Source organism: Oncorhynchus tshawytscha, linkage group LG31, assembly GCF_018296145.1.
Source record: "Oncorhynchus tshawytscha isolate Ot180627B linkage group LG31, Otsh_v2.0, whole genome shotgun sequence".
In the NCBI taxonomy this organism is placed as follows: domain Eukaryota; kingdom Metazoa; phylum Chordata; class Actinopteri; order Salmoniformes; family Salmonidae; genus Oncorhynchus; species Oncorhynchus tshawytscha.
In genome coordinates, this window is record NC_056459.1 from 2294046 (window position 1) to 2366134 (window position 72089).

The window sequence follows — 72089 nt, forward strand, 5'->3', positions numbered from 1 at the left end:
ACTAACAGCCTTGCATGTCTACTTTGATGCGAATTCACATTATCAGATCTGAGAGTAAATAGAGCTGAATATGTTGATGAAGCCACCTTGTCCGATAGAGATTTACATGATTTCAAAACGTCACGCCAGAGAAAGCCTACACGAAACACAGCCCTTATTTTAAGGGTTACTAAAATTTATTATGGGAAAAATGAATGGTGGAAAACCATTGGAACCATTTCCCTGTTTGACCGCTAGGTTTTATGGGTATTATGACACCTCCACTGGGACTCTATTGCTCTTACTTATACTGTATCATTCATTGTACATGTCACCCTATCAACAACTAATATGTTTGTCCAGGTCAGAGTCATCAGTGTGTGTCCACTTTCCACCAAGATATTACAAGTACCCCTCTCGGGAAGACATCCCCAAAATAGTTCCATATCCCTAAATTACATTATTCTATTTAGAGCAGCATTGCATTCTGCCTAGATTGCACCCAAGCATGTCTAAGGTGAAGGCAACTGTTTGAGTTCCTAGGCAAAACCTTGAAGAGTTTTACAGGTTATGCTACTCCTGAAAGTTCTCTGGATGTAAAATGAACACGGAAAATCAATCAGGTCCATTTGAAAAAAAAAAAAAAAAAAAAAAAAAGTTTTTATTTTATATAGCCCTTCGTACATCAGCTGATATCTCAAAGTGCAGTACAGAAACCCAGCCTAAAACCCCAAACAGCAAGCAATGCAGGTGTAGAAGCACGGTGGCTAGGAAAAACTCCATAGAAAGGCCAAAACCTAGGAAGAAACCTAGAGAGGAACCAGGCTATGTGGGGTGGCCAGTCCTCTTCTGGCTGTGCCAGGTGGAGATTATAACAGAACATGGCCAAGATGTTCATAAATAACGAGCATGGTCCAATAATAATAAGGCAGAACAGTTGAAACTGGAGCAGCAGCACGGCCAGGTGGACTGGGGACAGCAAGGAGTCATCATGTCAGGTAGTCCTGAGGCATGGTCCTAGGGCTCAGGTCCTCCGAGAGAGAGAAAGAAAGAGAGAATTAGAGAGAGCACATTAAATTCACACAGGACACCGAATAGGACAGGAGAAGTACTCCAGATAAAAGAAACTGACCCTAGCCCCCCGACACATAAACCACTGCAGCATAAATACTGGAGGCTGAGACAGGAGGGGAGGAGACACTGTGGCCCCATCCGAGGATACCCCCGGACAGGGCCAAACAGGAAGGATTATAACCCCACCCACTTTGCCAAAGCACAGCCCCCACACCACTAGAGGGATATCTTCAACCACCAACTTACCATCCTGAGACAAGGCCGAGTATAGCCCACAAAGATCTCCGCCACGGCACAACCCAAGGTGGGGGCGCCAACCCAGACAGGAAGATCACATCAGTGACTCAACCCACTCAAGTGATGCACCCCTTCTAGGGACGGTATGAAAGAGCCCCAGTAAGCCAGTGACTCAGCCCCTGTAATAGAGGCAGAGAATCCCAGTGGAATAACTTTGGCAGGGCACGAATCACTCTCAGATGACAGAGCAAATAATTGGATAATGTAAACACAGTTTGTAGCGGTCCTTGACAGGGGAAAGGATAGCACCATATTTTATCACCTATGCAGTATGATAACAGAGGTCGTGGAAACAGTTCTACTATTCTATTACAATCTTGAGAAGCCCACTGATCTAATTGTCCTCTGAGGGGAACTACTGCACCACAACTATCTGTTGGCTCTATCTGCACAGATTTACATTGGTAGTGGTTTGTGTTTTCTTAATCTTCCTCTTTCCCATAACTTTATGACTCCTTAAACTATTTCTAAGACAGCACTAAAATGTATTACATTTCTCCTAAAGGACATTCATGCAAAAAAAAAAATCCCAGGACATTCATGCAAAAAACATTTTTGTTTTCTTCATACTGTGTGTTCCATTCAAGATGTATGACGACGTTAGTTTGTAGCGAAATTACATGCTGGATTATTATTGTACACCTCCTATTTGACTTTGATTGCTAATACTATTGCATGATCAAAGTCATGCTCCAAAAACGCAAATGATAGCTTGTTGTCGACAATATGGGATTACATAAGCCCACAGTATAGCCTACTAAACCGCATCGATGATGCAGCAAGATGTCCCCACCATATGAGTCATTTGGTAAAACAGTGGATGTTTTTATACTCATGTTAACAACCTTGACTGCACTGGTCCAACCGCGGTACCTTTCCACGACTTGTTATACATCCATAAATACCGCTACCTGGTTGACTTGCGAATGTCCGCCGGCCCGTTTCACAAAATCCCTGTTTAAATTTAAAGAGCCTTCGAAAGGCAGCGCCTTGGTCTGTATCAGGCGTTGGGATGTTTAAAAAGCTGGTGAGTCGAGAGGCTCGGTGAAGATGACCTGCTTTGCTGAATCTGCACTGCTAGCGGAAGCCACACACCACCCGCCAAGTGATGATTGAATCAAGCCATGTAAAGTATATAGGTTCAATTTTATTAGTAGTAGTATTAGTAGTATACAAGAGATATACATGGCATAGCATACACTGTCAAACGAAATATTCTTTTCAGGTTCTTTTTCCATCTCATGGATAGGTTCGCAGAGGCACATGGGCAAAATTATGAGATCAGACTGTATAGCTAATTCTAGAAGCACTATTATGGAATGTAATAACTCAGTTAGCGGGATGATGAATATGATTAGGAAAAAAATTGCAAACAATGCTAAATATTCCACTTTACTGCACAGGACACTATGCATTTTATTTCTTATTGGTCTACACAGATCATCAACTGGTCTGTTCTCAGTGGGAATAACAGTGTAAAATCATAAACTTCTTCCTGAATTCTCTTCATAGTGTTGGGCTCTGGTCAAAAGTAGTGCACTATATAGGGAATAGGCTGCCGCTTGGTATGTTAACCCTGTAGATAAGATGGTTCAGCTGCACTGCCAGACCCATTCTTGCTGACCTCAGCTAAATCAGCATCTGTACATGAGAAACACTATTTTCATGCCACTTCAATAAGGAAGCAACTTTTTTTCACTACCTCTTGAAGTGTCATGAAAAGAGTGTGGCCATACCAGAAGAGGGACTATTCAGGTTATCTTTGCCATACACCTGACCTGGGATACAATGCACATAACTTGGAATTATCATAGTGCATTACTGATATGGCTATATATTGTAAAAAATGGAAAATAATTATGTTACCGTCTCCAATTACTTTTCAAACAATTGAATCCCTAGACGGTAGAGGTTTGTTTATTAACATTCTGGTCAGACGTTAACCTCCCTAGCCAGCTGAATCTGGTTTACACTTAACTCAAAGTCCTCCTGAATTCAGAGTCTGGAAAAGCTATTTTGATGTTGTTGGCATGATGCGTTGATAATGAGAGGGATGTGATTTTTTATTGATTGGTTCTCCTCTGTGTCTTTCTCACTAAAACCCAGGTGGACAACCACACACAGCCCGAGGGCCAATCCAAACAAGGTGAGTTCTCAACCCCCCCAGGAAAGAAAAAGATAACCAATCAAAGTGCACAACTCTGCGTGCATACTTAATTTATAATGGCCTCCTGTCCAGACCAGTCTCTCACAGCTCTCCCTTACTGTGAGTCACGTGAGTTGTTTCAGCCAGGCTAAGCAGAGCCATCATATGATATCCAAAATGTCCATTGCAAAATGGCATTTAACACACTTCTGTAGTGAATCCTGAGGTTTTGACATTCTAAGCCCTTACATTTCGTCTTCCAGTGAAATGTAATTTGTTTGAGCACCACATTAGTTTGTTTGTCTCCCACTTGCAGCTTGGATGGTTGTGGACAAGGAACGAGGGTGGTAGTACTGCTGGCTGTCCTCATTGTATTAGTGAACTATGCGTGCCATCTGTCCCTAGTGACAGTCTTGGTGCCAGATTTACCACTTTTGTGAAAAGAGCTCATCCTTATCAACCAACCACATCGCTCCATGCCTGCCTGAAGAGCACTAGCGAGAATGGCATGAGGACACCATACAATACATTTATAGACATCTGAATCACTGTTGGTAGGAAAGCTGCATGGTACCCTATTTCAGGGAGAAGACAAGTTCTTTCTCGCTGTGAAGACTTAAAAAAAATGTGAATGATGAAATGAAACACCACCTGTCCTAAAAGTGACAAAGTATACAGTTGGTTAAAAGTCATAAGGGGCCCTGGGACAAAAAATAATCGTTCTAATCCTATTGAATCCATTGACTGCAACAGCCAGTTTGCTTAATAAGCAAATTTTGGGCAAAAAGGCCAGTAAGAAAGGAATGATCTTCCTTGACGCAGTGGACTGTTATTTCTCACCTTTCCAAAGTTTCCACAGTTACTGTTTCTGTCACAGCCTTCCGTGCCCCCTCTTTTCCTTACTGCAGGAGTGGATGTTCTCTCTCCAGATAGCTGTCACGTTCTGACCTTAGTTTGTTTGTTATGTTTTTGTTTTAGGTTGGTTGGGGTGGGTAGTCTGTTCTTTTTTCTATGTTGTGGTTTTGTGTTTGGCCTGGTATGGTTCTCAATCAGACGCAGGTGCCGTTCGTTGTCTCTGATTGAGAATCATACTTAGGTCGCCTTTTCCCACCTGTGTTTTGTGGGTGATTATTTTATGTCTGCACCATACAGAACTGTTTAGTTTTCATTTCTGTCTTTCACTTTGTTATATTGTATTTTTCAGTGTTCAGTTGATTTATTAACTACTAACATGGACACATACCCTGCTGCGCATTGGTCCTCTGATCCTTCCTACTCCTCAGAAGAGGAGGACGAGAATCGTTACAACAGCACTGACACCTCTGCTACAGATGTGACATGCTTCTCTTTTCAAATCAAAGTTTATTTGTCACGTGCGCCAAATAAAACCTTATAGTGAAATGCTTCCTTACAGACCCTAACCAACGGTGCAATTTTTAAGTAAAATATAGGCATTAGGTGAACAATAGATAAGTAAAGAAATAAAAACAAAAGTAAAAAGACAGTGAAAAATAACAGTGGCGAGGCTATATACAGTAGCGGGGCTATATACAGGCACCGGTTAGTTGGGCTAATTGAGGTAGTATTTATATGTAGGTATGGTTAAAGTGTCTATGGGTGTATGATAAAGAGTAGCAGTAGCGTAAAAGAGGGGTTGGCGGGTGGTGGGACTCAATGCAGATAGTCCGGGTAGCCAATGTGTGGGGGTAGTATGTACATGAATGTATAGTTAAAGTGCCTATGCATATATGACAAACAGAGAGCAGCAGCAGCAGAGAAGAGGGGTTGGGGGGAGGAACAATGCAAATAGTCCAGGTAGCCATTTGATTACCTGTTCAGGAGTCTTATGGCTAGGGGGTAAAAGCTGTTCAGAAGCCTTTTGGTCTTAGACTTGGCGCTCCGGTACCGCTTGCCATGCGGTAGTAGAGAGAATAGTCTATGACTGGGGTGGCTGGGGTCGTTGACAATTTTTAGGGCCTTCCTCTGACATCGCCTGGTGTAGAGGTCCTGGATGGCAGGCAGCTTAGTGATGCACTGGGCAGTACGCACTTCCCTCTGTAGTGCCTTGCTGTCGGAGGCCGAGCAGTTGCCGTAACAGGCAATGATTCAACCAGTCAGGATGCTCTCGATGTTGCATCTATAGAACCTTTTGAGGATGTGAGGACCCATGACAAATCTTTTTAATTTCCTGAGGGGGAATAGGCTTTGTCGTGCCCTCTTCACGACTGTCTTGGTGTGTTTGGACCATTCTAGTTTGTTAGTGATGTGGACACCAAGGAACTTGAAGCTCTCAACCTGCTCCACTACAGCCCCGTCGATGAGAATGGGAGCGTGCTCGGTCCTCCTTTTCCTGTAGTCCACAATCATATCCTTAGTCTTGGTTACGTTGAGGTTGTTGTTGTTCTGGCACCACCCGGCCAGGTCTCTGACCTCCTCCCTATATAGGCTGTCCCGTTGTTGACGGTGATCAGGCATACCACTGTTGTGTCGTCTGCAAACTTAATGATGGTGTTGGAGTCGTGCCTGGCCACACAGTTGTGGGTGAACAGGGAGTACAGGAGGGTAATAAGCACGCACCCCTGAGGGGCTCCAGTGTTGAGGATCAGCATGGCGGATGTGTTGTTACCTACCCTTACCACCTGGGGGCAGCCCGTCAGGAAGTCCAGGATCCAGTTGCAGAGGGAGGTGTTTAGTGTCCTTAGCTTAGTGATGAGCTTAGAGGGTACCATGGTGTTGAATGCTGAGTATGTAGTCAATGAATAGCATTCTCACATAGGTGTTCCTTTTGTCCAGGTGGGAAAAGGCAGTGTTGAGTGCAATAGAGATTGCATCATCTGTGGATCTGTTGGGGCGGTATGCAAATTGGAGTGGGTCTAGGGTTTCTGAGATAATGGTGTTGATGTGAGCCAAGACCAGCCTTTTAAAGCACTTCATGGCTGCAGATGTGAGTGCTACGGGTCGGTAGTTATTTAGGCAACTTACCTTAGTGTTTTGTGCACAGGGTCTATGGTGGTCTGTTTTAAACATGTTGGGATTACATAGTCAGGGACAGGTTGAAAATGTCAGTGAAGACACTTGTCAGTTGGTCAACACATGCTCGGAGTACATGTCCTAGTAATCCATCTGGCCCTGCTGCCTTGTGAACGTTGAACGGTTTAATGGTCTTACTCACATCGGCTACGGAGAGCATGGTCACACAGTAGTCCGGAACAGCTGATGCTCTCATGCGTGCTTCAGTGTTACTTGCCTCGAAGTGAGCATAGAAGTAACTTAGCTCATCTGGTAGGCTTGTGTCACTGGGCAGCTAGCAGCTATGCTTCCCTTTGTAGTCTGTAATAGTTTGCAAGCCCTGCCACATCCGACGAGCATCGGAGCCGGTGTAGTATGATTCAATCTTAGTCCTGTATTGACGCTTTGCCTGTTCGATGGTTCGTCAGAGGGTGTAGCATCCGGATTAGAGTCCCGCTCCTTGAAAGCGGCAGCTCTACCCTTTAGCTCAGTGTTGATGTTGCCTGTAATCCATGGCTTCTGGTTTGGGTATGTACGTACGGTCATTGTGGAGACAACGTCATCGATGTACATATTTATGAAGTCAATGACTGATGTGGTGTACTCCTCGATGGAATTGGAAGAATCCCGGAACATATTCCAGTCTGTGCTAGCAAAACAGTCCTGTAGCTTAGCATCTGCTTCATCTGACCACTTTCTTATTGACCGAGTCACTGGTGCTTCCTGCTTTAGTTTTTGTTTGCAAGCACGAATCAGGAGGATAAAACTATGGTCAGATTTGCCAAATGGATGGCGAGGGACAGCTTTGTACACGTCTCTGTGCGTGGAGTAAAGGTGGTCTAGAGTTTTCCCCTCTGGTTGCACATTTAACATGCTGGTAGAAATTAGGTTAGAGTTTTCCTGCATTAAAGTCCCCGGCCACTAGGAGCGCTTTCTGGTTTACTTATGGCCATATTCAACTCATTGAGTGTGGTCTTAGTGCCAGCATCGGTTTGTGGTGGAATGTAGACAGCTCTGAAAAATACAGATGAAAACTCTTGGTAAATAGGGTGGTCTATAGGTTCCTCTTCCTTAGGTGAGCAAAACCTCGAGACTTCCTTAGATTTTCTACACCAGCTGTTGTTTACAAATATACATAGACCGCCACCCCGTCTTACCAGCGGCCGCCTGTTCTATCCTACCGAAAAAGATGAAAACCCGCCAGCTGTATGTTAATGTCGTCGATCAGCCAAGACTCTGTGAAACATAAGATATTATAATTTTTAATGTCCCGTTGTTAGGATATACGTGATCGTAGTTTGTCTATTTTATTATCGATTGATTGTATGTTGGCTAATAGGACCGATGGTAAAGGTAGATTACCCTCTCGGCGTCAGATCTTAATAAGGCACCCAGATCTTTGTCCATGATACCTCCGTCACTTTCTCCTGCAAATTTTGGTTTTGTTATGTGTCTGAAGTAAATCCTTCCTGTCTGACTCATTGAAGAAAAAATATTCCTCCAGTATGGGGTGAGTAATAGCTGTCCTGATATCTAGAAGCTATTTTCAGTGGTAGAAACATTATGTAAAAAATAACATACACAAAATGTTTCTACCACCAGCCCACCTGGTTGTGCTGCTGCTCCAGTTTCAACTGTTCTGCCTGCGGCTATGGTAACCTGACCTGTTCACTGGAAGTGCTACCTTGTCCCCGGACCTGTTGTTTGACTCTCTCTCTCTCTCTCTCTGCTGTCTCGACCTCTGAATGCTAGGATATGAAAAGCCAACTGACAGTTACTCCTGGAGGTACTGACCTGTTCCAAACATCCTCAATCCAGAGTTTTTCTAAAAAAAAAATGTAATTTCTTGTTTAAATTGACGCCATCTTTGCGGCTGTGGTGTTTTTACTTCTGAGCACTGTCTCAGATTATTGCATGGGTTTCTTTTTCCGTAATTTAAAAAAAAATCTGACACAGTGGTTGCATGAACTTTATCAAACAAAACATGCATTTATTGTGTAACATGAAGTCCTATGAGTGTCATCTGATGAAGATTATCAAAGGTTAGTGATTAATTTTATCTCTATTTGTGCTTTTTCTCTCTCTCTTTGGCTGTGTATTTTAGTGAGTTGTTGGTGACCTAACATAATCGTTTGTGGTGCTTTCCCCGTAAATCCTATTTGAAATCGGACACTGTGGTGGGATTAACAACAAGACTACCTTAAACTATATAAAATACATGTATGTTTGAGGAATTTTAATTATGAGATTTCTGTTCTTTTGAAAATGGCACCCTGTACTTTCACTGGATGTTGTTATATCGCTCCCGGTAATGGGATCTCAGCCATAAGAAGTTAACAAGTCACACCTGTTAAATGAAATGCATTACAGGTGACTACCTCATGATGCTGGTTGAGAGAAGGCCAAGAATGTGCAAAGCTTCATCAAGGCAAAGGTTGGCCACTTTGAAGAATCTAAAATATTTAGATTTGTTTTTTTGGACACTTTTTTGCTTACTAAATGATTCCATATGTGTTATTTCCTAGTTTTGATGGCTTCACTATTATTCGACAATGTAGAAAATAGTCAAAACAAAGAAAAACCCTGGAATGAGTAGGTGTGTCCAAAGTTGACTGGTACTGTAGATCATGAAGGAACGCATCGGGGTTAGAACTTTAAAAAAAAAATGTATCTTCACAATTATACAATGGTCAGAGTTTTTCCATTTGGTATCTGTAATGCAAGCAATTGGGCAGTGTTCACTGATATCATTTGCAAAAGCACCACTAGCCAAATAATTATGGGGACGGAGAAGTTTACTAGGTATTTTACAGTCATCCAAGTAGGTTTCATTATCAGAGTCAAGTTGAACTCAAGACAGATATTTTTAAACGGATCTGTGGCATGTGTAAACCAATCAAGATTGAGATCTAACACAGTCAGTTCAGTTACCAGAAGGGGTTTAAATAATCATAAATAATACCAACAGCTTCCGCCAAAGCGGCTGGGGGGGCGGTAGACTGCAGCAATTAATATATGCATATTTTGGCTTATGGACACTTTTATAACCAACAGCTCAAATATTTTGGGGCAAGAGAAAGCATGATGCCATACAGAAGGTCTTACATAAATAAACTTTCAAAAAAGAGGGAGGGGTGGCTATCACATTCAACACCATAAATGGCAACGTCCTTATCCATAATCAAATTATTCAGCCAGGTCTCTGAGATAACCAGAACGTCTGGCCTAGTGTCATTTCACCCAAACATCCAGAAAGTCCAGTTTAGAGATTAGGCTTTGCACATTTAATGGAACAGTCCAAGCCCTCTGCGAGATTTGAAAACATCAGGAGTATCCATGGTGACACAGGAGTCAATTGAACTGGATGAGCTTGCCAGGGCACAGGGCCAGCGAGGGCACAGGGCCAGAAATGATAGGACGTTTTTAGTTATCCAGGAGAGACCCAATCAGTTATTCAAAGTCCTGTTTCAGCCATTCAGAGCTACCATTCCTAATGTCATTAAATCCCACATGGACTACAACAGGATCAATTTCCGTGTGCTGACGTAGAACAGTGGGGAGCGGTCTAGTAATGTCCTGTACTCAATCCCAGGGGTAGCACAGGGTTTTTGCTCCAGAAACCAAGGCGTTTCTTACCATAGAGCTGCTTAAGACAACGGCCGGCGAAATGAAAGAGGAAATCTGCCCATTCTCACGCCTGGCATGATGATTCGGGAGGACCTGCGAGAGGCGGAATCTCGCACGCCTGCAACTCTTGGCACACGGTTCGAGCCTCCCATAACCAACAAAACCTAATTTACCATAGAAGCAACGGGGAAGCATCCGAACCCAACGCGGAAGCCCCCAGGGGTGAAGGCACCGGAACCTCTGTATCCAGGGCGGCGAAGCTGTTTGAAGTTTGTATCCTGCCAAAGGCTGCTGCTTTTGACTTTTATGGTGAGTGATGTGCCTCCCTGGCTGGTTGGCAGGGTTATGAATCGGAACATCCACTAACTCATCAAAAAGGATTCAATTTTCCAGGGAAGGGGGAGACCCCTTCGGGAAGGGATCCCTGCAGAGCACCAGCTGGTTGGTTACGGAGAGACGACGTGGCAGCGACACTCCCATCATCAGGTCAGATCGGCGTTCAGCTACCTGAGTAGACGAGAAAGTAGGCGGAAGTGGATTCCCAAGTAGCTTGTGTAAGTTTGCTACTTGTTTGCTAAGAGTAGCCACTTCACCTTAGTCTCCTCTGCAAGCAAACATTTGCCACATTGAAAGTCCGGACGGTCCACATTGTCCCGTAATAAATATGTAAATATCACACCCACGTGTTGTATGATATTTCCATCCTAGTGTGAAGTCACTCCAGGGTGTGATATTCAAAACCTTGGCGGAAGTCCCGCCCCCCTTATAAATAACAAGATATGATTGACAGTTTGACAGAAGCCATCCTATATAAACTTACTGATGCTGTTCTGCACACCACTGTTGTATTGCGCAGTTATTTGCACAAATCTTGCCATTCTCCTTCGACCTCTTATCACAAGCCTTTTTCGCCCACAGGACAGCCTCTGACTGGATGTTTTATTTGCCGCATCATTCTCAGTGAACCTTACACACTGTCGTGCGTGAAAAGCCCAGGAGGACGGTCGTTTCTGACCTACTGGAACCAGCGCACTTGGCACCGACAATCATACCATCCTCAAAGTTGCTTAGGTCACCCGTTTTGCCCATTTTAATGTTCAATTGAGCAGTAACTGAATGCCTTCAAGCCTGCTTTATATAGCAAGCCACATGCCTCACTGTCTGTAGAGGCGAACCATTTGTGAACAGGGTGGTGTACCTAATAAACTGGCCACTTAGTGTATATGGGCACATCCTATATTGATATCACCATTACGCAAGCAATACTTTTTCAATGTATCCTTCTCTTACCCAGGCATGTCAAAATACAAAGGAGAAAACAGAAAAGCACAGGTGGATATGATGACACATTTTGGGCTTTAGTGAGTTCCTGTGCTCAGAGGCTCTGGATACGTGCCTAGGGGGCCTGGTCAAAAGTAGTGCCTTATTAAGGGAATAAATAGGGTGCCATTTGGGACTCAGCTTCTGACATCACAAGGCTTCCCACCAGCCCACTCCTTCCTTGTTCTTGATTGATCAATTAAGGTAATTGATTAATTATAAACTGGTTGACTAGGTCTTAAATTGGACACAAATTGAAAGGAAATAACAAAAATCTGCAGACACATGGTCCTCCAGGAATTGAGTTTGACAGCCCAGGTATAAAGGTACAAAACTCATAACGTTGTTTGGTTTTAATGGAATATTTTCATTACATTCTGCTTCTATTGGTCAAAGCTTCTGAGGGCATAATTTAATGTGAGAACATGAATCATACTACATTTGGGCTCCTATACAGTGTCAACACCAGTAGGATATTCACAGAATAACATACAAATATGAAGACAGACATTTGAAAGTGTAGACATATTGCTGACAGATCAGACCTCTACCACAAATGACATTACACTACCACACTTACTGTAGGTTCTAGATACACTCCTTTTACTTTGTGGAATGGTATAGCTCTGTCTCAGGGGTGGACAGTGTGTATGGTGGATGGAAACATTCTAAGGGGCAGATTCCCGGACACAGATTAAGCTTATAGTCCTGGACTAAAATGCTATCTCAATGGGGATTCTCCATCCCGGGTGTGTCCGTAAAACTGGCCATAAAAGTAGTCCCAGATCTAATTGTTGATCTTCAGAACAAATAGGTTGTTAGAGGTCAGGACAAACAGTCTCTCATTGGTGGCTCTGAAGCCAAGGACAATGTTGTTTGACTCCAGGCTGGCCACCTGTTGCTTAGCGACCTGGCCCACCTGACGACCCTGCATCCTGTTGAACAGGACTGTGTCCACCGGCGACGGCTGCCGGTAGATGAACACCCGGCGAAGACACTCCCCCAAAGCGGCATAGGAGAAGTTTGGGGGGCAGGTGGCAAATTTCTTGTCACGTTTCGACGCCTGGACGTAGCCTAGGAGATCCGAAAAATGAGAAAGAAAATTAGTAAGTTGGAAGAAAATCACGTTGGTAGAATACCTTCTACTCATCTCCAAAGACACTGAGAAACGCAGGGCTTGTTGTGACAAACATCAGCCACACAGGAATTAGCATTGAACTAGCTCAAGATGGCGCCGAAAGACATGGCAGCTGTGCTTCTAGCTCCTATGCAATTTTGCAGTATTTTCTTTTTTTTTGTTATTTCTTACATTATTAGCCCAGAACGTTTTTTTTGTGTCGTTACATACAGCCGGAAAGAAATTTTGGATATCAGAGCGGCAGTAAACCAGCATTATGACCAGCAATACGACTTTCCCGAATTGGATCCTTTGGATCCCCCAGGACAATTGAACTTATCCCAGAGGCTGCACCAAGACACCACCGGCAGAAAAAAAGGTATTCGGAGTGGACTTCTAGTCCAACTCAGGAGACGTGCACACCATCCACTGCTTCAGAGTATATTAGTCGCTAATGTTCAGTCTCTGGACAATAAAGTAGACAAACTCAGGGCAAGGATCTCCTTCCAGAGTGACATCAGGGACTGTAACATACTCTGTTTCACGGAATCAAGGCCCTCTCCAGATATACTGTCCCCGTCTGTACAGCCAGCGGTGTTCAGTACATTGCGCAGACAGGAATAAAGAACTCTCCAGGAAGAAGGCAGGTCATGCTGTATGTTTCATGATTAACTATTCATGGTGTGATTGTGATAACATACAGAAACTCAAGTCCTTTTGTTAACCTGATCTAGAAACCTCACAAACCTCACAATCAAATGTTGACCGCATTACCTCCCAAGAGAATTCCCTTCGGTTATAGTCACAGCCTTGTATATTCCCCCTCACCACGACAGCCCTCAAGGAACTACACTGGACTTGGTGCAAACTGGAAACCACATATCCTGAGGCCGCATTTATTATAGCTGGGAATTTTTACAAAGCAAATTTGAAGAACACGATACCTAAGCTCTATCAACACATTGACTATAGTGCTCGCGCTGAAAAAAAGCTTGGCCACTGTTACTCCCCCTTCTGGGATGCCTACAAGGCCTTCCCCCACCCTCCCTTCGACAAATCAGATCACTTCTCCATTTTGAGTTTCTGCCTATAGGAATGGAGGAGCAAACAGGAAGTGCCCATCGTAAGGTCTATTCAATGCAGGTCTGACCAATCGGAATCCATTTTTCAAGATTGTTTTGATCACGCGGACTGGAATATGTTCTAGGTAGCTTCTTAGAATAACATTGACGTATACACGGACACGGTGACTGAGTTCATCAGGAAGTGTATAGGGGATGTTTTTCCCACTGGGAGTATTAAAACCTACCCAAATCAGAAACCGTGGATAGTTGGCAGTATTCGCGCAAAACTAAAAGCACAAACCACTGCATTTAACCATGGAAAGGTGACTGGGAATATAGTCGAATACAAACAGTGGAGTTAGTCACTGTGTAAGGCAATCAAACAGGCAAAACGTCAGTACAGAGAAAGTGAAGTTGCAATTCAACGGCTCAGACACGAGACGTATGTGGCAGAGTCTACAGACAAGATTATGGATGCCCCCATCCACATCGAAGGGACCGCAGGGGAGAAGTTCCTCGGGGTACACATCACTGACAATCTGAAATGGTCCACCACATAGACACTGTGGTGAAGAAGGCGCAACAGTGCCACTTCAACCTCAGGTGGCTGAAGAAATTTGTCTTGGCCCCGATGACCCTCACAAACTTTTACAGATGCACAATTGAGAGCATCCTGTATCACCACCTGGTACGGCAACTGCACCACCTGCAATTGCAAGGCTCTCCAAGGGGTTGTGCGGTCTGCCCAACGCATAACCAGGGGTACACTGCCTGCTCTCCAGGACACCTACAGCACCCGATGTCACAGGAAGGCCAAATATATAATCAACAGCCACGGCCTGTTCACCCTGCTACCATCCAGAAGGCGAGGTCAGTACAGGTGCATCAAAGCTGGGACCGAGAGACTGAAAGAGAGCTTCTATCTCAAGGCCGTCACTGCTAAATAGTAATCACTAGCCGGCTACCACCCAGTTACTCAACCCTGCACCTTAGAGGCTGCTGCACTATATACATAGACACGGAATCACTGGTCACTATAATAATGTTTACATACTTCTTTACTCATTTCATATGTACAGTGCCTTGCGAAAGTATTCGGCCCCCTTGAACTTTGCGACCTTTTGCCACATTTCAGGCTTCAAACAAAGATATAAAACTGTATTTTTTTGTGAAGAATCAACAACAAGTGGGACACAATCATGAAGTGGAACGACATTTATTGGATATTTAAAACTTTTTTAACAAATCAAAAACTGAAAAATTGGGCATGCAAAATTATTCAGCCCCCTTAAGTTAATACTTTGTAGCGCCACCTTTTGCTGCGATTACAGCTGTAAGTCGCTTGGGGTATGTCTCTATCAGTTTTGCACATCGAGAGACTGAAATTTTTCCCATTCCTCCTTGCAAAACAGCTCGAGTTCAGTGAGGTTGGATGGAGAGCATTTGTGAACAGCAGTTTTCAGTTCTTTCCACAGATTCTCGATTGGATTCAGGTCTGGACTTTGACTTGGCCATTCTAACACCTGGATATGTTTATTTTTGAACCATTCCATTGTAGATTTTGCTTTATGTTTTGGATCATTGTCTTGTTGGAAGACAAATCTCCATCCCAGTCTCAGGTCTTTTGCAGACTCCATCAGGTTTTCTTCCAGAATGGTCCTGTATTTGGCTCCATCCATCTTCCCATCAATTTTAACCATCTTCCCTGTCCCTGCTGAAGAAAAGCATGCCCAAACCATGATGCTGCCACCACCATGTTTGACAGTGGGGATGATGTGTTCAGGGTGATGGGCTGTGTTGCTTTTACGCCAAACATAACGTTTTGCATTGTTGCCAAAAAGTTCAATTTTGGTTTCATCTGACCAGAGCACCTTCTTCCACATGTTTGGTGTGTCTCCCAGGTGGCTTGTGGCAAACTTTAAACAACACTTTTTATGGATATCTTTAAGAAATGGCTTTCTTCTTGCCACTCTTCCATAAAGGCCAGATTTGTGCAATATACGACTGATTGTTGTCCTATGGACAGAGTCTCCCACCTCAGCTGTAGATCTCTGCAGTTCATCCAGAGTGATCATGGGCCTCTTGGCTGCATCTCTGATCAGTCTTCTCCTTGTATGAGCTGAAAGTTTAGAGGGACGGCCAGGTCTTGGTAGATTTGCAGTGGTCTGATACTCCTTCCATTTCAATATTATCGCTTGCACAGTGCTCCTTGGGATGTTTAAAGCTTGGGAAATCTTTTTGTATCCAAATCCGGCTTTAAACTTCTTCACAACAGTATCTCGGACCTGCCTGGTGTGTTCCTTGTTCTTCATGATGCTCTCTGCGCTTTTAACGGACCTCTGAGACTATCACAGTGCAGGTGCATTTATACGGAGACTTGATTACACACAGGTGGATTGTATTTATCATCATTAGTCATTTAGGTCAACATTGGATCATTCAGAGATCCTCACTGAACTTCTGGAGAGAGTTTGCTGCACTGAAAGTAAAGGGGCTGAATAATTTTGCACGCCCAATTTTTCAGTTTTTGATTTGTTAAAAAAGTTTGAAATATCCAATAAATGTCGTTCCACTTCATGATTGTGTCCCACTTGTTGTTGATTCTTCACAAAAAAATACAGTTTTATATCTTTATGTTTGAAGCCTGAAATGTGGCAAAAGGTCGCAAAGTTCAAGGGGGCCGAATACTTTTGCAAGGCACTGTATATACTGTATTCTATTCTACTGTATTTTAGTCAATGCCACTCCGACATTGCTCCTCCTAATATTTATATATTTCTTAATTCCATTCTTTTACTTTTAGATGTATGTGTATTGTTGTGAATAGTTAGATACTCCTGCACTGCTGGAGCTAGGAACACAAGCATTTCACTACACCCGCAATAACATCTGCTAAATATGTGAATGTGACCAATAAAATTTGATTCGATTTTAATTACTATTGTGCCATTTCTATAGTAGTTTACATGTCTCCATCTACACTCACTCATCTTCACACAAAGAGAACATTGCAATAATGGCATCCAGCAATCATGTCATTGAAATGCCTAAACGTACACTCGTGACTGGCAGGATGTAATTAAAAAAAATATGCCACCAGCACACTTTTTGGGGTCGATTTTCATGAGTGTTTTGAACATGTTAAATAAACTCAGTCTGAGTCAATGTCCTAGCACAAAGATGCAAATTTGTTTCCCTGATTTAGAGTTGTAAGAGGTGTGTCTGAGGTGTTGACAGAACTGCCAGTACTAATAATTACTCATCTAAAAAGTTTCTACACGTACCGAGGGCGTTGAAGGTGGCAATGTGTTCCCACATGTTGCTGGGCTGGTCCGGGCGGGGCTGCCACAGCAGGGCATCCACGTCATGACGCAGGCAGAAACTAGGCATCTCAGATGGGTTCAAGTCCACCGTGAACAGGTACTGATGGCTCCCCAAGTTCACCTAGAGAAAGAGACATACTATAGTAAGACTTTATTAGTCCCAAATATATGGTTTGTAGATGTAGACATTTCAACTAACTTTCCACTAACCCTAACCCTTATCAGTAACCTAAAGATATGCAGTTCTTCTTCTGGCATCTCTCTTCATCCCTCCAATCATAGCTTTTAGAGCTCAGTGAATCTCAACTCGATTAAAAAAAAGAAAAAAGTAAAATAGTTCCCTCAAACAAAACCATTATGGTTCCTTTTAATCAATTATGCATTAACACCATCCATGAAACATACACAACATTCCAAATTAAGTGTCTATTAACTGGAGGACAGAAAAACAATCAATAGGGACAGAGAATCAATGTATTCTAATCAGGAGAGGACATGGAACCAGTGCATGCAACCAGTTTTTCTGAATGCATCAGTCTGCCTTCATTATTCCTCCCGCAGCGGAGGCCGGAAGAGAGAAGGCGAAAGTAAAAGAAAGAGAGCGTGACAGAGAGAGATAGAATCAGAGAAAAAGAGAAATTTAGAAAGACAAAGAGAAAGCCAGAGAATGATTGAGTCCCATTTTGAAGCACATGTTCAGACAATTTATACCATGACCTTGTTCTCTTTATACACAACCTTGTGCTATTATTGTATTGAAAGGTCTGATCATCCAGTGTTTCACATGTGAATCTCTTTGCCAACAAGTTTTATTGGTAGACAGTTCTCCCCTCCAGTTTCCATGCTCACTTGACATCTATTTAACATTTGAATCATAAACAGGCCTGTAAGTGATTGATAGTTGGCGGTTGGTGACAGTTCCATGGACGTGGAACAATCCTCAAAGCTACAGTTCCCTTTTTTGTGGCTGCGTCCCTCACATTATGTCAAATCAGCCAATTGGGATTTCAGAAGTCTTGTTTGTGTAAATAGAATGACAATGAATGTGGTCGACAATAGCTTTGGCCGTAATTTAAAGTCTGCAACGACGTTCAAACATAATAATTTATGTAAGAGTAGAGTAAAGCACTACCCTCTGCTCGGTTGGATGCCGAGCAGTTGCCATACCAGGCGGTGATGCAGCCGGCCAGGATGCTCGCGATGGTGCAGCAGTATAACTTTTTGAGGATCTGGGGAACCATGCCAAATATTTTCAGTCTCCTGAGGGGGAAAAGGCATTGTCGTGCCCTCTTCACCAATTTCTTGGTGTGTTTGGACCATGATAATTTGTTGCTGATTTGGACACCAAGGAACTTGAAACTCTCGACCCGCTCAACTACAGCCCCTTCGATGTGAATGGGGACATGTTCGGCCCTCCTTTTCCTGTAGTCCACAATCATCTCCTTTGCCTTGCTCACGTAGAGGGAGATGATATTGTCCTGGCACCACACTGCCAGGTCTCTGACCTCCTCCCTATAGGCTGTCTTATTGTTGTCGGTGATCAGGCCTACCACTGTTGTCGTCAGCAAACTTAATGATGGTGTTGGAGTCATGCTTGGCCACACAGTCGTGGGTAAACAGGGAGCACAGGAAGGGACTAAGCACGCACCCGAGGGGCCCCCGTGTATAGAATCAGCGTGGCAGATGTGCTGTTTTCCACCCTTACCACCTGGGGGTGTTCAAATAAACCTACCATTAAAATTATAGAAATCAAATCAAATCAAATCAAATCAAATCAGACTGATCATTTCTTTGTCAGTGGGCAAACGTACAAAATCAGCAGGGGATCAAATACGTTTTCCCCCTCACTGTAGCTATTACAGACTCGGTCAGGTTGAAAATGTCAGTGAAGAAACTTGCCAGTTGGTCCGCACATTCTCTGAGTACACTTCCTGGTAATCCGTTTGTACCTGCGGCCTTGTGAATGTTGACCTGTTTAAAGCTACGGAGAGCGTGACCACACAGTCGTCTGGAACAGCTGGTGCTCTCATGCATGCTTTTGTGTTGTTAGGCCCTAATCTATGGATTTCACATGACTGGGAATACAGATATTCATATGTTGGTCACAGATACCTTAAAACAAAGGCAGGGGGCATGGATCAGAAAACAAGTAAGTATCTTGTGTGACCACCATTTGCTTCATGCATCGCAACACATCTCCTTTACATAGAGTTGATCAGGCTGTTGATTGTGGTCTATGGAATGTTGTCTTACTCCTCTTCAATGGCTGTGCGAAGCTGCTGGATATTGGCGGGAACTGGAACACGCTGTCGTACATGCCAAACATTGTCAATGGGTGACATGTCTGGTGAGTATTCAGGCCATGAAAGACCAGACATTTTCAGCTTCTGGGAATTGTGTACAGATCCTTGCGACACAGGAGCGTTCATTAGCTTGCTGAAACATGAGGTGATGGTGGGTGATGAATGGCACGTCAATGAGCCTCTGGGGTCTCATCAGGGTATCGCTGTGCATTCAAATTTCCATCGATAAAAATGCAATTGTGTTCGCTGTCTGTAGCTTAGCTTACATCACAACCCCAAAGCCACCATGTGGCACTATGCTCACAACGTTGACATCAGCACACCACTTGCCCACATGACGCCATGCCAGTGGTGATCGGTCCCGTTTAAGATGAGGGAAGGACGTTTTTTTTACGAGTATGGCCTTATTTGTATTACAGCATATTGGATGAATGTCATTCTCATTCCAATCACCCAGTTCGACATCGATAGGTTTAGGCTACTACATGATACTCACATTTTCCCTATACCCATCATCATAAGGTTGCTACAACCTAGTCTATGAGTGAATGTTTACAATGTAGGTGCACACAGGTCGAGAGAAAAATATGAGGTGACAGACAGTGACACACTCATGACAGCATCTAGGGTGTAATCATCAGTCCAACAGTCCATCAGTCCAACAGTTTCAAACGAGAGTTTCTATTGGACAAATTCAGGGATGTTTATCCCCATTTCAGAAACGTTTTTCAAAAGAATCAGCAGAATGAATACACCCGTGATAACACGTAAACACAGTTCACTTTCATAGCAGCCATGTTGTATTCCTTCTTGCAACTTGGCCTATCCACAGGGAGTACTAGAAATACCCATGAGACCATAGGCTAACTGGTAAAATGAACATGGAGGGGGTACTTCAGGGGTACTCTGGGCAGAGCAACAGTTTGTGGTACAGTAGCCGAAAAAAGTTGGGAACCATTGGCCTAAATCATTGTCATCATATTTGCTAAAGTAACGTCATAATCAACATACAGTGCATTCAGAAAATATTCAGACCCATCAACTTTTTCCACATTTTGTTTTCCGTTTACAGCCTTATTCTAAAATAGATTAAATAAAACATTTTCTTCATCAACACACAATACCCCATAAAGCGAAAACAGATTAGGAATTTCTTTATTTACAAAAGGATTCAAGTGCAGCCTGTTTCCATTGATCATCCTTGAGAAGTTTTCACAACTTGATTGGTGTCCACCTAGGGTAAATTCCATTGATGGACATGATTTGGAAAGGCACACACCTGTCTATATAAGGTCCCACAGTTGACAGTGCAGGCCAGAGCAAAAACCAAGCCACGAGGTTGAAGGAATTGTCCATAGAGCTTCGAGATTCGGATTAAGTCGAGAGACAGATCTGGGAAAGGGTACCAAAACATTTCTGCAGCATTGAAGGTCCCCAAGAACACAGTGGCCCCTATCATTCTTAAATGGAAGAAGTTTGGAATCACCAAGACTCTTCCTAGAGCTGGCTGCCCAGCCAAACTGAGCAATCAGGGGAGAAGGGCCTCACAAAATTCAGAATGAGACTGATATGAGGAAATTATTAATTGGTGACTGATATGATATCTATATATTCTTGATTTAATTCGGGAGACAGTAACTCATTAAACAAACTTTTCCCATGGTGCCCCACATTTCTAATGAGTTAATTGTTACATGATTCATTTAAGTTGAGTAAACATTTTACGTAGTAGGTAATTATTCGATAAATTACCTAGTCATCACGCGACAGTAGCTAAGATGGGGAGAAATCTGTCCAACTACAACTGGCTCAGAACAGGGTAGCACGGCTGGCCCTTAAATGTACACGTAGAGCTAACAATAATATGCAAGTAAATCTCTCTTGGCTAAAAGTGGAGAAGAGATTGACTTCATCACTACTTGTTTTTGTAAGTGAATGCACAGAGGTGTCTGCCTAAACTACTAGCACACAGCTCGTACACCCATGCATACCCCACAAGACATGCCACCAAAGGTATCTTCACAATCCCCAAGTCAAGAAAAGACTATGGGAGGCACACAGTACTAAATAGAGCCATGGCTACATGGAACTCTATAAAACATCAGGTAACTGATGCAAGAAGTAGAATCAGATTTTTAAAAAACAGATAAATATACACCTTATGGAACAGCGGGTACTGTGAAATGACACACACAAAGGCACAGACACACATACACATGATAAAGACATGCACTCTACACACACATATTTTGTAGATATGTGAGTAGAGGCCTGAGAAGCCACACTTAATGTGTTATGAAATGTAATATTTTAAATTGGCTGTTGCCAATGTGATTTTCTGGATTTTTTTTCTCATTTTGTCTGTCATAGTTGAAGTGTACCTATGATGAAAATTACAGGGCTCTCTCATCTTTTTAAGTGGGAGAACTTGCACAACTGGTGGCTGACTAAATACTTTTTTGCCCCACTGTATATGTTTATTATACCTGTTGATACAGGGCTCATATGTGAAACTATTCTAACTGAACATTTTCTTTCACAGTGGCACTGACTCCACCTGGAAAGCCCTTCCTCTCACAGAAAGCCTTCAGAGAGCAGCTCATCAAGGAGCTTGCTGGCTACAGCACCACTGCACCAAGCCCTGTCCCTTCTGCTCTTGCCACGAGTGTTCATCTGCCCAAATATATTTGTGCAGGCATGGATGTGCCTAAGGGCCAAAAGGGAACAGCATGGAGGCGTTGCTGTGTTGTTTGCAAGATGAAGTCTCCCATCACATGCACCACATGCTCAGTGACCCTCTGCTTTACATCAGAAAGAGACTGCTATAACATCTGGCATCAGCAGCAGAATATTGTCGAGAGTTTTGGCAAAGTTGGTGGGGTTATATGGCAAAGTGGGTGGGGGCTAAGGTCAGTATGTTATATCTGGAGTACTTTTCCTGTCTTATCCGGTGTCTTGTGTGAATTTAAGTCTGCTCTTTCTTTCTCTCCTTCTTTCTCTCGGAGGACCTGAGCCCTTGGATCATGCTTCAGGACTACCTGCCATGATGACTCCTTGCTGTCCCCAGTCCACCCGGCCTTGCTGCTGTTCCAGTTTCAACTGTTCTGCCTGCGGTTATGGAACCCTAAACTGTTCATTTTTACTCTTGAGATGCTGTCCTGTTGCACCCTCTACAACCACTGTGATCTCCACCTGGCACAGCCAGAAGAGGACTGGCCACCCCTCATAGCCTGGTTCCTCTCTAGGATTCTTCCTAGGTTTTTGCCTTTCTAGGGAGTTTTTCCTAGCCACCGTGCTTCTACACCTGCATTGCTTGCTGTTTGGGGTTTTAGGCTGGGGCTATATAAATTGATTTGATTTAATAGAGGACTGAGGGTCTTCCAAATATTGAAAGTGTGTAAATAGTTACCCATGTTATTTTGTAAATGTATATATTTTTTTCCCCCCATTTTTTTCCCTCAATTTTATTTGGGGGGGGGGGGTGTGTTAGAATACCATTTTGGTATTTTGTATATAGTTATTTGTTTCAAAATGTATACCTTCACCAATTTGGCCACTTGGGTACATTTGGGCTACTTGTGTGGGACACCTGGGTGACTTCATGATAAATGTCATGTAGCGCACTCATTTTGGAAGTTATCATTCTGAAACTTTGCACAAGTACCGTTGCCCTCTTATATTTTTCACTGAAATTGTCCCCATCATCCTATCTGAATGTTTATTTTATCTTGTTCATTTTAAAGATGATACAAAAATAAAAAAATAACATATGGGTTTTTTTCATTGTTTTATCTAAACCAGATCTATTGTGTTATATTCTCCTACATTCAATTCACATTTACACAAACTTCAGAGTGCCGTCTTTCAAATGGTACCAAGAAAATGCATATCCTTGGTTCTGTGCCTGAGCTACAGGCTGTTAGATTTGGGTATGTCTTCAGGCGGAAATTGCACAAAGTAGGGGGGTAGCTCTAAGAGCTTTTAATGGAGGCCAACTTAAATCGGTTTTACCTCATTTCTACCAGCATGTCACATGTGCAACCAGAGGGAAAAAAAACTCTAGACCACCTTTTCTCTACACAGAGAAGCTCTCCATCGCCCTCCATTTGGCATATAATTCTGTCCTCCTGATTCCTGCTTAGAAGCAAAAACCAAAGCAGGAAGTACCAGTGCCTCGCTCAATACGGAAGAAGTCAGATGATGCGACTACACCTGTAAGACCCACATAGGTCTCAGCTGTGGCATAAATCCAGAAAAAAAACATTAACAGCAGGATTCTACCAGCAGCTTGCTACCACAGGTTAAAAATTCTTACGTGTCTTTTCTGTGGCCTGGAGTTTGTCCTTTTCTCATGACCTGGTCAGGTAAAACTCTGGGTCCTATTTATAGGATATGACAGTCCAACGTTTTTACAAATGACCCGACCGGGCAAGTTGGCCAAATATCTACTGGCCGAACAGAATTTGTGTTTAATATAATTTAGCAACGTAAGTCATTACTCCATTCTTAATAATTGCATTGTCTTAATTGCATTCATTTTTGTTTCTAAAGTATGTAATTTTGAGAATATCCCCCCCTCTCAAAATAGAATGCTGCCCCTTTAAGACAATTCCGTTTCTGAAAGAGATAGCATTGGCTAGCCTACTGCAGCCAGGTCTAAAGTGTAAAGAGTGACTATCAACAGTGGCCAGCATATTGCTGCTATGTTAACTATTGAAGGTTTAACTTATGTAAATCACTTTCCCTAAAATAAATAATATCAGTGAGTAGATTGATGGGTGCTGCTTTTTTGCTCAGGACAGCTCGCAGGTGCTGTGTGAAGTAGCTATCAACTTCTGTACTGATTGAGAAGTTGTGACTTGCAGTAGAATGCTGTATTTGAATGAACGGCCAATCATATTGCTCAAATACAAAGAGCACGACTATTCTTCGTGTAGTCTTCAATAGTTTTCCATGGTAGACTGCGACAGAGCAGGTACATGTTGAACTGGACCGCTGCCACTGCTTTGAAAGTGGTTTGGCGGCGCAGCACCAAATATAATATTACTGTGGCAAATGCTGTCTCGCCACATGTTTTCTGGTGGCTCTGAGGCAATGCCAACTGTACTCAATTGGTTCTACTCACACAGCAGCCTGAGAGACATTCTAGGCATCTGAATTGAGACATTCTAGCCATCCTAATTGAGCCTAATGGATAGCTCTCTTCATTTCAAATAAAGAACCCCAAGATATTTATGTGGTCATTTCCATGTTCATTAAATCAAGACAAGCGTCACTGACAACGCAAATGGAGAAGGTGTGCATGTCTACTGCGCCACTGTGGATATGACCAATAGGGGCTCGCTGATAACAATGAAGGAGGGAGTGGAGTAAAGGTGGGTGGTGAAAAGGGTCTCACCACATGAGTGGGCTTGAGCGACTCTCCATCGAAGCGTGTCAGGTTGGAGCTGTCTTCTGGGAAGCCATCGCAGTCCTCCAGCTCCTGGGCGTTGCACGGGGGCTTGCCCTTGTCTGGGTTGGCATTCTGAAGTCAAGAGAGATGGGAGCAGAGAGATTGGGTAGCGTTAACAGTGAGAGGATGCATTGAATTCAGTCATTAGAAGCTAATGGCGATGGAAACGCTAAATCCCTAAATGAGCAGTGAGTGGTTAAACAAGTTGGGACTGAAAATATCATAAAAAATAGGAAGCTGAGACTGAGGCAGCTCAAGAGAACTGGACATGATGGTGTGAGGGAGAAGTAGAGCTGCTTTCAGAAACTAAAGAGGGAGGGGTGAGAGTGAGGAGAAGACCTGAAGGTAGGGGAAAGGGGCAACAAGAGGCTAAAAGTGAGGGCTCAGAGAGGGGGTTGGAGGGGGTCAATTTAGGGGAGATTAGATGCATAGAGGCACAGAAAGTAACATCAAGATTGGAGGTAAAAAGGAGAATAGAGAGATGAACAGCAAATTAGGCGTTCATAAAGGATAAATAAAGACTGAGGGGGTTGAGGAGAGCACAGGATTGGATTCATCATCAGTAACCCAGGGTCATGTTCATTAGAGCAATGGAAAATGGAAAGATGCATTTCAGGTAAAGAAATCACTCCCTGTTTCACTCCTTTTTCTTCCATTTTATGACTAATGAACACTACCCAAAATTAAAAGACCAGGCTCAGCGTATGTCAGTGAGTCTCACCATGTCCTCAGTAGTGAGGTATGTCAGTCTCTCGTGGAGCAAGGCTGTCTGCTCCTCACTCATCAGGAACTCTCCTCTCCCGTCTCCTCCAGTCAGCAGCTCTGGCCACATGGGCCCCTCGCTCCTCTTCTGGAGAGTCACCTCCAGGCTAGGAACACACACACACAGAGACAGACAGGGCGGTAGGACTATACTGGGTGAGGGGTATGGTGGAAAATTGCAAGATTATGTTATAATACTTTTATTGCATCAAATGGTTGTTTTATGCAACAGAATAGAGGATTCTCATAAATATTCTGTGTGTGTTCTACTGAGGATTGACCTCTGGGAGATAACACTGACAGGAGATTTAAGATGTCTTTTGGGTGGTAAAACCTAAAGAGCATTCCAGAGCATGAGTTAATGTTTCTGTTCTATATGGTACCAGGGAGAGATGACCCCAGGGCCAGACTCTGGTCTATACACAAAGATGGCTGTTTTTACAGCAGATACTGTCTGCTATGAATTATAGGTATCTTTCATACAAATCTTAACCTTGTGACCCATTCTATACTAACCTTGTGACCCATCTGTTGTTCGTCATGTACAGTTGAAGACGGAAGTTTACATACACCTTACATACATTTAAACTCAGTTTTTCACAATTCCTGGCATTCAATCCTAGTAAAAATTCCTTGTCATAGGTCAGTTAGGATCACCACTTTATTTTAAGAATGTGAAATGTCAGAATAGTAGTAGAGAGAATTATTTATTTCAGCTTTTATTTCTTTCATCACATTCGCAATGGGTCAGAAGCTTACATACACTCAATTAGTATTTGGTAGCATTCCCTTTAAATTGGGTCAAACGTTTCAGGTAGCCTTCCACAAGCTTCCCACAATAAGTTGGGTGAATTTTGGCCCATTCCTCCTGACAGAGCTGGTGTAACTAAGTCAGGTTTGTAGGCCTCCTTGCACACACGCGCTTTTTCAGTTTACCCACAAATTTTCTATGGAATTGAGGTCAGGGATTTATGACAGCCACTCCAATACCTTGACTTTGTTGTCCTTAAGCAATTTGCCACAACTTTGGAAATATGCTTGGGTTCAGTGTCCATTTGGAAGGGCCATTTGCAACAAAGCTTTTACTTCCTGACTGATGTCTTGATATGTTGATTCAATATATCCACTTAATTTTCCTTCCTCATGGCGCCATCTATTTAGTGAAGTGCACCAGTCCCTCCTGCAGCAAAACACCCCCACATGATACTGCCACCCCCGTGCTTCACGGTTGGGATAGTGTTTTTCGGCTTGCAAGCCTCCCCCTTTTTCCTCCAAACATAACGATGGTCATTATGGGCAAACAGTTCTATTTTTGTTTCACCAGACCAGAAGACATTTCTCCAAAATCTTGTCCCCATGTGAGGTTGCAAACCGCAGTCTGGCTTTTTTATGGCGGTTTTGGAGCAGTGGCTTCTTCTGTGCTGAGCGGCCTTTCAGGTTATGTCGATATAGGACTCGTTTTACTGTAGATATAGATACTTTTGTACCCGTTTCCTCCAGCATCTTCAAAAGATCATTTGCTGTTGTTCTGGGATTGATTTGCACTTTTTGCACTTTTCACACCAAAGCACATTCATCTCTAGGAGACAGAACACATCTCCTTCCTGAGTGGTATGACAGCTGCGTGGTCCCATGGTGTTTATACTTGCGTACTACTGTTTGTACAGATGAACGTGGTACCTTCAGGCGTTTGGAAAATGCTCCCAAGGATGAACCAGACTTGGAGGTCTACAACTTTTCTTCTGAGGTCTTGGCTGATTTCTTTAGATTTTCCCATGATGTCAAGCAGAGGCACTGAGTTGGAAGGTAGGCCTTGAAATACATCCACAGATACAATTTGAGTCAATTGGAGGTGTGTCAATTAGCCTATCAGAAGCTTCTAAAGCCGTGACATCATTTTCTGGAATTTTCCGAGCTGTTTAAAGGCACAGTCAACTTAGTGTATGTAAAATTCTGACCCACTGGAATTGTGATACAGTGAATTATAAGTGAAATAATCTGTCTGTAAACAATTGTTGGACAAATTACTTGTGTCATGCACAAAGTAGATGTCCTATCTGACTTGCCAAAACTATAGTTTGAAAGGGGTGTATCTTGGCTATAAAATACCTTTGTACTTTTGTCTCGGGGCTCTTAACGAATCATCTGAGCGTGAATCGTCGACCAGCCATCATTATCGTAGAGCACTCAATTGATTCACTTTATATGTGTGCGTTGTATTGACCTGCTCCCTTATTAATAAGTGATTAAATATTTAGTGTAAGTATAACTGACTTGTGTGATAAGTTTGTCTCTCCTCATTTGATAATAAAGAAATTAGCCATCACAGGGGGAGGACTGTGAGCTCTTGTTCTCTGTGGCAGACATGAGTAAGACATTTAAGAGTGTTAACCAATAGGGGCTCACTGGCCCAGCGTCGTCCGGGTTTGGCCGGCGTAGGCCGTCATTGTAAATAAGAATTAGTTCTTAACTGACATGCCTAGTTAAATAAAGGTTAAATAACATAAATAAATAAAAAGCCTTGCAAGGCTGCCAGCCCAGACAGCATCCAAGCCACGTCCTCAAAGCATGTGCCAAACAGCTGGCTGGTGTGTTTACAGACATTCAATCTCTCCTTAACCCAGTCTGTTGTCCCCACTTGCTTCAAATGTCCACCATTGTTCCTGTACCCAAGAAAGCTAAGGTAAGTGAACTAAATGACTAGCACTCACTTCTGTCATCAGGACATCCCAGACCCACTACAATTTGCATAGCTCCCCAACAGATCCACGCACTGCACACTGCCCCATCGCACTGCACACTGCCCTATCCCATCTGGACAAGAGGGATACCTATGCAAGAATGCTGTTCATTGAATACAGCTCAGCCTTCAACATTACAGTGCCCTCCAAGCTCATCGGTAAGCTCAGGGCCCTGGGTCTGAACCCCACCCTGTGCAACTGGGTCCTGGACTTCCTGAAAGGCCGACCCGAGGTGGTGATGGTAAGCAACAACACCTACGCTACACTGATCCTCAACACAAGGAGTAAAAGTACTCAAAAATATGAATAGTAAAAGGTACAGTTAAGTAAAAATACTACTGTAGTATTTTTACTGAAGTACTTTACACCACTGCAATGACATAGCCACTCGAGCCACAGTCTGTTAACCCCGCTAGCATCTAGAAGACGGAGACAGTACAGGTGAATCAAATCTGGGACGAGAGACTGAAAAATAGCTTCTATTTCCAGGCCATCAGACTGTGAAACAGTCACCACTAGCCGGCCTCCGCCCAGTATCCTGCACTGAACTAGTCAGTCACTGTTACCAGCCTGCTACCACTAGCTACTCTTTCCTGCACTTTAGAGACTGCTGCCCTATGTACATGGTCATTGAACACCTTAATGTTTACATACTGTTTTACCCACTTCATATGTACAGTGCATTCGGAAAGTATTCAGACCCCTCAAATTTTCCACATTTTGTTACGTTACAGCCTTATTCTAAAATGGATCAAATAAAATTCACAATAATTTACACACATTACCACATAATGACAAAGCAAAAACTGCAAATTTATCAAAAATAAAAACCAGAAATAACTTATTTACATAAGTATTCAGACCCTTTGCTATGAGACTCAAAATTGAGTTCAGGTGAGTCCTGTTTCCATTGATCATCCTTGAGATGATTCTACAACTTGTTTGGAGTCCACCTGTTGTAGATTCAATTGATTGGACATGATTTGGAAAGGCACACATCTGTCTATATAATGTCCCACAGTTGTCAGTGTGAAAACCAAGCCACGAGGTTGAAGGAATTGTTCGTATAGCTCCAAGACAGGATTGCGTCGAGACACAGATCTGGGGAAGGGTACCAAAACATTTCTGCAGCATTGAAGGTCCTCAAGAACGCAGTGGCCTCCATAATTCTTAAATGGAAGAAGTTTGGAACCACCAAGACTCTTCTTAGAGCTGGCCAAACTGGGCAATCGGGGGAGAAGGGCCTTGGTCAGGGAGGTGACCAAGGACCCAATGGTCACTCTGACAGAGCTCCAGAGTTCCTCTGTGGAGATGGGAGAACCTTCCAGAACGACAACCATCTCTGCAGCACTCCACAAATAAGGCCTTTATGGGAGAGTGGCTAGACAGAAGCCACTCTCAAGTAAAAGACACGACAGCCCGCTCGGAGTTTGCCAAAAGGCACCTAAAGGACCCTCAGACCATGAGAAACATTATTCTCCAGTCTGATGAAACTACGATTGAAGTCTTTGGCCTGAATGCCAAGCATCACGTGTGGAGGAAACCAGACACTGCTCATCACCTGGCCAATACCATCCTTACAGTGAAGCCCGGAGGTGGCAGAATCTTGCTGTGGGGACGTTTTTTAGCGGCAGGGACTCGGAGACTAGTCAGGATCGAGGCAAAGATGAACGGAGCAAAGAACAGAGAGATCCATGATGAAAACTTGCTCCAAAGTGCTCAGGACCCCCGTTCTGTGGCGAAGGTTCACCTTCCAACAGGACACCGACACTTAGCACAAAGCCAAGACAATGCAGGAGTGGCTTCGGGACAAGTCTCTGAATTTCCTTGAGTGGCCCAGCCAGAGCCCGGACTTGAAAAAAGCTGTGCAGCAACACTCCCTATCCAACCTGACAGAGCTCGAGAGGATTTGCAGAGAAGAATGGGAGAGAAGAATGGGAGAACCTCCCCAAATACAGGTGTGCCAAGTTGTAGCATCATACCCAAGAAGACTCGCTGCCAAATGTGCTTCAACAAAGTACTGAGTAAAAGATTCTGTATACTTGTGTAAATGTGATTTCAGTTGTAATTTTTGTTTGTTTTTTGTCGTTGTGGTATTATTTTTTTATTTTTTTATTTAACCTTTATAGGCAGATTGATGTGAAAAAAACCGAATTAATACATTTTAGGCTATGACCTAACCTCAAGGGGTCTGAATACTTTCCAATGCATGTTCAAATGCACGTTCTTCCTAATTCCACTTAGTGCTACAACAAGCACTGCAGCAGTAATGAATGAGTAGGAAAGTATCTATAGGCTTGCGTTGTTATTATTAGCGGCTTGGGTCTTTTTTAATATCAAGGAATATTTAACTTTCTCTGTTCATAGGAGTAACATGAATTTGTGCACGAGGCAGAAATAATGAAGCCCCATAAGTTGGAAGACGCTGTCCCTTTTTGGTCAGTGTCAGTGGAGGAAAGGGACAAGGGAGGGATGTTGAGAGGTGGACCAGCAGTGTGCTGCTAATACGCTAATACTAACCATCAGATGCAGGCACCATCACCCCAGTAAAATAAAAAATGAAATTATTGAAATGTATGCTGACTCTGCTATGCTTCACAAATAATACAACAATGGATCTATTACCGGTTTGATCATATAGCCTAACTCGAATAAAAAAAATTTAAAAAGATATATACACTGCTCAAAAAAATAAAGCGAACACTAAAATAACACATCCTAGATCTGAATGAATGAAATATTCTTATTAAATACTTTTTTCTTTACATAGTTGGATGTGCTGACAACAAAATCACACACAAATTATCAATGGAAATCAAATTTATCAACCCATGGAGGTCTGGATTTGGAGTCACACTCAAAATTAAAAGTGGAAAACCACACTACAGGCTGACCCAACTTTAATGTAATGTCCTTAAAACAAGTTAAAATGAGTCTCAGTAGTGTGTGTGGCCTCCACGTGCCTGTATGACCTCCCTACAACTCCTGGGCATGCTCCTGATGAGGTGGCGGATGATCTCCTGAGGGATCTCCTCCCAGACCTGGACTAAAGCATCCGCCAACTCCTGGACAGTCTGTGGTGGATGGAGCGAGACATGATGTCCCAGATGTGCTCAATTGGATTCAGGTCTGGGGAACGGGCGGGCCAGTCCATAGCATCAATGCCTTCCTCTTGCAGGAACTGCTGACACGCTCCAGCCACATGAGGTCTAGTATTGTCTTGCATTAGGAGGAACCCAGGGCCAACCGCACCAGCATATGGTCTCACAAGGGGTCTGAGGATCTCATCTCGGTACCTAATGGCAGTCAGGCTACCTCTGGCGAGCACATGGAGGGCTGTGCGGCCCCCCCAAAGAAATGCCACCCCACACCATGACTGGAGGATGTTGCAGGCAGCAGAACGTTCTCCACGGCGTCTCCAGACTCTGTCACGTGCTCAGTGTGAACCTGCTTTCATCTGGAAAGAGCACAGGGCGCCAGTGGCGAATTTGCCAATCTTGGTGTTCTCTGGCAAATGCCAAACGTCCTGCACGGTGTTGGGCTGTAAGCACAACCCCCACCTGTGGACGTCGGGCCTTCATACCACCCTCATGGAGTCTGTTTCTGACCGTTTGAGAGACACATGCACATTTGTGGCCTGCTAGAGGTCATTTTGCAGGGCTCTGGCAGTGCTCCTCCTTGCACAAAGGCGGAGGTAGCGGTCTCCTGATGTACTGGCCTGTCTCCTGGTAGCACCTCCATGCTCTGGACACTACGCTGACAGACACAGCAAACCTTCTTGCCACAGCTCGCATTGATGTGCTATCCTGGATGAGCTGCACTAACTGAGACACTTGTGTGGGTTGTAGACTCCGTCTCATGCTACCACTAGAGTGAAAGCATCGCCAGCATTCAAAAGTGACCAAAACATCAGCCAGGAAGCATAGGAACTGAGAATTTGTCTGTGGTACCACCTGCAGAACCACTCCTTTATTGGGGGTGTCTAGGTGGTACCACAGACCACTTCTCAGTTCCTATGCTTCCTGGCTGATGTTTTGGTCACTTTTGAATGCTGGCGGTGCTTTCAGTGAGTAGAAGCACTTGTTTTGAGATCAAAGCGAGAGCAGCATTTTGTTCAAATCCTTTGCTAATTATTGCGTTATTAGCCCAGTTTTAGATCATTTGCAGTCAGCAATAAGGGAATGATTGCTTCCAACAAGAGCGTTTCTAGACATCTTTGAAAAAGTAACGGTGTTGTATTTTAGTAAAGAGCTTTGTTTGTCTTAAAGGGACAGTGTTGTATTTTGAGACAGGCTTGAATAAACTAAGTAGACAACAGGCAGAGGGCAGCATAAATTGTCGGATTCTCTGTAATAATGGTATGATAATAATAATGCATTTGTTAGTCACAGTAGCCTACACTGTTAAAACTGTAACTTAAAGCGGGTACAGCCTGTTTTCACAGTAAATGCACACTAGAAACGCACACTAAATACTGACTTCAATTACCTTGTACCCCTTGCACATTGACATTGTACTGGTACCCCCAGTATATAGCCAAATTATCGTTATACTCATTGTGTATTTATTATTACATGTTATAACTTTTCCTTTATTGCTCTATTTTCTCCTCTGCATTGTTGGGAAGGACCCGTAGAAGGAATTTCACTGTTAGTCTACACTGTTTGTTTACGAACCATGTGACGAATAAAATCTAATTGTATTTGAATGGTACCTAACAAATAGAGAACAAAAACTAACTCTCATATGAGTCAAACTATAGTTTCCTGTTTGTTTGTAGATAGTGGTAATGCTTTGATATTTTCACAAAAGCGAATTCACCATTAAAGGAAATCCGACTCATGGCTCTGGGCTGAGTAAAAGCAGATGTGTGCCTGCATCCGAAATTGCACCCTATTCCCCATGTAGTGCACTACTTTTGAGCAAGGCCGCTAACCTTTTCTCGTCTTTGATGATCCAGGCACTGGCTTCGGGGTCCACCGGGGCATGCAGCTGCCCCTCCAGCAAGGGGGCAAAACCCTGCACCCCCACACTCACATTTTCCATGGAGAGCTTGAAGAGCACGTCGTCTTTGGTGATGCCCTCGGGCATACGCACAGATACTGTTATATCCTCTATTGTCTGCTGCCAGAAGTAGATTGGATCTGAATGGCATGGGGGAGAAATAAAAATGAAATGTCAATAATGTTGAGTACATTAAGATTTCTATAGACTCGTATCTGATTAGTATATAAATGAAACATGCAATACAAAGCATGAACTGTATCAAATTACCCTGAAAACCAAGTCCGAAACTAAAACTATAATAAATGGTCATGTTGCAGTTTGAGGTAATTTTTTCCTGGGGGTATTCTCTCAAGAGCTCTGAGGCTCTTATCACTAGCCTAATGGGCGACCGACTGCATTTACATAAGTATTCAAACCCTTTGCTATGAAACTCGAAATTGAGCTCAGGTGCATCCTGTTTCCATTGATCATCCTTGAGATGTTTATACAACTTGATTGGCGTAAATTCAATTGATTGTACATGATTTGGAAAGGCACACGTCGGTCTAGCTAAACTGAGCAATCAGAGTTCCTCTGTGGAGAAATTTCCAGAAAGACCACCATCTCTGCAGCACTCTACCTACCAGGACTTTATGGTAGAGTGGCCAGATGGAAGCCACTCCTCAGTAAAAAGGCACATGACAGCCCGCTTGGAGTCTGCCAAATGCACCTAAAGACACGCAGACCATGAGAAACAAGATTCTCGGGTCTGCTGAAACCAAGATTGAACTCTTTGGCCTGAATGCTAAGGGTCACGTTTGAGGAAACACTGGTACCATCCCTACGGTGAGGCATGGTGGTGGCAGCATCATGCTGTGGGGATGTTTTTCAGCAGCAGGGACTGGGAGAGATTGTTGATGAAAACCTGCTCGAGTGCTCAGGACCTCAGACTGTGGCGAAGGTTCACCTTCCAACAGGACAACGACCCTAAGCACACAGCAAAGACAATGTAGGATTGGCTTCATGACAAGTCTCTGAATGTCCTTGAGTAACCCCGCCAGAGCCCGGACTTGAACCCGTAATCGCTGATAAAATGTGCTTCAACAAAGTACTGAGTAAAGGGTCTGAATACTTATGTAAATGTGATATTTCAGTTCATTTTTAAGAAATTAGGAAACATTTCTAAAAAAAAAATGTAAAAAAGTTTTTGTGTAGATTAATGAAGAAGAAAAAACGACTTAATTTTTGAATAAGGCTGTAACCAAACAAAATGTGGAAAAAGTCAAGGGGTTTGAATACTTTCTAAAGGCACTATGTACTGTCTAGGCTACCAGTCTATTACTTTTGAGCATGCTTGGTTATTGAATGAGAGATGGATAAATGGTAGCCTAATATTTGTTGTGTAGAGGGAATAAACCAGTCAGAAAATATTATAATGACTTAGGCCCATATAATAAAACTCAAAGAAACATATTAGGCTATCTCCTTAACAATGGCAAATGCATCTCGTTTAACATTAGCAAAAGTTTTTATTAGCCTATTAGGTTTCCCCCATGCTTGAATCATGATTTCAAACACCAAAGGGCCACTTCATCACAAAACTCAAGACACTGGAATGACAATGCATTCAGAATATTAAATCTATGAATTTAGTCTAATGTTGCCTGTCACCCATTTCATGATATTATTTCCCTATTTCACATACGTATTTCACATAGGCACGCCCGTCCATCCAATCTCAAATACAAACTGTGATCATTCACAAACCCTTTTACAGCACCTTTCAATGTTCTATCCAATCCTGAGCAGTGGAAACAATGGCATACTTAAAAGTTTCTTCATATGTTAAATTTCCTTTGTAGCTTTTACCTATGACCTGTAGCATTGACCCACCAGCGCTCGACTCCATCTCCATGGCGTGTGCCGCAGGCTGCTCCAGCAGTGCCCCGTCCACATGTGTGAAAACAAAAGGTTTCTCCGAAGCCACCATTAGCCCTTTCCCTTGGGGCTCCAACGCTGCATAGTGGGGCACTGACTTCCCCCTCAGCATCTTCCTCTTCCTTACCTTGTACTTCTTCTCCTGACCTGAAAATGGCCGATACAGCACACACAGAATACATGTGCAAGCATTATTAGACTGATTTGATTGCAATTTACAGGTTTAATTCTCATACAGAATACATTTATTTTCTCTGCAACTTCACTATTACCATTACACGTTTTTATTATTATTCAAGTTATTACCTCTAAATATTTGTCTAGTATACAAATTAAGAAAATACTTGTTACAGAGAGGATTGTTACATTTTCGTACTGACAAAAATTAACGCATAGGCTATCGGACTCAAAAGAAACATGCGATTTCAGAGGTGTGGACTCGAGTCACATGACTTGGGCTTGAGTCTCACATTTGATGACTTGAGACTCGACTTCACTTGGAGCCTCAAGACTCGGGACTCGTCTTTGACTTGAGACTGATGACTTGAAATTATTTGGCCAGGTTTTGTAATGTTTTGTCACTCATTTTGTGGCACAGAGTCTCCGTGGATTACTCTTCACCACGCAGCCAGAGACAGTAGCCACAAAACACCAGTCTCAACATCAACAGTGAAGAGGCGACTCCGGGATGCTGGCATTCTAGACAGAGTTCCTCTGTCCAGTGTCTGTGTTCTTTTGCCCATCTTAATATTTTATTAGCCAGTCTGAGATATGGCTTTTTCTTTGCAACTATTGAAATAGTTGGTCGAATGCACAGAATTTTTATGAAGATTCTCCTTAGCAACATTTATTTTGGAAGACACAGATCTACAGTTGAGATATCAGAGCAAATTAAAGTCAATTAACGCACATTTCGTTTTCCCAAACCCTAAGTAAATGTCGTTTCTGTAGGTCAACCTTTGATAATAGAAATTATGGCCATTGATAATAGAAATGATGGGCATGAAGGTGGTAAACATGCCACAAATGCTCACATAGCTAATCTGCTAATTAGCTAGTCGTCATCAACTTATTATGCTCTTTCACTGAGAAACAAAAAAAAAACAATGAAGTGATCCATCTCCATATGAATAAGATGTTTAATTTAACTGAGGCACAAAATTATCCTGAATGACTTAGTTACTATTCCCAACTCCCTCATTATACCATCATCCATATAGAAGAGTTAGGTTTCGTTATCCCCTAGTGTTATGAGCAGTATATGGAATATAGGGTGCCATTTGGGACGCAGACACAGTGCCCCACCCTACTCACCCTGTTCTGCAGTGTTAGAGACTGTGATCCATTCCAAAGAAACAGAGTAGCCACTTCCCTTTGCATCAGAGTCCGATGATGGGTCTTTCTGGATGCGGAGGAGCAGGACCTCCATGGAGTGGACCCCAGCCTGGACGTGAGATATGCTGTGGAGGATGGTGAAGGGCTCCCCCATCTCCTCACTGAACAAGGGCTGACAAACACACAAAAATCAACAAGTCTAGTTAGTTCACAGACAGAAATGTGTTCTAAGTTTTAAGATCAATCCATGCACAGTGGGTACAAAATGTAGTATCTATAAGAACAAGATATTAGGTACACCCGTTTATTAGGTACACCCATCTAGTACCGGGTCGGACCTCACATCGCCTCCAGAACAGCCTGAATTCATCGGGGCATGGAAACGTTGCTCAATTGGTATCGAGGGATCTAATGTGTGCCAGGACACCAGGCAGGATGGCACCATGGACTCATGCTGCTTACGCCAAATCTTGACTGCCATCAGCATGACGCAACAGGTAGCGGGATTCCTTAGCCCAGGCAATGTTTTTCCATGCCTCAATTGTTGGTAACTGTGTGCCCACTGGAACCACTACTTATTGTTTTTAGCTGATACGAGTGGAACCCGGTGTGTTCGTCTGCTGCATTAGCCGACCCGTGACAAGGACCGACGAGTTGTGCGTTCCGAGATCCCATTCTGCGCCGTTATTTGTCGGTTTGTGGCCCGCCTGTTTGCTTGCACAATTCTTGTCTTTCTCCTTCGACCTCTCATCAACGTAACGTTTTCGCCCATTGGACTGCCGCTAAATGGATGTTTTTGGTTTGTCGGTAAACCCTAGACACTGTCGTACGTGAAAAGTCCAGGAAGCCGGCCATTTCTGTGATACTGGGACTGGCGCATGGTACCGACGATCATACTACGCTCAATGTCACTTAGGTCACTCGTTTTGCCCATTCTAACGTTATATCGAACAGTAACATAATGTCTTGATGCCCATCTGCCTGCTAAATATAGCAAGCCACGACCACGTGACTCACACTGTAGGAGCTAATCATTTTTCATGAATGGGGTGGTGTACCTAACAAACTGTCCACTGAGTATGTGACATAGCGTTAGTAAATATAACAAGCTACATCTTTTGTGCATTTATACCATAAATAATCATGTCAAATACATTATAAAGCTTTTATAAATTATGATGTATAATGTTAATTTAATGTGAATTTCTTGTCGCTGGGTAACCTGTTATTAATGCGGATAAAGTTAATGTAACACTTTACCCAAATGTCTAACTGGCTGGAATTGCTGAGCTTGTGATTAAGTAGAGGTTATTAATTTCTTTCAAGCTTATCAACATGCTAAACCTGATCTTCAAAATGGTATATAAAAGAGGACTCAAGATAAAACAGACCTGGATTAATATATTCCACCATGGGTTTATGGTAGGTTAATTTGACAAACACTTTAAGTAACATTGAGATTGATATCTCTTTTTCAAGCGAGATATAACTGCTGACCTTATTTAAAATGGGATGTAAAAATAATCTGGGAAAATATCTGGGAAAATAATCTTGGTAAATATCTGAACATTGATTATGAGTATATTGCATGTCCAAGTCTTCTTACCTCCCACTTCAGACTGCAATTCTCCCTTCTCATGCTGGTTCTGAGGAGGTAGAGTCTGCCCGCACCGTCAGAGAGAGATGCCCAGGTGGCAGAGGTGAAGCTAAGAGAGGCACAGAGACGTTCCTCACACACAGTGGGGTCAGAGGGCATGTGGAAGACCTCTATGGGCTTCCCCAGTGCGGTGTCCTGTCAACAAAATACAAAGACCTGTCAGTCTCCTGTCATCAATGGAGGATTTCTACAGAACCTTATCTCTGTTATGAATTATGTTTATGAATGAAATAGTATAAGCCAGGGTTTATTTGGCCCCCAAGTTTTTTTTGTTTTACCCTCTACTGCACATCGTAAGTATTCAGACCCTTTGCTATGAGATCCAAAATTAAGCTCAGGTGCATCCTGTTTACATTGGTCATCATTGAGATGTTTCACAACTTGATTGGAGTCCACCTGTGGTAAATTCAATTGATTGGACAAGATTTGGAAAGGCACACACCTGTCTATATAAGGACCCACAGTTGTCAGTGCATGTCAGAGCAAAAACCAAGCCACGAGGTCAAAGGAATTGTCCGTAGAGCTCAGAGACAGGATTGGGTTGAGGAACAGATATGGGGAAGGGTACCAAACAATTTCTGCAGCATTGAAGGCCCCAAGAACACAGTGGCCTCAATCATTAAATGGAAGAAGTTTGGAACCACCAAGATTCTTGAGAGCTGGCCACACGGCCAAACTAAGCAATCGGGGAAGAAGGGCCTTGGTCAGGGAGGTGACCAAGAACCCGATGGTCACTCTGACAGAGCTCGACAGTTCCACTGTGGAGATGAACCTTCCAGAAGGACCAACATCTCTGCAGAACTCCACCAATACAAATCAAACTTATTTATATAGCCCTTCTTACATCAGCTGATATATCAAAGTGCTGTACAGAAACCCAGCCTATAACCCCAAACAGCAAGCAATGCAGGTGTAGAAGCACGGTGGCTAGGAAAAACTCCCTAGAAAGGCAAAAATCTAGGAAGAAACCTAGAGAGGAACCAGGCTATGAGGGGTGGCCAGTCCTCTTCTGGCTGTGCCGGATGGAGATTATAACAGAACATGGCCAAGATGTTTAAATGTTCATAAATGACCAGCATGGTCAAATAATAATAATCACAGTAGTTGTCGAGGGTGCAACAAGTCAGCACCTCAGGAGTAAATGTCAGTTGGCTTTCAGGCCGTTATGGCCGGTCAGGCCGCTATGGTAGAGTGGCCAGACAGAAACCACTCCTCAGTAAAATGGCACATGACAGCCCGTTTAGAGTTTGCCAAAAGGCACCTAAAGGACTCTGACGATGAGAAACAAAATACTCTCATTGAACTCTTTGACCTGAACGCCAAGCGGCATGTCTGGAGGACACCTGGCACCATTCATACGGTGAAGCATGGCGGTGGAAGCATCATGCTGTGGGGATGTTTTTCAGCGGCAGGGACCTGGAGACTAGTCAGGTTGGAGGGAAAGATGAACGGAGCAAGGTACAGAGAGATCCTTGACGAAAACCTGCCCCAGAGCACTCAGGACCTCATATTAGGGCGACGGTTCACCTTCCAACAGGACAACAACCCTAAGCACACAGCCAAGACAATGCAGGAGTGGCTTTGGGACTGGGATTCGGTGTTCGCTGCCTAACTTCTCCCCACATACACCAAAAATAATATGTAGGCCACCAAGCGGTATTGTCTGTAAAAGAATTACAAAAAAAAATGCTATTAGACTTTCATGGGCAATCGGTGTACTGTCTGTATTACTGTCACAGCACGATGGGAGTATATTACACATCTCACAGACACCCGTTGGCTAGAACACACAGGTATAAGCTTTGATTTGAGTCGAAGCCAAAGTCATTCCTTTACTCTTCGTCATCATCGTCAAAACATTTCTCCAGTTTTGCTACTAATGAGATGCATAGCTACAACATTAGGCTACAATCTCCCCTTGTATCAAAGTGACTATAAACACCTCACTGCACCCCCCACACCAAATGCAAGTATTCCCTTTGTATACATTCTGGGTATAGCAAACAAAGCTAGCTGGCTCAACTTGCTTGTAGTGGTATTAGCAAGCCACGTTATGTCCAAATCTATCACAAAATTATACTGTACTGACTGAACAACACTGCATTGTTTGAAAAGAAAGCGTATATTGCTAGCTAGCTCCTGACAGCCAAAGTGGGGCAAAAAGGTTTTTAGTCAGCCACCAATTGTGCAAGAACTCCCACTTAAAAATATGAGAGAGGCCTGTAATTTTCATCATAGGTACACTTCAACTATGACAGACAAAATGAGAAGAAAAAAAATCCAGAAAATCACATTGTAGGATTTTTTATGAATTTATTTGCAAATTATGATGGAAAATAAGTATTTGGTCAATAACAAAAGTTTATCTCAATACTTTGTTATATACCCTTTGTTGGAAATGACAGAGGTCAAACGTTTTCTGTAAGTCTTCACAAGGTTTTCACACACTGTTGCTGGTATTTTGGCCCATTCCTCCATGCAGATCTCCTCTAGAGCAGTGATGTTTTGGGGCTGTTGCTGGGCAACACGGACTTTCAACTCCCTCCAAAGATTTTCTATGGGGTTGAGATTTGGAGACTGGCTAGGCCACTCCAGGACCTTCATTGCCCGGGCGGTGTGTTTGGGATCATTGTCATGCTGAAAGACCCAGCCACGTTTCATCTTCAATGCCCTTGCTGATGGAAGGAGGTTTTCACTCAAAATCTCACGATACATGGCCCCATTCATTCTTTCCTTTACACGGATCAGTCGTCCTGGTGCCTTTGCAGAAAAACAGCCCCAAAGCATGATGTTTCCACCCCCAAGCTTCACAGTAGGTATGGTGTTCTTTGGATGCAACTCAGCATTCTTTGTCCTCCAAACACGACGAGTTGAGTTTTTACCAAAAAGTTCTATTTTGGTTTCATCTGACCATATGACATTCTCCCAATCTTCTTCTGGATCATCCAAATGCTCTCTAGCAAAATTCAGATGGGCCTGGACATGTACTGGCACTGCAGGATTTGAGTCCCTGGCGGCGTAGTGTGTTACTGATGATAGGCTTTGTTACTTTGGTCCCAGCTCTCTGCAGGTCATTCACTAGGTCCCCCCGTGTGGTTCTGGGATTTTTGCTCACCGTTCTTGTGATCATTTTGACCCCACGGGGTGAGATCTTGCGTGGAGCCCCAGATTGAGGGAGATTATCAGTGGTCTTGTATGTCTTCCATTTCCTAATAATTCGTCCCACAGTTGATTTCTTCAAACCAAGCTGCTTACCTATTGCAGATTCAGTCTTCCCAGCCTGGTGCAGGTCTACCATTTTGTTTCTGGTGTCCTTTGACAGCTCTTTGGTCTTGGCCATAGTGGAGTTTGGAGTGTGACTGTTTGAGGTTGTGGACAGGTGTCTTTTATACTGATAAGTTCAAACAGGTGCCATTAATACAGGTAATGAGTGGAGGACATATGAACCTCTTAAAGAAGAAGTTACAGGTCTGTGAGAGCCAGAAATATTGCTTGTTTGTAGGTGACCAAATACTTATTTTCCACCATAATTTGAAAATAAATTAATTAAAAATCCTACAATGTGATTTTCATAGTTGAAGTGTACCTATGATGAAAATTACAGGCCTCTCATCTTTTTAAGTGGGAGAACTTGCACAATTGGTGGCTGACTAAATACTATTTTGCCCCACTGTAGCTCCCGTGAACCTGTAGAAACTAGTACTATCCATTTTTAAAAGCCTCCCTTGGAGGATGGAAACACAATTGGACAAGGAATTAGGGCTCCCGTCAGCGGTAGTCTTCACAAAGCCAGGGCAAAGGTGTCACTCTAGATATCCTGCAATGTCTTGGCAGATAGCAACGTCATTGAGACAAGTCCAATGGCTATATTAAACAAGGACAACCATATTTACACGCTGCTAGCGTGATCGTGCAATCGGCAAAAAAAAGGCCACAATAATTGCTACAAAACATGACTCCGTTCATTTTTAGATCAGACAGCAGGCTCAATCAACTAATGACGTCATTGGGTGAACTCTCACGACGCAAAACGACGCAAAAAATTGAAAATACCGCTATGATGCATAATTATGTCTGAAACACCTTTCACTACTCAGAATTATGTACAAAGACTCGGTTAAAAAACTAAATAGTGTCTAGCGGTAAAATTTCCCTTTCCTAAACATTGTCTTTTTTTTGTTACCTTAAACTTCAATGATCTAAAAACGCATATGTTGTAGCTTAAGCCCTACTTGACATCTGATGTTTTTTGTGTTGTGCCCATCATCGGTTGAGACAACATGCTCTTGAATACAGGGTGTGTGTCATGTTTCGGCTGATAAACGCACTAAAATGGGAATAAAATTGAAAATGTTAACTTTTAAATGGTACCACAAATATGGTTGGAGGCTCACACATCAGAGAATGTTGACTTGAATGGGAATATCGCTGTTTTAAAGTATACTGTCAATCCACTATAGGAAACCATAGAAATATAGATAATAGAATAGACATGACCACTTAAGTTGACATTTGACAGTGGGTGGACCGGCGGCCATCTTTGTGGTAGTAATTAGAAGTAAAAATGTCAATTCAATTTACATTTCAATGGTGTACCAACTAAATTGCAGTGGTTTGAAGGGATAGTCAATTCTATGAATTCTATTTCTATGACTGAAATGAGACCCACCCTGTTTTCAAGAGCATGTTGTGTCTCAACCGATGGCGGGCACAATACAAAAACCTCAGATGATGTAAAGTAGGGTCTAAGCTTCAACATATGTGAATTAGTTTATGCTTTTTTAGATAAGTGATGTTCAAGGTTCAAACGATTCATTCTTTTTTTATGAAAAAAAAAGTTTAAATAAGGACAACCCTGTTTGTAAGCTTATAAATTATATAAAACTCAACTGTATACCTTTTCCAGTGATGAAGACATGGATCTCACGATATGGTGGGGTGTGCAAAATGGGTCAAATTTGAGCAGCTTTATCTACTGAATGTTTTGGCATTCAGGTACAAAAAGTCATTTTCTGACCACTTCTTCCATGGGAAAACATATGGAAAGTGTTGTTGGAATCAAAAGGGATACTGTCAAAAAGTGGTTAAATTCAAATGGATTTACCCAAAACAAATTGTATTGGTCACGTACACATATTTAGCAGATGTTATCTCAGGTGTAGCGAAATGCTTATGTTCCTAGCTCCAACAGTGTAACAACAGTGTAACTCCAACAATAACTAACAATACAAACAAATCCAAAAAATGTAAAACAAAGAAATTCAAAAATATAGAAATATTAGAACGAGCATTGTCAGAGTCCAAAATATAAATATATACAGTGCATTTGGAAAGTATTCAGACCTCCACTTTCTCCACATTATTATGTTACAGCCTAAAATGTAATAAACAGTTTTTTCTCCTCATCAAATCTACACACAATATCCTATAATAGCAAAACAAAAAACAGTTTTTAAAATTGTTTGCAACTGTAAAACAAATTCTAAACGGAAATACCACATTTAAATAAGTATTCAGACCCTTAACTCAGTACTTTGTTGAAACACTTTTGGCAGCGACTACAGCTTTGAGTCTTCTGGGTATGACGCTACAAGCTTGGCACACTGTTTTTGGGGAGTTTCTCCCATTCTTCTCTGCAGACCCTCTCAAGCTCTGTCAGGTTGGATGTGGAGCGTTGTTGCACAGCTATTTTTAGGTCTCTCCAGAGATGTTCGATAGGGTTCAAGTTCGGGCTCTGGCTGGGCCACTCAAGGACATTCAGAGACTTGTACCAAAGCCACACCTGTCAGAGTGACCATCAGGTTCTTGGTCACCTCCCTGACCAAGGCCCTTCTCCCCCGATTGCTCAGTTTGGCCGGGGGGCCTGCTCTAATAAGAGTCTTAGTGGTTCCAAACTTCTTCCATTTAAGAATGATGGAGGCCACTGTGTTCTTGGGGATCTTCAAAGAGGCTAAATTTGTTTTGTACCCTTCCCCACATCTGTGACTCGACACAATCCTGTATCAGAGCTCTACGGACAATTTCTTTGCTCTCGAGAGCTCTACGGACAATTCCTTCGATCTCATGGCTCGAAGATAAAGGCCTGATTGGTGGAGAGCTGCAGAAATTGTTCTCCTTCTGGAAGGTTCTACCACCACAGAAAATAACTTTGGAGCTCTGTCAGAGGGACCATCGGGTTCTTGGTCACCTCCCTGACCAAGGCCCTTCTCCCCCGATTGCTCAGGTTGGCTGTGTTCTTGGGGACCTTCAATGGTGCAGACATTTTTGGTACCCTTCCACAAATCTGTGCCTCGACACAATCCTGTCTCGGAGCTCTATGGACAATTCCTTCGACCTCATGGCTTGGTTTCTGCTCTGACATGCACTGCAAAATGTGTAAAAAGTCAAGGGGTCTGAATACTTTCCGAATGCCCTGTATGTATATGATGGTGTGTATAGATAGACAAGAGCAGTATAGGAATATAAAAAGCTATGTACAACACTAGTTATATAGGATAGGCCTTGACTAGAATACAGTATATACATATTAAGTGGGTTAACCATGTGCTGTTTTACCAGTGCATTGAGTGGACAAGTCAGAATATTAGTATCAGATAGACTTTGCTCCACTAATAATACTTCTCAAAAGCTATGCATTATGGAGGCATCAATTTCAAGTTGGATGGAGGTATAACTGAAGCAATGTCCTGAGAGGTGTTGGGCTCTTGGTATAAAAAAAAAAAAACATTTCCACTGTGAAGCAGCATTCATTTTTCAGAAGAAATTTACAAGATACCCATCAAGCATTTTGAGAGATACTTACCAGGGTAACCGTAAGATTCAGCACTCGCCCTTTGCAGTCAACAAAGAAAACACTGTCCTCATACCAGGGGTCTATATGCAGGTAGTTGTACATGCCAAAAGCACGCACATGGTCCAGGGTGTATTGACTGTCCTTCAGTTTCACCTCCGCCACAGCTATAGAGAGGAGGTAATGTAAATTTGTGAAATGTCATTTAAAAAAACTGGGTGCTATACCATTGATGAATATTATCTAGGCTAGTGTTTTTATGGCATAACCTATAAAAAGGTACAATCATTCTGCATAGATGATGTTGCAACTCTTAGCTGTGAAGCACAAATAATTTTCCTGCATACACTTCTTATTTTTTGAGTATATGCCAAATAGAGTGAGCAATCTGAAGTGAATAAACCCCAGAAATAAATCTACAGCCCAGATATGTTTCAGCAATACTTTGCCATTGACTTAAAGGGATAGTTCGGGATTTTGGCAATGAGGCCCTTTATCCACTTCCCCAGTCCGATGAACTCATGGATACCATTTTATGTCTCTGCGTTCAGTTCGAAGGAAGTTGCTAAGTACCTTTAGCTCCTATTGACGATCTTCTGGCTGGTGGAGTTTTTGTTAAGAGCCCCGACATTTGATTTAAACATTAAAACGCATCGCTTGCAGCACGGTTTTGGAAACATCTTTCATATCAGCGGAAAATAATGTAAAAAAAAGGTTAAATTATTACACATCTTCATAGGGATAGGGTTCCCGCACAGCCATATTTCCACGTTACAATGTTTGTTTATGCAAAACAGACGGAAGACAGAGACGACTACCTGTGCTATTAATAACCTCTTTGGGCTGACATCCCGTTACCGGGATGATATCTGCGTCTCTGAACACCTATGTATGAATAGAAGAGACACCACAAACGTGTCCTCACGGAAAAAAAATACTGTCACAAATGTGTACAGTAAGTGTATATTTTGCATTTGTGAAATTATTATCAGTTAACATGGCCTTTATGAATTATTAAGCCTTATTGCAGAATTGCAGCCCTTTGTCAGCATGTACTAAAGCCAATCCCCAAACGAGGTGACTTCGAACATTTACATTAGTCACCTCGTTTGGGGATTGGCATTTAGCCTGTGACGAAAAGGCAGCAGACAGACCTACAGTATGTTTTAGCAGGGAGGTTTGGTAGGGTGACCTGATTTGTAACTATGAAAATAATTTTGTTAAACAGATTGTGAACCCAAAAGTGTACATTTGATTCTAGATGGGGGACAATAGGAAAATAATTTGGTTAAGTGTAGGGGCAGATTTGTCATCAATGGATGTTATTATCCATTTACTATATTTAGTCTGATCAGTGGAAAAATGTTCATTCCTAACAATGGGCTAAAATATAGGGTAATTACTGTGCTTGTCAGCAAGAACACTGCTGTTATTCCCCACACGTGTTTTATTATTCCACTTCTTCCCAATTTTGCCAGTGTAATCACATATTAGAAATCTCATATGCCTACTTGTGTCTTTGGAAATTAATTATGAGGCCATGTATTTTTGCAGCCATTCATGAACAAGTTATACAAATAAGCATTGGATAGTAAATGCTCCAAGAATCAAATATAATTTGACATTTTACTATTGTGCACATTCTAGGCAACTCATAAAGCATAATATTGTGTCTAGGTAGAGTAAGATGATGTCAAGTATCTTCACCTAGTAGGTATAAACCACCCAAATTCATCAGATTTTTCTTCAAGGTTTGGTGATTTTGAGAAATTAATTGTAATAAGAAAAACATTTCAATCACCCGGCACTTGGGAAACATAGTTCAGGGGTGGTGGCCAACCCTCCTGGAGAGCAAACAGGATTTTCTAAGAGACCTTTCTTCAAGAGAGTTCACCCAAATTACAAAATGTTTGTGTCCTTATCTTGAAAGCAGTATATAGAAAAGTCAACTGCAATCTATGATTTGGTTACCCACTGCCATTAAACATGAATGTTTCCTGTTTAATGGTGTATTGGTAACACTCCCTGACACGTGTTGCATAAGAACAGGGATCAATCTCTGCTTCCAATCTTCCCACCGTTTTTAGTATTTAATTACTGCCTGAATAGTGTAAAACCACATTAAACAATTGAAATAATATTAGCATACTTTATTAGCAAATTTCATCCCCCCAAAAATCGCTAAGTAACAAAGTCATCCAATTTTGAGTGTTCATTTAATGTTGAAAGCACCCTGAACACTCCTGACCTGTTTTTTTATTCCACCCTGGCTTAAGCCATGTAAGAATAAATTGAATTGCAGGAAATTACATTTAAAACATGGGTTGTGTTAGGGGAAATGAAATTCACATAGCAAATCTCACTCACGCCAAGCTTTCTTCAAAAGATAGCAGCCCTCTAGCTAAATCAAAAATAATGGCAATATTAGCATGCTCTAAGGATAATGCGACGTGGCGGGCAGTTTCTCACCAGCATCTAGCTCTACGTTGTAAATTGGAATGGGCTCCAGAGACAGTCTGTAACTCTCAAAGCTGGGATCCAAAAGCTGTCTGTTGACCTTCAATGAATAATTCGATACAGCCATGTTTCAGAATTATTGATAAATTGACAATATGTTTAAGATGAAATATATAGGAGCTGAACTGCACACAACTTAATGTGCTTCCTGTATGAATCAGTCGGAATATTTTACGGACGGACATATAGGGAGGTATGGGAAATTGAAATCTTGCAGGACGTGAAAAATTATGAAAATAATTCACTTATAAATAAATAAAAAGTGTCTGTTGAGTTTTAGACACTATTAATGGATCATGACTGATAAAAAACGAATGCAAACAACCATGCGTGGTTCAACACTCTCGAAGGCAGAACCTTCGCGCTTTCGTGTTCTTCACCGGAAGGTTTATGTGTTGGGACTGCTGGCTTCGTTGGTCTTTATTAGCGTCAAGGCAGCAACATTAAAACTTCTGGTTTTCCGATTTGCTTTCAAAATAAACATCTGTTGTTTAAACGCTGTGTATGATAAGAAATCAATATTTTTTGCAGTTTTGCATAGTCATAGTGCACTAAAGAGAATGACAACTTTACATAAGATAAATAATATTGTAAGGTGGAGCACATTGAAAAATGGCTATGTTATGTATATGAGTGGTTCTGTGCTTCAAGGTGTTTCTTGGTTCTTACAGATCCTATCACAGTTTAAATGTCTTTCCAGTTTTCTTGAGATGTATTCCTGGATGATTATATGGCCCTAGTGGTGGGGCTGAAGGAACCCTAGTGGTTAGAACGTTGGGCCAGTAACAAAGGTTGCTGGATTGAATCCATGAGCTGACAAGGTAAAACAAATCTGCAGTTCTGCCCCTGAACAAGGCAGTTAACCCACTATTCCCCGGTAGGCTGTCATTGAGAATAAGATTTTGTTCTTAACTCATCTGCCTATGTAACGGATGTGAAATAGCTAGCTAGTTAGCGGTGGTGCGCACTAAATAGCGTTTCAATCGGTGACGTCACTTGCTCTGAGACCTTGAAGTAGTAGTTCCCCTTGCAGGCCGCGACTTTTGCAGAGCAAGGGGAACTACTACTTCAAGGTCTCAGAGCAAGTGACGTCACCGATTGAAACGCTATTTAGTGCGCACCACCGCTAACTAGCTAGCTATGTCACATCCTTTACACCTAGTTAAATAAAGGTTCAATTAATAAAAGAATAGTGGTTATCTTTATCCTCGTGGCTTAAAGCCTCGTGTCTTATCCTAGTTCTGTGAAACCATAACACTATGTACTGTGTCCAGCAGTTGTCTTACTATCTTTTGCTAATAAATGCTAATTATTTGGTCTTTCAGAGTGTGTGACTATTTACCCATGCAACAGAACATAGAACATAACAATGGAACACATATTGAACTGTAGAGCGCTAAAGTGAGGTGGAAAGGACTACGAACGGTCTCTACTAACCTAATCTCAGTTACCGAGAAGTAAAATTCTTGCAGAAGTGTCACTAACCATTAATCTGTCCACTAGAGATTACTACTAACCAAATATGTTTAGTTTTGCAGGGGGACTGTGTCATAATGTTGCTGCTTTTATTTCACCCCCCCCCCCCTCCATACGTGCTAATGCAATATACAGTGTATTGGACTGTCTATTACCTGTCTCAGCTAAAGTGGGGTGAAAAAGACTCAGTAGGGTCATAGGAAGGGTTGCTGGACTTTTACTGTGGTCAAACAGCTTAAAATAGGGTGCCTGAACACTATATGGTTCAAATATAGCACTGTGTCATGGGACACATATATTGTCTTACCAAAATAAATTATAATAATGTAAAAGACAAATACATCTACAAAAGTATGTGGACACCCCTTCAAATAAGTGGATTTGGCTATTTCAGCCACACCCCTTGCTGAAAGGTGTAGAGACCAGGAAGTTGGGAGCACCTTAATTGGGGAGAAACGGACTCGAGGTAATGAGTGGAGCGGAATCTGTGGAATGGTTTCAAATACATCAAACACATGGTTTCCAGGTATTTGATGCCATTCCATTTGCTCCGTTCTGGCCATTATAATGAGCCATTCTCCCCTCAGCAGCCGTCTGTGGTGTTTAAAATCGAGCACACACGTTTTGCAATCTCCGACAATTTTTACACGCTAAGCACTTCAGCACTCCACAGTCCAATTCTGTGAGCTTGTTTGGCCTACCACTTCACAGCTGAGCTGTTGTTGCTCCTTGATGTTTCCACTACACAATAACAGTACTTACAGTTGACGGGGGCAATTCTAGCAGGGCAGAAATTTGACGAACTGACTTGTTGGAATGGTGGTATCCTATGTCGGTCCCATGTTGAAAGTCACTGAGCTATTCAGTAAGGCCATTCTACTGCCAATGTTTGTCTATGGAGATTGCATTCCCACAAAGTTGAAAGCACAGAATCGTCTAGAATATCATTGTATGCTGTAGCGTTAAGACTTCCCTTCACTGGAACTAAGTGCTCTAGTCCCCACCAGTCTTAACGCTACAGCATACAATGATATTCTAGACGATTCTGTGCTTTCAACTTTGTGGGAACAGTTTGGGGAAGGCCCTTTAACAAGCTCAATTTTTGGTCTTTTAACGAGTTCCATTTTTATGGAATGGTCTGCCGACGCATGTGAGAGACGCAGACTCAGTCTCAACGTTTAAGTCTTTACTGAAGACTCATCTCTTCAGTAGGTCATATGATTGAGTGTAGTCTGGCCCAGGAGTGTGAAGGTGAACGGAAAGGCACTGGAGCAATGAGTGCCCTTGCTGTCTCTGCCTGGCCGGTTGCCCTCTCTCCACTGGGATTCTCTGCCTCTAACCCTATTACAGGGGCTGAGTCACTGGCTTACTGGTGCTCTTCCATGCCGTCCCTAGGAGGGGTGAGTCACTTGAGTGAGGTGAGTCACTGACGTGGGCTTCCTGTTTGGGTTGGCGCCCCCCCCCTTGGGTTGTAACGTGACGGAGATTTTTGTGGGCTATACACAGCCTTGTCTCAGGATGATAAGTTGGTGGTTGAAGTTATCCCTTTAGTGGTGTGGGGGCTGTGCTTTGGCAAAGTGGGTGGGATTATATCCTGCCTTTTTGGCCCTGTCCTGTCGGATGGGGCCACAGTGTCTTCTGACCCCTCCTGTCTCAGCCTCCAGTATTTATGCTGCAGTAGTTTGTGTCGGGGGGGCTAGGGTCAGTCTGTTATTTCTCCTGTCTTATCCGGTGTCCTGTGTGAATTTAAGTATGCTCTCTCTAATTTTCTCTTTCTCTCTTTCTTTCTCTCTCTCGGAGGACCTGAGCCCTAGGACCATGCCTCAGGACAACCTTGCATGATGACTCCTTGCTGTCCCCAGTCCACCTGGCCGTGCTGCTGCTCCAGTTTCAACTGTTCTGCCTGCAGCTATGGAACTGGTCATTTGTGAACATTTGAACATCTTGGCCATGTTCTGTTATAATCTCCACCCGGCACAGCCAGAAGTGGACTGGCCACCCCTCATAGCCTGGTTCCTCTCTAGGTTTCTTCCTACGTTTTTGCCTTTCTATGGAGATTTTCCTAACCACTGTGCTTCTACACCTGTATTGCTTGCTGTTTGGGGTTTTAGGCTGGGTTTCTGTACAGCACTTTGATATATCAGCTGATGTAAGAAGGGCTATGTAAATACATTTTATTTGATTTTATTTTATGTTTAACTATGACAATGCTCCCGTCCATACAGACATGGTTTGTCTAGATCGGTGTGGAAGAAGTTTTGTTAAGCACACGAGAAAGAAGGAAAACACGAGAAAGTAAGCTATAACTCTATTTTTTTCTTTGTCGTTATGGGATATTGTGTGTAGACTGACGAAGGGGGGAAAAAAACAATTTAATCGATTTCAGAATAACGCTGTAACAAAATGTGGAAAAGGGGTTTGAATACTTTCCGAATGCACTGTATTAACATCTACATTACATGGATGATACATACATACATAATGACTAATAGTTATTGATAATTGATTTCACATAGTGGTAACCACAACTGGTTACCATATAAAAGAGTGTGTGAACACTTGCAATTTCTTTCAATATGGAACAGGATAGATGGCAAGGGAGAGGAAGAAATCATAGGGCTCATGGACAAGGGGCCTGTTTATAAGGTGAGCATGGGCCCCATCATATAGTTGGACATGGGCCATATCAAAGAGGTGGAGATCAGAAAGAGCGAGGCAGGCGGCAGGGAACTGTTGTGTCTAATGAAGTCTGGGCCATCGTTGTTGACCACGTAGCAAACCGAGGCCTTACCATGAACTAACCTAAATATATTTTTAGAGAGTCATGGTGCTTGATGCTGCTGTGAACCATCACAAGCATATCTTTGATGAAGCAGGCTTCAACCTGGCCAAAACTCATTGCTGTGGCAGAACCTCATTGGCCAATGGCTGACCGTCCAAGTGCCTAGACAATATGGGGGAAACATAGCTGCGCACATGGAGATCTCTGAAGATGGTGTGGTAGGACGTAGGCAGTGGTGAAAAAAGTACCCAATTGTAATACTTGAGTAAAAGTAAACATACCGTAACAGAAAATGACTCACGTAAAACTCACCCAGTAAAATACTACCTGAGTAAAAATCTAAAAGTATTTGGTTTTAAATATACGTATGTAGCAAAAGTAAGTGTAATTGCTAATCTATAATTCAGGATTGGTGGTTCCCCTTAGGCACGGTTGAGCTAACGTAGGCTAATGCGATTTGCATGAGGTTGCAAGTAACAAGAGAATTTCCCAGGACATACACATATCTGATATTGGCAGAAAGCTTAAATTCTTGTTAATCTAACTGCACTGTCCAATTTACATTAGCTATTACAGTGTAAGAATACCATGCTATTGTTTAGAAATATATATCTATATTTCACATTTATTTAACCAGATAGGCTATTTGAGAACAAGTTCTCATTTACAATTTAGCAAATTTACACTGGAGTGATAGATATGCAGAAGCTGATGTGCAAGTAGACATTTTCGAGCTCTCCCTGTAGATTTTGCAGTGACGTTGTGTCTCCATGAACACTGAGCCAATCACGTCACAACTAGAGAACATTACCAACATGCTCTGTATTTCCACTGGCTGCCCCACCACCACATAAAGTACTGATCTAGGCTGAAACACCTGCATTTTGGAGCTGCCTTACCAAAGAAAGCAAAAACATGTATGAGGCTCTATTAACTCAATATATATATTTTTACATTGTCTGCAAACTGATATGTGACATGTATTAATGCCAAAATAACATGCAAAACAGGCACCAAAATGTTTTTATTTTATTGAATTATTTTGTTAAACAGGTGGGGCTCAAAACAGGTGGGGCTCTGCCCCCGCCTACCCTGAATGACTCGTAGCCACTGAAAGGGGCACAGTAATCTCATCACTATTAGGATAATCTAGGTCATTTACAGGTATGACAGTCCATCAACGTTTTCATTGTGTCTTTGAAGCAGTTAGCTTCTTAAACCTTTGGATGCTATCAAACCATAGTGCCCTTAGTTTAGTTAGAGGTGACAGTTTTGATATTCATCACTGCATCCTGTATCAAAAGGTTGGCTGAACTTTGCTAAAGACCTATAGATCTCTATATTACTCTCTTTTATTAAGGCCCTACTTCAAAAACTTCAGTCTTATTTAACTTTACTGTTGAAGTATAGGCACCTGAGTTGCCTAACCCGTTCCACAGGATTGGTTAACTCTTGAGGTTCCTAGGGTCTCCACTGAGCTAGATAAATCTGTTTTTAGTTTTAATGCACCGTATTACTTAAACAAAATTCAAAATACATTTCATCTTGATGTCCTGGTGTCGTTCGAGCAATTAAAGTATTGACTGGGGACTTATTTGTGGAGGAATGTAACTGTTTTCTGGGTGATTTGTGATATTTTATTTGCATGTCCCATATTTTTTATAATATGTTGTATTATACAGGGCATTTTTGAAAAATGAACCTAGGTCTCAATATGTCTTCACTGTTAATAAATCTGAAAATAAAAATGTATTGTCTACACCTGTCAACAAAACAATTACAGACTACCTGACATTCCACAGAAGCATTGGAATTTCATCATGAATCCACACTGACTGAATCCACTTAATTGCCAAACAGATAGTATAAACGTATCAAAAACAGTTTATATGTGGTCAGAGCGCTAACATGAAGGAAACACATATTAAAAGATTAGAATCCTCTGTTTTGACTTGACTCATGAAATCATTTACACTTAAAAGGACAAGGTTCGTAAGTCTATAAGGTGTTTTAGTCTGTTTATGAGAAAGGCATCCACCAGCACTAATTTGAACTTTTAAATATTTTCTGTTCAAGTGTAGATCAAGAAAAGTAGATGAGGTAGTCACCTGGAATGCATTTAACAGGTGTGCCTTGTTAATTTGTGGAATTTCTTTCCTTAATGTGTTTGAGCCAATCAGTTGGGTTGTGACAAGATAGGGGTGGTATACAGAAGATAGCCTTATTTGGTAAAAGACCAAGTCCATAATATGGCAAGAACAGCTTAAATAAGCAAAGAGAAATGACAGACCTTCATTACTTTAAAGGGAAAGGGAAACACTTAGGGAAGTAAATTGAAGCAAATAAATGATTTCAATCCACTACTACTAAATGTGCATTTAACACAAAAACATCTCTATATTTAGTATTTTGATCGTCAACAAGGTTTATTTGAGCTATGGTCAGCGCCATTTTAAATTGTCTTAGTAACGACTGACACCAGTCAGTGTGTGACTGGCAGGAATCAGAAAATTCTCTTTGGTATTGAGATTTGCCTGGAGAGTGAATCGAAGAGAGTTTAGGGCAGACAACGAAGATGGCAACAGCAAGTAGTAATTCAAACATGAACTGTATAGCGCCAGGCTGTATGAATTGTCTCCAAAAAAATCCCTCGGTAAACTACCGTCGACTACCAGGACCTACAACTTTTGAAGAAGTGGCTCCATGTCCTGAAGACGAAGGACGTGCCAGCTCGAGCTAGCAGGATCTGCAGACAGCATTTCGCGGAGGCAGACTTTGCGATGAAGGGCACTTTCGATGCAGCAACCGGGAGTTTCTGAATGGAAAGGAATCATAGGCCTACGTTGAAGCCTTGCTCCTCCATTTGACATTTTGAGGGTTATGGTGTAGGGGTTACCGATTGACCATCATCAACATCGCTGATTTTGATGTCAAGCAAAAGCGACTGAACGAAGGAGTCAATGCAATGGAGCCTGAAGTAACGTTAACTGGTCATGACTGTTGTTGACTATGCTAGCGTTAGATACTGGAAAACTTTGTTGCAACTCTAGTTGAAGGTAACTTACTAATTGCATCTGAAGTGTTTTGTGAACACCTACACCCCAAAGCAAATAAATTTAGCCAGCAACTGAAATGCAACTAACATTGCAACACAGTTTATCAGGGTACCCGTTAAAAGGTAACGTCAGTTACTGTAGCTAGATTCCACCTCAGATAGTCAAATACATTTTGTTGACAGATTTGTTCTTGTAATGTTTTGTTAGCTCCACCTCATTAAGCTGGACTGAAGATGACATAGCTAATGTCTGCTGAAAAATAACTGTCCCTGCATTTGCTGTGTGTGTGTGTGTGTGTGTGTGTGTGTGTGTGTGTGTTGACAATGACAAAGCATACAACAGGTGGCTTGTTAATAATGCTAACTGAATTTATTTGGGTTTAGTTGTCTTAGCAAAACGGGCACCCAACCAATTGTGCTATTATGTGGGGGTTTTTCGTGTTATTTGTAACTTATTTTGTACATAATGTTTCTACAACCATATCATATGCTAAAAAAGAGCTTCTGGGTATGAGGACAGTGATCACTCACCTCGGATTAGACAAAGATTTTTTTCTATAGGAAGGAGGACATTCTCCAAACACCCCACAGGGCCAACATCCCAGTTATTTGCAAGAAGAAGCAACGCTGGTACAGAGGACAAAGAATCGGATGCCTGGTCAGGACCCGGAAAAGGCGAGTGGGAAAGCTGCCGTTTACCGTCAATACTACTCGCCAACGTGCAATAAATTAGACGAGGTACGATCATGAATATTCTACCAACGGGACATCAAAAACTGTAATATCCTATGTTTCTTGGAATCGTAGCTGAATGACAACATGGATATTCAGCTAGCTGGATATATGCTACACCGACAAGATAGGACAGCACACTCCGGTAAGACGAGGGAGGGGCGGTCTGTGCATATTTGTAAACAACAGCTGGTGCACAAAATCTAAGGAAGTCTCTAGATTTTGCTCGCCTGAAGTAGACTATAATTGTGATCAATTGCAGAGCACACTACTTGCCTAGAGAGTTTCAGCTATACTTTTCGTGGCTATTTATTTACCACCACACTAAGACCGCACTCAGTCAGCTGTATAAGGAAATAAGCAAACAGAAAACCACTCACCCAGAGGCGGTACTCCTAGTGGCCGGATACTTTAATGAAGGGAAACTTAAATCAGTTCTACCAAATTTCTATCAACATGTTAAATGTGCAACCAGAGGAAAACAATTCTAGATCCCCTGTGCTCCACACACAGAGAAGCGTACAAAGCTCTCCTGCTTCCAAGCAAAAATTAAAACAGGAAGCACCAGTGACTCGGTCTTTAAAAATGTGGTCAGATGAATCAGATGCTAAACTACAAGACTGTTTTGCTATCACAGACTGGAACATGTTCCGGGATTCTTCCGATGGCATTGAGGAGTACACCACATCAGTCACTGGCTTTATCAATAAGTGCATTGAGGACGTCGTCCCCACAGTGACTGTACGTACATACCCCAACCAGAAGCCATGGATTACACCCAACATTCACACTAAGCTAAAGGGTAGTGCTGCCGCTTTCAAGGTGCGGGCTCTAACCCGGAAGCTTATAAGAAATCCTGCTATGACCTGCGACGAACCATCAAACAGCATCAATACAGAGCTAAGATTGAATCATACTATACCGGCTCCGATGCTCGTCTTATGTGGCAAACTATTACAGACTACAGAGATACAAAGAGAAGCACAACCGAGAGATGTCCAGTGACACGAGCCTACCAGATGTGCTAAATAACTTCTATGCTCGCTTCGAGGCACGCAACACTGAGGCATGCATGAGAGCATCAGCTGTTCCGGACGACTGTGTGGTCATCCTAACTGACCTAAAACTGAATTGTCAGAAAATGTCAGGAATTGTGAAAAACTGAGTTGAAATGTATTCGGCTAAGGTCTATGTAAACGTCTGACTTCAACTGTATTTTGGTGTGTATTGAATCTGCATCTTAACTTCTTAATTAAAGTGGCAAATTGTCTCCCTGCTCCTCTTTTGGTAAAAAGCTGAGGGATGAGGCTGGAGAAATGTAACCACTCTCAATTTCATAGACAGAGCAATAGATTCAAGGACTGACCATCCATGATATCAAAATTGTAATCCTGTTTCTATGATCTGTTTCCACTACCATATATTTTCAGTTCGCTTTGGATGAAGTCATCTGCTAAATGGCATATATTATTTAAGTCTACTTTGACTCTGACAACTACCTGCCCAGTGTAGTTAACGTTCATAGACAGAGCTATAGATGCAAGGACTGACCATCCATGATATCAAAATTGTAATCCTGTTTCTGTAACGTCCGTCTGAAGAAGAGGACCAAAGTGCAGCATGGTACGTGTTCATGATCATTTATTCAAACTGAACACTGAAAAAAAAATAACAAAGTAGAACTAAACGAAACAGTTCTGTCTGGTGCAGACACAAAACAGAAAACAACTACCCACAAAACACAGGTGGGAAAAAGCTGCCTAAGTATGATTCTCAATCAGAGACAACGATAGACAGCTGCCTCTGATTGAGAACCACACCCGGCCATACACAAAGGAAAGAAACTAGACTGCCCACCCTAGTCACACCCCGGCCTAACCAAAATAGAGAATGAAAATCTCTCTATGGCCAGGGCGTGACAGTTTCCACTACCATATACCCAATTCTCTTTGGATGAAGACGTCTGCTAAATTACATATATTATTTAAGTCTACTCTGACAACTATCTGCCCAGTGTAGTTACCATTCCTTTCCAATACATGGCAGCCAATGCTAGTTGAAGTCACTCCTCCAGCAACAGGGGCACGGGATTAGTGCGCATTGAAAGTAGTTTCATCTTCAAAGCAAGTTATTCTGGCTACGCTTGAACCTGTTGTTATAGTGGACAAGCTAACTAATACTATTTTTTACATAATTAAGGCGCAGGCGTTAGGTCTATGTCTTAGGCTAGGCTAGATTTACTAAATGAACTTGTTTTATTCAAACTTGTATTCAATGTCTTTGCTTCTGGCTATTCGCGCCTTATGGAAGAAACAACAAACGCCTTACATCCTGACCAGACCGGACACGTCAGGTGCGCAAGCTTCACAAAATAAATGTAGAAATCCATGTTATTCAATTATCTCACCCACACTGCTCGTGTGCGCCAACGAGCGTCTGTGATGCCAAGAGCTAAAATAGAACTCTTTTCTACTTCTGATGCAGATCGCGCTGCAAGTCCTGCCTCTCCCATCTCCTCATTGGTTTATAGAAGCAGGTACCCACGTGCCATCTCCTCATTGGCTATACCCATGTGGGTGATTGAAAGACGAACTGTTTTGATGGTTGTCGTGGTAATATTATGAAAGTTTAGATGCCGATCACCATATAAGTTCAAAGATGAAAAAGCCTGGAAGGAGGAGAGATAACTAGAAATTATTTGGTTGGCCATTTTATGTGTGGATTGATTGTCAGAGTAGAAGACCTTGTGCATTTCAGGTAAAATAACAATTCAATGTTTATGTCCCAGGACAAATTAGCTAGCAACAGCAAGCTAGCTAAATAGGACAAATTAGCTAGCAAGTGCAAGCTAACTAGCTAAATTGCCATACATGTTTAATCCTTTCGACCTGTCCCCAAATTAATGTCATTGGTTCAGAGTTTGTTTTGATATTTTAACCTGCGTGTCGTGATCGCGTTTGGTGTAGAGGGACAAATGCACGATTGCGCACGATGTTTGGGTTTGGTGTTACACCTTGTCCAATTCTCTCTTGTGCCTATAGGGTGAACTGGCGATAAACTGCAAGCCTATATGCTCTGCAAACAAAATCATAAGAAAAGTTAGTCTCATACCAAAACTAAATCTCAATGTGTTTATAATGAGCACGGCCCATTATTGGTTAGAATGAGATTTCATTAATCATGATACTGTGTGAGATTAGAACTCTGTTCGTCTAATCTAAAAGGTAAATGTATTACCAACGCGCCAAACAGCGCTGATGATAAACATCGTTATAGGATACTGATTATATATATTGAGCATTTCTGGGGGGAATGGCCCTAGCCCTCACCCTCCGATCCAACACGTCCCAGATGTGCTCAATGAGCAGTATGCCTAGTGGCATTATCATGCTGGAGGGTCATGTCAGGATGAGCCTGCAGGAAGGGTACCACATGAGGAAGGAGGATGTCTTCCCTGTCACGCACAGCATTAAGATTGCCTGCAATGACAAAAAGCTTAGTCTGATGATGCTGTGACACACCGCCCCAGACCATGACGGACCCTCCACCTCCAAATCGATCCTGCTCCAGAGTACAGGCCTCGGTGTAACGCTCATTCCTTTGACGATAAACGCAAATCTAACCATCACCCCTGATGAGAAAAAACTGTGGCTCGTCAGTAAAGAGCACTTTTTACAGTCCTGTCTGGTCCAGCGATGGTGGGTTTGTGCCCATAGGTGACGTTGTTGCAGGTGATGTCTGGTGAGGACCTGCCTTACAACAGGCCTACAAGCCCTCAGTCCAGCCTCTCTCAGCCTATTGCGGACAGTCTGATGGAGGGATTGTGCGTTTCTGGTGTAACTCGGGCAGTTGTTGTTGCCATCCTGCACCTGTCCCGCAGGTGTGATGTTTAGATGTACCGATCCTGTGCAAAAGTTGTTACATGTGTTCTACCACTGCGAGGAAGATCAGCTGTCCATCCTGTCTCCCTGTATCAAATCAAATTTTATTTGTCACATACACATGGTTAGCAGATGTTAATGCGAGTGTAGCGAAATGCTTGTGCTTCTAGTTCCGACAATGCAGTAATAACCAACAAGTAATCTAACTAACAATTCCAAAACTACTGTCTTATACACAGTGTAAGGGGATAAAGAATATGTACATAAGGATATGTGAATGAGTGATGGTACAGAGCAGCATAGGCAAGATACAGTAGATGGTATCGAGTACAGTATATACATATGAGATGAGTATGTAAACAAAGTGGCATAGTTAAAGTGGCTAGTGATACATGTATTACATAAGGATGCAGTCGATGATATAGAGTACAGTATATACGTATGCATATGAGATGAATAATGTAGGGTAAGTAACATTATATAAGGTAGCATTGTTTAAAGTGGCTAGTGATATATTTACATCATTTCCCATCAATTCCCATTATTAAAGTGGCTGGAGTTGAGTCAGTGTCAGTGTCAGTGTGTTGGCAGCAGCCACTCAATGTTAGTGGTGGCTGTTTAACAGTCTGATGGCCTTGAGATAGAAGCTGTTTTTCAGTCTCTCGGTCCCAGCTTTGATGCACCTGTACTGACCTCGCCTTCTGGATGATAGCGGGGTGAACAGGCAGTGGCTCGGGTGGTTGACGTCCTTGATGATCTTTATGGTCTTCCTGTAACATCGGGTGGTGTAGGTGTCCTGGAGGGCAGGTAGTTTGCCCCCGGTGATGCGTTGTGCAGACCTCACTACCCTCTGGAGAGCCTTACGGTTGTGGGCGGAGCAGTTGCCGTACCAGGCGGTGATACAGCCCGCCAGGATGCTCTCGATTGTGCATCTGTAGAAGTTTGTGAGTGCTTTTGGTGACAAGCTGAATTTCTTCAGCCTCCTGAGGTTGAAGAGGCGCTGCTGCGCCTTCTTCACGATGCTGTCTGTGTGAGTGGACCAATTCAGTTTGTCTGTGATGTGTATGCCGAGGAACTTACCCTCTCCACTACTGTTCCATCGATGTGGATAGGGGGGTGTTCCCTCTGCTGTTTCCTGAAGTCCACAATCATCTCCTTAGTTTTGTTGACGTTGAGTGTGAGGTTATTTTCCTGACACCACACTCCGAGGGCCCTCACCTCCTCCCTGTAGGCCGTCTCGTCATTGTTGGTAATCAAGCCTACCACTGTTGTGTCGTCCGCAAACTTGATGATTGAGTTGGAGGCGTGCGTGGCCACGCAGTCGTGGGTGAACAGGGAGTACAGGAGAGGGCTCAGAACGCACCCTTGTGGGGCCCCAGTGTTGAGAATCAGCGGGGTGGAGATGTTGTTGCCTACCCTTACCACCTGGGGGCGGCCCGTCAGGAAGTCCAGTACCCAGTTGCACAGGGCGGGGTCGAGACCCAGGGTCTCGAGCTTGATGACGAGCTTGGAGGGTACTATGGTGTTGAATGCCTTTAAATCTTGTCCAGATGGGTTAGGGCAGTGTGCAGTGTGGTTGAGATTGCATCGTCTGTGGACCTATTTGGGCGGTAAGCAAATTGGAGTGGGTCTAGGGTGTCAGGTAGGGTGGAGGTGATATGGTCCTTGACTAGTCTCTCAAAGCACTTCATGATGACGGAAGTGAGTGCTACGGGGCGGTAGTCGTTTAGCTCAGTTACCTTAGCTTTCTTGGGAACATGAACAATGGTGGCCTTCTTGAAGCATGTGGGAACAGCAGACTGGTATAGGGATTGATTGAATATGTCCGTAAACACACCGGCCAGCTGGTCTGCGCATGCTCTGAGGGCGCGGCTGGGGATGCCGTCTGGGCCTGCAGCCTTGCGAGGGTTAACACGTTTACATGTCTTACTCACCTCGGCTGCAGTGAAGGAGAGTCCGCATGTTTTCGTTGCAGGCCGTGTCAGTGGCACTGTATTGTCCTCAAAGCGGGCAAAAAAGTTATTTAGTCTGCCTGGGAGCAAGACATCCTGGTCCGTGACTGGGCTGGATTTCTTCTTGTAGTCCGTGATTGACTGTAGACCCTGCCACATGCCTCTTGTGTCTGAGCCGTTGAATTGAGATTCTACTTTGTCTCTGTACTGACGCTTAGCTTGTTTGATAGCCTTGCGGAGGGAATAGCTGCACTGTTTGTGTTCGGTCATGCTACCAGTCACCTTGCCCTGATTAAAAGCAGTGGTTCGCGCTTTCAGTTTCACGCAAATGCTGCCATCAATCCACGGTTTCTGGTTAGGGAATGTTTTAATCGTTGCTATGGGAACGACATCTTCAACGCACGTTCTAATGAACTCGCACACCGAATCAGCGTATTCGTCAATATTGTTATCTGACGCAATACGAAACATATCCCAGTCCACGTGATGGAAGCAGTCTTGGAGTGTGGAGTCAGCTTGGTCGGACCAGCGTTGGACAGACCTCAGCGTGGGAGCCTCTTGTTTTAGTTTCTGTCTGTAGGCAGCGATCAACAAAATGGAGTCGTGGTCAGCTTTTCCGAAAGGAGGGCGGTGGCAGGGCCCTATATGCTTCGCGGAAGTTAGAGTAACAATGATCCAAGGTTTTTCCCCCCCTGGTTGCGCAATCGATATGCTGATAAACTTTAGCGCTGTCTTAGGCGTTTAACAGTACGGACATTGCAATTTAATGCCTGGCCACATCTGCAGGCCTAATGCCTCCTTGCAGCATGTCTAAGGCACGTTCACGCAGATGAGCAGGGACCCTGGACCCTTCTTTTGGTGTTTTTCAAAGTCAGTAGAAAGGCCTCTTTAGTGTCCAAAGTTTTCATAACTGTGACCTTAATTGCCTACCGTCTGTAAGCTGTTAGTGTCTTAATGACCGTTCCACAGGTGCATATTCATTAATTGTTTATGGTTCATTGAACAAGCATGGGAAAGAGAGTTTAAACCCTTTACAATGAGTATCTGTGAAGTTATTTGGATTTTTACGAATTATCTTTGAAAAACAGGGTCCTGAAAAGGGACGTTTCTTTTTTTGCTGAGTTTATATGTTGTGCAATAGCCTGGGGATGACGTTACACCAAGAAACACTTACCTTGATGAAAATCCACAACCTAAAGTAATTGAAAGTGTCTTATCTTACTTCTGGAACTAAGTTCCTCAGGACACAAACACGCAAACAACAAAAACGAGCCATACCGCACAGTGATGGGCCAAGTCAGGTCTTTGACACATTCACCCACACCCCCACTGAAAGATCAACCACAATGTTGGTACCATTATAACAGGTTGTCATCAAGTCTTGGTCTCCAGCATGGGACAAGGAGGTGCAGTAGTCTCAGGTTGGACTACTCTAAATCAGCTTGGTTCGGACACACACACACACAAACGCAGACTTTGCAGGTCCATCAACCCATTTAAATACCAGTCCCCACCCTAACAGTAACCTGTGGATCATGAGAGAACCTTCATAAGCAGAACGTTAATTAATAACCTATTTATTGACCCTTTCTGAAGTATCCTGTAATATGAGCTGGCGAAAGAATGGCTCTTGCCTCTTCCTGCTGGAGGTACTGCATGTTGGTTCCAATCTTAAAAGTACAAAAAAAAGTGAACAGGTCTGTTAGGAAATGCTTTTGTCACACCATCTGTTAAATCCCCTTGCTGTTATCCCACTGTTAAATCCTCTTAGATGGATGAGAAATTGAAAAATGGTATGGTTGAGAGGGATGAGGCAAAAGGTATTTGGCAATTAAGTCTGGCAGCCCAAGTTTATATTTTATTTTTTATTTCACCTTTATTCAACCAGGTAGGCTAGTTGAGAACAAGTTCTCATTTACAACTGCGACCTGGCCAAGATAAAGCATAGCAGTGTGAATAGACAACAACACAGAGTTACACATGGAGTAAACAATAAACAAGTCAATAACACAGTAGAAAAAAAGAAAAAAAGAGTCTATATACATTGTGTGCAAAAGGCATGAGGAGGTAGGCGAATAATTACAATTTTGCAGATTAACACTGGAGTGATAAATGATCAGCTGGTCATGTGCAGGTAGAGATAACGGTGTGCAAAAGAGCAGAAAAGTAAATAAATAAAATCAGTATGGGGATGAGGTAGGTGAATTGGATGGGCTATTTACCGATGGACTATGTACAGCTGCAGCGATCGGTTAGCTGCTCAGATAGCAGATGTTTAAAGTTGGTGAGGGGGATAAAAGTCTCCAGCTTCAGCGATTTTTGCAATTCATTCCAGTCACAGGCAGCAGAGAACTGGAAGGAAAGGCAGCCAAAAGGGGTGTTGGCCTTAGGGATGATCAGTGAGATACACTTGCTGGAGCGCGTGCTACGGGTGGGTGTTGCCATCGTGACCAGTGAACTGAGATAAGGCGGAGCTTTACCTAGCATGGACTTGTAGATGACCTGGAGCCAGTGGGTGTGGCGACGAATTTGTAGCGAGGGCCACATATTCTAGGTTGGAACCATCCAGGGTGGTGATGCTAGTCGGGCGTGCGGGTGCAGGCAGCGAACGGTTGAAAAGCATGCATTTGGTTTTACTAGCGATTAAGAGCAGTTGGAGGCCACGGAAGGAGTGTTGTATATGGCATTGAAGCTCGTTTTGAGGTTAGATAGGACAGTGTCCAAGGAAGGGCCTGAAGTATACAGAATGGTGTCGTCTGCGTAGAGGTGGATTAGGGAATCGCCCGCAGCAAGAGCAACATCATTGATATATACAGAGAAAAGAGTCGGCCCGAGAATTGAACCCTGTGGCACCCCCATAGAGACTGCCAGAGGACCGGACAACATGCCCTCCGATTTGACACACTGAACTCTGTCTGCAAAGTAGTTGTTGAACCAGGCAAGGCAGTCATTAGAAAAACCGAGGCTACTGAGTCTGCCGATAAGAATATGGTGATTGACAGAGTCGAAAGCCTTGGCCAGGTCAATGAAGAAGGCTGCACAGTACTGTCTTTTATTGATAGCGGTTATGATATCGTTCAGTACCGTGACCGGCTCGGAAACCAGATTGCACAGCGGAGAAGGTACGGTGGGATTCGAGATGGTCAGTGATCTGTTTGTTGACTTGGCTTTTGAAGACCTTAGATAGGCAGGGCAGGACGGATATAGGTCTGTAACAGTTTGGGTCCAGGGTGTCTCCCCCTTTGAAGAGGAGGATGACTGCGGCAGCTTTCCAATCCTTGGGGATCTCAGACGATATGAAAAAGAGGTTGAACAGGCTGGTAATAGGGGTTGCGACAATTGCGGTGGATAGTTTCAGAAATAGATCGTCCAGATTGTCAAGCCCAGCTGATTTGTACGGGTCCAGGTTTTGCAGCTCTTTCAGAACATCTGCTATCTGGATTTGGGTAAAGGAGAAGCTGGGGAGGCTTGGGCAAGTAGCTGTGGGGGGGGGGTGGAGTAAGGAGGTAAGACAATAAATAGGCCATAGTGGCGAAGTAATTACAATTTAGTAATTAACATGAGTGAGTGATAGATGTGCAGATGAGGACGTGCAAGTAGAAAGATACTGGTGTGCAAAAGAGCAGAAAAACAATAACAAATACGGGGATGAGGTAGGTAGTTTGATGGGCTACTTACAGATGGGCTGTGTACTGTACTGCTGCAGCGATCGGTAAGCTGCTCTGATAGCTGATGCTTAAAGTTAGCGAGGGAGATATACAGTATATCACAAAAGTGAGTACACCCCTCACATTTTTGTAAATATTTGAGTATATCTTTTCATGTGACAACACTGAAGAAATGACACTTTGCTACAATGTAAAGTAGTGAGTGTACGGCTTCTATAACAGTGTAAATGTTCCCCCCAAAATAACTCAACACACAGCCATTATTAAATATTGACTGGCACTCATCAAGCTGCCCACTCAAGAAAAAACGTCAAACTGTAACCAGTGCCTGCAATCTGGTTCAGGTTGTCAGTCAACCTACCAGGCTATTTACAAACAGCACAGGAATGAAATCAGCATGTATTTATCACATCTTTACTAATGCTGCAGAAATTTGCTTTAAAGCAGTATCCAAATCCATAGGATGTTGTGATCACAATAAAATAGCCATATCTAGGAAAACCAAAGTTCCAAAGGCTGGGCCTAATATAGTGTATAAGAGGTCATACAATAAGTTTTGTAGTGATTCATATGTTGATGATGTAAAGAATATTTGCTTGTCTGTAGTATGTAATGAGGAGCAACCAGACGCTGCACTTGACACATTTATGAAATTGGTTATTCCAGTTACTAATAAGCACGCACCCATTGAGAAAATGACTGTGAAAAACACACACTTGGTGGGTTCTCCAATATTGGAGTTGGGGGAACTCAATCACTTCTCGTCTACCCTCAGATGTCGTTGAGTCTTATTATGACCTCAATTAATCTCAGACATTATCAAGTATAGAATCAGTGTAGATGAGATCAATAATTGGTGTACAGTAATCTCCTTGTTGCTATTTGTCCTTCCCTTTAAGCATGCGGAAATTCTGTTGTCAGTTTGTTTACTGTAAAATAGCATTGTATGTGGTCAAACACAATTCTTTCCAGAAGTTTACTAAGGGTTGGGAACAGGATGATTGGTCACTATTTGAGCCAGTAAAGGGGGCTTTACTATTCTTGTGTAGCGGAATGACTTTAGCTTCCCTCCAGGCCTGAGGGCACACGCTCTCTAGTAGGATTAAATTGAAGATGTGGCAAATAGGAGTGGCAATATCGTCTGCTATTATCCTCAGAAGTTTTCCATATAGATTGTCAGACCCTGGTGGCTTGTCATTGTTGATAGACAACAATATGTTTTTCACCTCTTCCACACTGACATTATGGAACTCGAAAGTATAATTCTTGTCTCTCATAATTTGGTCTGATATACTTGGATGTGTAGTGTCAGTGTTTGTTGCTGGCATGTCATCCCTAAGTTTGCTTATCTTGCCAATGAAAAAGTAATTAAAGTAGTTTGCAATATCAGTGGGCTTTGTGATGAATGAGCCATCTGACTCAATGAATAAAGGAGCCAAGTTGGCTTTTTCTCCCAAAATTTTATTTAAGGTGCCCCAAAGATTTTTTACCCTCATACTTTATGTAATTAAACTTTATTTCATGGTATAGTTTATTTTTATTTAGTTTAGTCACATGATTTCTTAATTTACAGTACGTTTGCCAATCCATGTACAACCCTAAATCTGTAAACAAGGGCACCCTCATAGACGTTATCCTGACCAACTGGCCCTCCAAATACACCTCCACTGTCTTCAACCAGGATCTCAGCGATCACTGCCTCATTGCCTGTATCCGCTACGGGTCCGCAGTCAAACGACCACCCCTCATCACTGTCAAACGCTCCCTAAAACACTTCTGCGATAAGGCCTTTCTAATCGACCTGGCCCGGGTATCCTGGAAGGATATTGACCTCATCCCGTCAGTTGAGGATGCCTGGTCATTCTTTAAAAGTAACTTCCTCACCATCTTAGGTAAGCATGCTCCGTTCAAAAAATGCAGAACTAAGAACAGATATAGCCCTTGCTTCACTCCAGACCTGACTGCCCTCGACCAGCACAAAAACATCCTGTGGCGGACTGCAATAGCATTGAATAGTCCCCGCGATATGCAACTGTTCAGGGAAGTCCGGAACCAATACACGCAGTCAGTCAGGAAAGCAAAGGCCAGCTTTTTCAAGCAGAAATTTGCATCCTGTAGCTTCAACTCCAAAAAGTTCTGGGTCACTGTAAAGTGCACCTCCTCCCAGCTGCCCACTGCACTGAGGCTAGGTAACACGGTCACCACCGATAAATCCTTGATAATCGAAAACTTCAACAAGCATTTCTCAACGGCTGGCCATGCCTTCCTCCTGGCTACTCCAACCTTGGCCAACATCTCCACTCCCCCCGATACTTATTAATACTTATTTTCCACCATAATTTGCAAAATTCATAAATTCATAAAAAATCCTACAATGTGATTTTCTGGATTTTTTTTCTCATTTTGTCTGTCATAGTTGAAGTGTACCTATGATGAAAATTACAGGCCTCTCATCTTTTTAAGTGGGAGAACTTGCACAATTGGCGGCTGACTAAATACTTTTTTTGCCCCACTGTATATATAAATAAATGATTTTATAACTGCCAAAAATGACCCAAATACAATCTTTGTACCCTGGGGGTGTAACCTTTCAAGGAAATATGAACATGGGCTTTGTTTCAAAGTAATTACATTTAAAGTTGAAAAATTATCATTTAGGGGCTTTTCTCTGCTGTTAAACATAGGTGACGGGTCATTTTTGACCCTTAACCTCTCTGGGATATGTAACCATTTCAGGTGTGTTCATTAAATCACACATGCAAGATAGCAAATTAAAGCTCCCCTTATTGTGAATCCAGGCAACATGTCAGATTTCAAAAAGGCTTTTCGGGGGGGAAAACAAATGATGCTATTATCTGAGGATGGCCACCTCCATAAACAAAGAGAGAAAAGCATATTTTAACCCTTTAGGCGCAACACAAAACACAGAAATAAAAAAATAATGAATGCCTTACCTTTGACGAGCTTCTTTTTTTGGCACTCCAATGTGTCCCATAAACATCACAAATGGTCCTTTTGTTCGATTACTTCTGTCGGTATATATCCAAAATGTCAATTTATTTGGCGCATTTGATCCAGAAAAACACCGGTTCCAACTTGCGCAACGTGACTACAAAATATCTCAAAAGTTACCTGTAAACTTTGCCAAAACATTTCAAACTACTTTTGTAATACAACTTTAGGTCATTTTTAACGTAAATAATCGATAAAATTGAAGACGGGATGATCTGTGTTCAATACAGGAGGAAAACAAACTGTAGCTAGCTTTCTGGTCATGCGCCTCTTTCTAACAGTACACTTCAAGTTACCCTCGTTCAAGATGGCCGTACTTCTTCATTACACAAAGGAAAAACCTCAACCAATTTCTAAAGACTGTTGACATCCAGTGGAAGCGATAGGAATTGCAAAAAGGTCCCTTAGAAATCTGGATTCCCAATGAAAACCTCTGGGTTTCGCCTGCTAAATAAGTTCTGTTATACTCACAGACATGATTCAAACAGTTTTAGAAACTTCAGAGTGTTTTCTATCCAAATCTATCCGGACGTGAAAATACTGCCCCCTTTCAAGAAGTTAAGACAACACACGGGTTAAACTGGTCAGTATGTCTAGGTAATCCTGTGTAAAGCAGCTTTTATTTTTACGTATCGCGTAGTAAAACTGCGTAAGTGTTGCTCTCCACTTTCTGGAGGACCGAGTTTTGAAATCAGTGGAATTCGAGTATGACAGCTAAGGAGATGGAGAAAACACCTGTCTCCGGATTACATCTTCAAACTAATTGCAACCATGTAATCCGACAGGAGACGCATCCATCTTAGATGGATAGTCTAAGATAGTCTAGCTAGCTACATTTTCAGATATTACATGTTTCAAATTTTGACAGAAAGTGGTTTAATTTCAAGTTATGGTGTACTGTTAGTTGGTTAGCTAACGTTATGTGTATGATCTTATTATTTGTATCTGAGAGCCATTTGCTTGGCTAGTTACAGCCTGATGTTAGCTAGCTAACATTAAACTTGGTTAGTTAGCTACCTGTAGATTCATGCAGGTTAGTAACATCATGAGTTGGGTCTATGCTAGGTAAAGCCCCGCCTTATCTCAGCTCACTAGTCACCATAGCAGCACCCACTCGTAGCACACGCTCCACTGGTCACCCCCAAAGCCAATATCCTCCTTTGGTCGTCTTTCCTTCCAGTTCTCTGCTGCCCATGACTGGAACGAATTGCAAAAATCTCTTAAACTGGAGACTCACATCTCCCTCACTAGCTTTAAGCACCAGCTGTCAGAGCAGTTTACAGATCACTGCACCTGTACTTAGCCTATCTGTAAATGTAACAGTACTCTTCTTGCGTTGTGTACAATCAGTCATCGACACGGAACTCCAACATGTAGCACCAGTCATGTAGATTTATTTTGATAGGAACGGCACAAAATTGCACGTCATGCAATGCACATCTCACCATCCAACTCTGCATTCACGCACTGTACAAAATATATGAACCCCCCCCCACCAGACACAATAAGTTGCTAGCTAGTACTGGCGGGAATTCTCTACAACAAAATGCACAACAAATACTCTCCAAATACCGCTGCATCTTATGTGTGATGTTCGAATAACATTTACAAACAATTTGATATAAATTGTACATTTAAATCATCACTTGAGAGTATAAAAATCACTTTTGATGTACAGTGCTTTGCAACCAACAACTTACCGCTGGTTTGATGCTTGTTCACTGGGACGATTCTAACTGGAACATCCCCCCTCGTAAGCAAGCTACGCAAACCAGCCAATAAGATGCCATGTTGAGTAGGTGAAGGCAAGACAAACTCAAACCAAAACCCCATTGGCTTAACAATAAAGTGGCAAGGGGAATCACCAATATAACCCTGTTACATAAACAGCCCATCCCCATACTGGTATTTATTTATTTATTTTGCTCCTTTCACCCCAGTACCTCTACTTGCACATTCATCTTCTACCGATCTACCATTCCAGTGTTTAATTGCTATATTGTAATTACTTCGCCACCATGGCCTATTTATTTCCTTAACTTACCTCATTTGCACTCACTGTATATAGACTTTTTGTTTTCTTTTGTTCTACTGTATTATTAACTGTATGTTTTGTTTATTCCATGTGTAACTCTGTGTTGTTGTATGTGTCGAATTGCTACGCTTTATCTTGGCCAGGTCGCAGTTGCAAATGAGAACTTGTTCACAACTAGCCTACCTGGTTATTAAATAAAGGTGAAATAAAACAAAATTTAAAAAAACATGGTCCGTTGTTTAGCTAACTTGGCAGGGTAGCCTAGTGGTTAGAGCGTTGAACTAGTAACCTGAAGGTTGCAAGTTCAAACCCCCGAGCTGACAAGGTACAAATCTGTCGTTCTGCCCATGAACAGGCAGTTAACCCACTGTTCCTAGGCCATCATTGAAAATAAGAATTTGTTCTTAACTGACTTGCCTAGTTAAATAAAGGTTAAAAAAAACATGTCTTAAAAAAAGACTCCACTATGCAAGTATCCATTTCAATAGAATGCCAATGCATTAACTGTTTATAGATTAATTATATGGTAAATTCGCTCTGGCTATCTACTCCAATTGCAGACAACGGTAAGATAGTCCACCTAGCTTCATTTTCAGATATTATACATTTCTAATTTCGACATAAAGTATTTTCATTTCAGGTTAGTGTACTGTTAGCTAGCTAGCTAATGTTAGCTGGCTGGCTCGCTAGCTAATGTATGATCTTATTATTCATATCTCAGAGCCATTTGCTTGGCTAGTGTAAGTGTAATTAGTGCCTAATGTAAGCTAGCTAACATTGAACCTGGTTGGTTAATGACTTGCATATTCACGCAGGGTAGTAATGAGTTGGGATTATGGTTCATTTTTTTACCTAACTACATGTCTTAACAAAAGACTCCACTATGCAAGTAACCATTTCAGGTGTGTTCGTAAATTCAGTCTGGCCATCTACTCTGATTTCAGAGCACTCTCATCTGAGTGTGCCAGAGTGCAGTGTGCCAGAGTGCAGAATGATGATTTTACGAACGCTCAACTACAGTTGGATGGCTGATGTTGGCAAAAAAAGCGTAATTAACATCTTGGATATAGGGGGCGCTCTTTTAATTTATGGATGAAAAAACGTTCCCGTTTTAAACAAGATATTTTGTCACGGAAAGATGCTCGACTATGCATATAATTGACAGCTTTGGAAAGAAAACACTCTGACGTTTCCAAAACTGCAAAGATATTGTCTGTGAGTGCCACAGAACTAATGCTACAGGCGAAACCAAGATGAAATTTCATACAGGATTTTGAATGCGCTGTGTTCCAATGTCTCCTTATATGGCTGTGTATGGGCCACGAATAAGCTTAGACTTTCTGTCGTTTCCCCAAGGTGTCGACAGCATTGTGACGTATTTGTAGGCAAATCATTGGAAGATTGACCTTAAGAGACTACATCTACCAGGTGGCCGCTTGGTGTCCTCCGTTGCAATTATTGTGTAATCTCCAGCTGCGTGTATTTTTCGTTTGCATCGAGGAGAAACACAGCTGCCACAAATGATTTATCATTGAATAGATATGTGAAAAACACCTTGAGGATTGATTCTAAACAACGTTTGCCATGTTTCTGTCGATATTATGGAGTTAATTTGGTAAAAAGTTCGGCGTTGTAGAGACTGCATTTTCAGATTTGTTTCTTAGCCAAACGTGATGAACAAAACGGAGCGATTTCTCCTACACAAATAATCTTTTTGGAAAAAAATGAACATTTGCTATCTAACTGAGAGTCTCCTCATTGAAAACATCCGAAGTTCTTCAAAGGTAAATGATTTTATTTGAATGCTTTTCTTGTTTTTGTGAAAATGTTGCCTGCTGAATGCTAGGCTTAATGCTATGCTAGCTATCAATACTCTTACACAAATGCTTGTGTAGCTATGGTTGAAAAGCATATTTTGAAAATCTGAGATGACAGTGTTGTTAACAAAAGGCTAAGCTTGTGAGTGAATATATTTCTTTCATTTGCGATTTTCATGAATAGTTAACGTTGCGTTATGGTAATGAGCTTGAGGCTATAATTACGCTCCCGGATACGGGAT

The 72089-nt window shown here is 42.5% G+C and overlaps 1 protein-coding gene across 2 annotated transcripts; it reads right to left on the reverse strand.

Annotated features, from left to right (window-relative positions):
* Positions 1 to 11790: 11790 nt before the first annotated feature.
* nudcd1 (NudC domain containing 1) lies at positions 11791 to 47603 on the reverse strand. Of its 2 annotated transcripts, none has more exons than XM_024396265.2 (10): positions 47390 to 47603; positions 44933 to 45087; positions 38080 to 38265; positions 36453 to 36645; positions 35094 to 35285; positions 33151 to 33358; positions 25433 to 25580; positions 24658 to 24783; positions 16918 to 17077; positions 11791 to 12526 (listed from the first exon to the last, which is right to left on the reverse strand). In XM_024396265.2, exons 1-10 carry the CDS (start codon positions 47502 to 47504, stop codon positions 12240 to 12242), a joined length of 1770 nt encoding a protein of 589 aa, XP_024252033.1. In that variant the 5' UTR covers positions 47505 to 47603; the 3' UTR covers positions 11791 to 12239. The 2 variants fall into 2 exon arrangements, with proteins under 2 accessions (XP_024252033.1, XP_024252032.1); XM_024396264.2 differs by having other exon boundaries at positions 35070 to 35285.
* Positions 47604 to 72089: the final 24486 nt, after the last annotated feature.

Coding starts and splice junctions, on each gene's coding strand:
- nudcd1 (XM_024396264.2), bottom strand. CDS start 47,504: ATGGCTGTATCGAATTATTCATTGAAGGTCAACAGACAGCTTTTGGAT. Junction 35,286..36,452: donor CTCTAACACTGCAGAACAGG/GTGAGTAGGGTG, acceptor GGCCATTTTCAG/GTCAGGAGAAGAAGTACAAG. Junction 17,078..24,657: donor CGCTCAAGCCCACTCATGTG/GTGAGACCCTTT, acceptor CTCTTTCTCTAG/GTGAACTTGGGGAGCCATCA.